The sequence below is a fragment of the Tamandua tetradactyla genome, chromosome 16, assembly GCF_023851605.1.
Source record: "Tamandua tetradactyla isolate mTamTet1 chromosome 16, mTamTet1.pri, whole genome shotgun sequence".
NCBI lineage: Eukaryota > Metazoa > Chordata > Mammalia > Pilosa > Myrmecophagidae > Tamandua > Tamandua tetradactyla.
In genome coordinates, this window is record NC_135342.1 from 10,656,344 (window position 1) to 10,717,291 (window position 60,948).

Consider the following 60,948-nt stretch of genomic DNA (forward strand, 5'->3'; position numbering starts at 1 on the left):
TACTGCAGTCACTTTTGTCATAAAACAATTGTGGGTCTTTTCCTGTTTTGTCAATCCTTTTCTATTTATCTATTTGTCTTTCTTTGTGCCTGCACTAATACCACACTGAGTTCATGACTATAACTCTCTAAAAAGTGTTGCTATCTGGTACATCTTCTGGCTTTGTTTTTTTTTTTGTTTGTTTGTTTGTTTTGTTTTGTTTCCTGACAAAGGGAATTTATCAGCTTCTATAACATACCTGAGCCATAACATTAGCTTCAGGTATGTCTGGATCCAGGCACCAAGAGGAAGCATCAGACATATATCTGTGTTCATGCCTAGGATTTAATTTTCTGTATCTTGGTTTTCCTCTCAGACAGCACTCTTCCCCAGGGCAGCAAAGAGAACCCCCAACAGTGACAGGCCTATATTCTATCATCTTAGCACCGGAGCAGAAAGGGGGAGCCTGTTTCCCAAACACTGCCAGTAAGTCCCAGGGTTAGCTCTCCTTGGTCTCTTATGGGTCACATTCATTTTCTCAGTGGCCAAGCTTGAGTCTTGTTCCCATGCTTGGATCCCTGGCGGGGGTCAGGGGCACCCCAAGAATGTGGATGATGCATGGGGAGGGGTGACAAGAAAATCAGGGGGAACCGATGTCAGGTAGGCAAAAGCAACAGGTGCCAATTGCTTGGGGGCCATAGCCGCAGGAGGCGTCCACTCGAATCTACATTTGCACATCTGGGAGGTGATTATGGAGATTAGAGGAAATAAAGGTGAATGCCCTTTGCACATTTAAGTGAGACAAGATAGTTTTTTAACAAGTATTATTTTATTAGAGAAGAAGGTTTACAGAAAAATCATGCAGATATTAAGAACAGAACTCTCCTTCACCATCTTATTATTAACACCTTGCATTAATGTGGAATATTTGTTATAACTGATGAAAGAATATTATAATTGTGCTATTAATTATAGTCCACAGATTACGTTTGGATGCACCGTGTTGTACAGTCCTATGTTTAAAAAAAACAAAACTTTATTCTAGATAACAGCCTAAAATTTCCCTTTTAACCATATGCGATTACATTATTAGTAATGTAATTACATTCGCAATGTTGTGTTGCCAGCACCACCATCCAATACCAAAGCTTTCCCATCACCCCAAAAAGGGATTCACTCCCCATTCTCTACCCCCACCCCACCCCCGATCCTGGTAACCTATATTCTAGTTTCTGACTCTATGAATTGGCTTGTTCGAATTATTTCATACCCTTCAGCGCGGGGAGCTATGGGCCAATCAAGAGCGGCTCGGTAGTGACGTCACCAGTCACCAAGGCCTCCAACCGCCCCGCACATGTGGCGCCCTCTGGCGGGGGCACAGGGAGGCGTCTCTGTGAGAGAACCCCAATCTAGACGGTAGTCTCCTGCAGAGTTCCCGAGTCAAGCGTGGCGACTCAAGTTCCTTTCCTTCTCCACGTTGCCAGTGGAGATGCCCGGCAGAGAGAGATGAGCAGAGAGGAAGGGAAGATGCCCCTGGCATCCAATCAGATTAGCGGATCCAATCAACTAGAGCAAGTATCCAATCAACTAGGGCAGAGTTGCCATAACAATACGAGTCTCTCCAGGTTTCCAGGGTCGATGAGCGCAAGCGATGAGCGCCACCTGGCGTGTAGCCACGTTCGGCCGCCTTCTCGCGCAAGCGCGTAATGGTGGGAGGCTGCCAATAAGGAGGCGCAGGGCCTCCGTGACGTCACTGGTTGCCGAGCCGGAGGCCGGGGTGCGTGAACTCGCGCGTGAGTTCGCGTGAGCTCGCGCGAGGCTTTCCCGCCTTTGCGTTTGGTGTGCACGCGCTCGGTGTTCGTGTTGAGCTCGTGAGCGGGAGATAATGGGCGGGAAAGGGCCAGGGGCGAGCGGGGCCGCGGCCGCGGGCAGGGAGGACTTGAGCTCGAGATGGAGGGGCCGGAAATAGAGCCCGCGGCCCCGGACGGAAGGCCCGAAGGTGGAGGGCCCGCGGCAGGGGCGAGGACGGCCGGAAGGCAGCGGCGCGGCCCGTCCGCAGGGAGGGAGACGCTGAGGCAGGCGCGAGGGAGAAAATGGCCGGGGCGGAGAGGATAGGGAGGCGCGTGGGGATGGAAGTTGCGGAGGAAAGAGGAGACCTAGGGGGCAGTAAAAGAAACTGAGGGGAGGAGATAAGGACCGGGGGGTTCTGAGAGGACCGGGGGTTAGGACAGAAATCAAGGAGTCTTGGGGACAGAGACCAAGAAGGAAGGGGCAGAGCCCAAGAGGGCAGTGAGAGAGGGAAAAGAGATAAGGGGGACAAGGACAGATGCTCAGTGCAGACAAAGAGCCAGAGAGGAGTGATAACAAGAGGGGACGTGATTTAAAAAATGAATGAGAGAAGGTGCCAGAGGCAGAGTTGGAGGCAACAGTGACAGAAGCAAAGGGAACAAATTAAGAGGGGGCAGAGATGAAGGTGACAGTGTTAGAGATACAGGAGATCATGCTGGATAAAGACTGAAGGCATCTAAAGAGGGGCAGGAAAAAAATGGAAGGGACAAAAATAGAGGTGACAGGGATAGAGATAGAAGGTTCAGAGGCACCAGGACAGAAATAGAGAAGATGAGTAGAGTGGGGGACAGAGAAGGAGGAAACAAAATAGACCGATTCAGAGCGAACAGCCGCAGAGCAAAAGAGGTGACAGCAGTAGAGGTGGGGTGAGAGCACACCCAGCGACACGGAAGCACGTGAGGGGAGAGGCTGAGGGGATGGCAGCATATGGAAGGGCAGGGATGGAGGGGGTTTTCAGGAAGCAGCGCCTGGAAACAGGGTCTGGAGATAAGAAAGTGGGGCCCAGGTAGAGGATTTGGTGACTTGAAGTCAAGGCTGCAGAGTAGGGGTGCAGGCAGAGTCAGGAACGGTTGTAATTCCACCTGATAAAGAGGAATGAGACACGGAGAGAGCATGACCGAGACACAACCAAGAACGAGATGGATGCAGAGAGACTGAGTCATGGAAGTGAGCCAAGAGAACAGAGCAAAGAGAAAGGAAAGGAGGGAAACCGAGTCACGTGGGCAAAGACAAAGTCAGGTGGAGTGCATAGAGGTCCAGAGAGAGTGACAGGGCACCAGCCTGTAGATTCCCCAGCCCAGCAGCTAATCAAGGGAAATAGAGAAAACCGGGAATGTGTGATGTTTCTTCTTTACTCCACCATGGTGTGACCTTGGCTTGGCATTGTGTCTCGAAAGGTCTCCACGCAGGTGCTAGCTTGGTGACCATGTTTCTGAATCCCCCGGTCTTCTCGCTTTGGCCCACTGTAACCACAGCACAAAGAGGCGTGCAGAACCACATTTTTGTCATACATTCATTCAACAAATACTGAATATTCCGTATTGCCGGATGCTATTCTGGGTGCTGGGGAGAGAGTTCTGAACATAAAAAGAGCTTGCGCCCAAGTTGCTCACAACCTATTATGTGGACAAATAAATATATAGTATAGTAGCAAGTAGAAAGAAAACAAATAAGCGAAGCTAAGAAGACAGAGTAATTAAGGTTGTTGATAATGGCACATTAGGTTATTCAGACTAACCCCTCCGCTGGAAAATAAAAATACTGGATGGATTTTTTTCTTTTTTGTTTTTAAGTTTTAATAGCACTGAAGGTCTCACAAGATCGTAAGGATTTATGAGGCCGTAACTGAAAGGAAATTGAGAACTTAGAGAAGTAACCAGAGCATCGGAGCCTGAAGGAAATTTTACAGTCCTGACAAATTTGAACTTTTATTCTGATGACTTCTTAGATGAGGAGGGTGAAAATCAAAGCTCAGGGCTTACCCCAGGTGGGGAGTCCACATTCAGCTGGGAAAGGAAAGGCTGGACTTTCAGGGCAAGGAGAGCTAGAAATAAACTGTCCCTCATCTGTGCCTATTAATTGGGTGGTCCAGAGAACCTCGGGTTGTGAATTTAAAGTCCCAAACTGGTAGTGTTCCTAAGCTCTTCACAGTAGCACATGCAGAAAACTTTGCTGGTGAAAATAAATTCATTAAGGGCCTCAGATTATTCCTGTAAACATATTTTCGAAGAAAGTAGGTAGCAACAGAGTCACTAAGGAGTCAAAATATGAGCAAGAGCCAGCTGAAGTAACAGGCACTAGAAACAGACCCACCAATACTTGTGATATTGGGATTATCAGACAAATATTTTTCAAATGTGCTTTATTTATACAAATGAACAGATTCCTAGAAAACTGTAACTGACCAAAAATGACTCAGGAATGAACATAATATTCAATTAGGTAAATGAATTGAATCAGTAATTTTAAAAAGCCTACTGCAAAGAAAATGTGGGGTCCATATAGTGTTACTAGAAAGTTCTGCTACATATTCCAGGTAGAAATTATTCTGTTCTCATGCAAACTCTTCTAGAGACTAGAATGGCTCCCTCGCCAGCTCATTTATGAGACTTGCGTGAATTTGATACCAAAATCCGACAAGGAGAGTATGAGAAAAATTAGAGGACAATATCATTCACTTTTTAGAATACTAAATAATAAAATGAATGTAAGGGAATCCATGTTGTGGTGTTTCCCATGTTGGCTTCTTTGCAATATCAGATATTTTTTCCAAAAAAATTTCTCAGAAAGCCCACGCTTTGCTGGTGCCTTGAGTGTGTGCCTGGTGTGCCTCTCGGGTTTGCCATGTCTGTTCCAGGCAGGAGGGCAGGAGCAGATGGAGCGTGGTGATATGTTTGAGAGACAGAAAGAAAAGGAGGAGAGGGGCTCACTATGAGGGCATGGAGAAAGGGCCCAGATCTGATGGGGGCTTGGCGGCCGTAGCGCATGGTTATCTTTTGTTCTAAAAGGAACAGGAAGACACTTCATATATGTAGAAGCCAATTAAGGCAAAGTCCAAAACCTGCTTCCCTTATTGGCTATGTATATTGGGCAGTTCACTGTACTTCTCTGATATTCAGTTGTCCCGGGGTGGAAAGAGGGGAGAGACAGAGAATTAATCCAGGAAGGAGATTCAGAGATGCTGACATGTCCTTCATCTTCACCCCTCAGTAGATCCCAAAAGAGGGGCTGAGAGATCTCTGAAAGAGGCTAAGAGTGAAGTGATCGCAAAGAGCCTTTTTTGCACCTACAGAGAGTGCCCACTCTTAATTCCTTGACCCAGTTGTCAGTCTATGACCCATATCTAAGCTCCAATTCAGGAATGGAGGGAGGGACTCGACATCCTGGCCTCTTTCCAGATAATTCTCTCTTTTCTTCTTCTCTTTGATGCCTTGCTGGTTGGGAATAGGGCAGGACTTCAAAAGCTAGGGCTTGAATTCAGGGAGTCAAAAGTTTTCCTGAAATTGTCTGCAAAGATTTGCGTGTGTGTGTTTTTCTCTGAGAAAGGTTTCATAGCATTCATCGGATTCACTTGACTTGCAAGTGACAGAGTCCCAATTCAAACTTGCTGAAGGAAAAAAAAAGGGGGAGCTATTGGCTTATGTAAATGAAAAGGCATAGCTAGCCCACAGCTTCAGGCCTGGCTGTATCCAGGCTCAAATGATGTTATCAGAATGTGCCTCTCTGAATCTCTGAACTTGCCTTTGTGTTCAGGCAGACTGTTCCCTGGTGGTGGCAGTACAACCTCCACAGCTTTAGGTTTCCATCCAACCAGCCAAATTCTGTGCTTTGGCCCAAGCCTGACCCAGGCCCTGCTAGAGGTATTCAGTGTTCTGACTGGCCAGGTCTGGATTCCCAAATGCCCATTCCTGAGGGGAGAAGCTCAGTCCCACCCAATTCAAAGGGACTAATGTCAGAGGGAAAAGTGGCTCTGCAAAGAAAAATAGAGATGTCTGTGTGGGATTCAGAGCACGTAGTCCTCTATGGCTGCTACAAGTTAGCACAAACTTAGTGATTTAAACAACATTAATCTGTTATCTTACAATTCTACACTTCAGCAGCGTGACATGGGTCTCACTGGGCTAAAATCAAAGTTCCAGTAAGCCTGCTTTACTTTCCAGAGGCTCTAGGAGAGAAGCTGTTTCCTGGCGTTTTCCAAGGCCTAGAGGTTGCCTATATTCCTTGGCTTGCAGCCACTTCTCCGTCCTTCAAAGCCAGCTTCACTGCCTCTCTCTAACCCTCCTTCCATCATCACATCTCTTTCTCTCTCTCTCATCCTTCTGCCTCCCTCTTCCACTCTTAGAGAGCCTTGTGGTGACACTGGACCCATCCAGATAATCCAGAACAATCTTCCTACTTTAAATTCAGCTGATTAGCACCCTTAGTTCCACCAGCAACCTTAATTCCACTTTGCCACTTATCCTAACATACATACGAGTCCCAGGGATTAGGACGTGGATGTCTCTGGGGAGCCATTCTCTGCTGAGGAGGTGACCACCATCTGGGACTCGAGGGTCAGAAGCAGTGGTGCAGAGGGGAGGGCCAGGAAATGGAAAAGAAGGGAATTAACTTTTGATTGAATACATGCTATCTGTCAGACTATTCTTGGAACTTTATGATTTACATTTTTTTTATGCCAGTCTATTAAATATAAATGAACATCTCCATTTTATATTTGAGATAACAGAGGTTCTGAATGACAGAGTGACTTGTCCAGAGTCGTACAGGTAGCTGTGGCAGAGGCAGGATTTGAATTCAGGACTGAATGTCTCTTGAGGTCATTAAAATAGAGCCTTGCTTTTATGTTCATACTTGCTCATCTATTCATAGATAGTTATTTCCTTTTAAAAAATTATTGTTCAGCTGTACAAATAATGTAGAGGTAGTTAGTTGTCCTTGTTTTTTGTTTGTTTGTCTGTTTAAAGCACAGCAGATAAAGTGGAGTCCTCTTTGGAAAGAGTGGAGACCTCTCTCCAATCTTGGTCTCTGCCCTGGAAAGAACCACTGTTATCAGTTTATGGTGACTCCTTCCATCTATTTGTCTAAAAGTATATACGTGTATAGTAATGTAGCATATGAATAGCACTGAGTTGTGGTGTTGAGTAGTAGTGTTTTAAGCAAGCATGTGAGTGTATTTTAACATAAATGGAATCGTATTGTACATATTGTTCTGCAGCTTACTGTTTTAACTCAACAATATGTCTTAGAAATCTACCCAGGTTTATTTAAATAGCTCTGTCCCATTCCTTTTAAGAGCTGTAATGGTATTCCAGAGTTCAGAAAACTCAAACGATTTCTTTATCCATTCCCCTATTGCTGGGTGTTGGGTTATTCTTGGTTTCTTTGCTCTTGCAGATGGTATTGTTGTCAATATCTTGATACAGTTTTCCTTGGGAGCTTGCATGTCTCCTTAGGGTCAGGAAGGAAAGGTAGCATGATCAGGTTATGTGGTATAGGCATTTTAATTTTAATAGACACTTCCTTTAACTGTCAGCTGTTGCTATTAACAGATACGCAAAACTCAGTGACTTGAAACAACCGCCATTTGTTGTTGCGTATGTGTGGGCCAGTCTAGTCTGGGCTTGTCATGGGCAGCTGTAGGCTGCGGGTCTGGCTGGCCAGGTCTCCTCCATGGGTCTCATTTTGGGCCCAGGCTGAGAAGGCATCAGCTATGGGCAAAGCTTCTCATGGCACTGTCAGAAGCGTGAGAGGACCAGTGGCTCCAGGTCAGCCCTCCAAACTGACAGGCCCGCAGGCCATTGGGCAAAGCAGGTCACATGACCATGAGCGTGCTGAGGGAGAGCCCTCCACGCATGACAGGACCACGGCGAGGGTATGGATGCCCTGGTGGGAGAGGGTCTCATCAGCACGCACGCCCATCATCTTAGCTTCTGCCAATCCCATGGAGAAAATATATACCATTTTTTCCCAAAATGCTTTCATGGCTATTCTCAGCCAAGGGACAGCACATGTAGAACGGAGAACACCAGGTGAGAATTAGAAGAGCTGCCACCAACCTCCCCTCCTGTCATTCCCTCTACACAGATCTCTGGAAATGGATCAGGATTTGGAGCCACAGAGCCCACGGTTCAAATCCCAGCACCTCTGCTTGTTCTATGCCACTTTGGACAAATCACTTAATCTCTTCCCACTGCCATTATCTTGACTGTAAAATGGGGTCCATGAACTCCGTCTTCCCTATTTCATGTGTTCTATATATGTGTATAGACTCACCTATATAGAATCAGCACTGTAGTCAGAACCACTGCTTATTCAACCCCTTCAGTTTGGAGTCCAGCAAACTGGCACCCATAGGGAGGCAATGCAAGTGTGCTGAGCAGGGCAGGCACACACTGTTTCTGTCTGTTACACTTGCAAGTAACAAAATCCCAGTGCAAACTTGTTGAAACAAAAAAGGAGAAGGGAGTACAAATTTCATGACTCATTTAACTGAAAATTCAAGACTAATCAGCATCAGGAATGGCTGGATCAAGCACTCAGAAGTTGCCATCAGGAACATGGCTCACCATATCCCTCCACCCTGCTTGCCTCCGTGTTGCCTTCATTCTCAGGCAGCCTCTTCTTCACTGTGGCCCAGTCACCAGGTGCCATATGGACAATTAAAGGATGCCAAAAAAAAAAAAAAAGGTTCCTGAGGTGCACAAATGACAAAAATCAACTAACTTTGGGTGGATACATCTCAAAAAGGCAATCCTGCTGACTGGCAAAATCCTGCATTCAGAGCATGGTTCAACAAAAGGAGCATAGGCTGAATTTGCGCGGGGCACGAATTGTCCAAATGTGTGCAGCGGCCCTGAGGATGGTAAAATGGCCCCTGGCAGCTCCAGGTTGCATTTCTACTAACTAACCAATTCCAGTATGAAGTCAATACCTTTTTCTGGTTACCCCAGAAAAGGTCCCAAGATTGGTTCTCTTTGGCCAGGAAGATGCCTCTCATTGGCCAGGCCTATGCCACGTGCCTGCCCTGAATCCCTAAAATAGGGGTAGCCCTACTGAAATTACGTAGAATGAGAGGAGGACAAGGAGAATTTCCCAAAGGAAAATGAGGATGCCATCACCAGAAAGAGGAGGAAATACATACTGGGCTGACAAGGATCTGGTGCCTGCTACACTCCCTCAAGGAGATTTCAGTCCAGCAAGGGGGATAATAAACAAGCAGATTACTAGAGGCTTAAACGTTGGAATTGCAAGGGCAGAGAGTATTTAATTATTCCAGACTCCCCTGTTTTAAAGATGGGAAAACTAAGGTGAAGAAACCTTCACTGATGTAAGTCAGTCTGTTGGACTAGATTGGAAACCTCACGAGGACAGCTTTTTGTTGTTGTTTTGTTCATCATTGTGTCCCCAGCTACCATCACAGAGCATCATCAATTTATGAGATGAATGAATTGATTAATAGATAGGACAGGAAGGATTAGAAATAGAGACAATAGGATACAGGTAGAGTGACAGCCCCAAGGTCATACATAATCTACTAATTTTTAATATTTAAGTTGTTTCTATTCAACTCATATGAATGAGGCTATTACATACATTCTTGTGTATGTATTTTTGTCTACTTCACTGATTATTTCCTTAATATAAGTTCCTGTGAGTTGAATTACTGGGTCATTAACAAAACTTTACAGCAAAAGCTGAAGTGATTTTCACATAACTGTTTCGTTTAGCTCCTTGTGACAAAACCCAAGGGCATAACATAAAGAACTCAGTGGCTCTTTCCTCTGCCCATCAGATGAGCAACTAATGTTTTAATGTCTTCCTGAACGCTGTGAGGGAGCAGCAGAGCAGACATCCATGCCCCTTCACGACTATAGGGATGGAAATTGATACTACCCTTTTGGAAAGCAATTTGGTGGTAGGTGTCAAGTGCAGGAAAAATGCTTTTGCCCTTAAGTGCATAAACATTCAAACAGACTTCTCCACAGAGTGGTTCATCATTGTGGTATTTATAATAGTTTTTAAAATGAAATTACCAGAGTATCCAGCCAGAAGCAGGAATGGTGACATTCACTGTGCTACCTCAAGTCAATGGAATAGTACACAGCCACATTGAAGGACATTTTTGAAGAATAAATATTAGCGTGAAAATGCTTGCGAAGTAATATTCAGTGAGCCAAAGCAAACTGCAAACACTTTATTGAAGTATGACTGTAACTATGCTTTTAAAAACCAAGTGGAAATGCCGTCAACTATTGAGGAGCGATTGTAATTGGATGGTGCATGGAAAACTTTTTTCTACTTTTCTTTGTTCTTCCATAATCATTGTGGCACATAGAATATAAATGTTCAAGTCTTCATCCCTGGAAACTGTACAAATGTTCCCTTCCACAGCAAAAGAGACTTTGCAGATGTGATTGACTTAAGGGTCTTGAGATGGGAGGCGTTTCTGGGCTATCTGGGTGGGCCTGAGGTAGCCACAAGGGTCCTTCTTCGAGGGAGGCAGAGTCAGAGAAGGCCGCGCCCTGATGCAGGCAGAGAGAGAGAGCAGACTGGGGGCCGTGGGGGCAGACGTTGGAGCCGTGTGGGGCCGCGAGGCAAGGAAAGCAGCCTCCAGAAGCTGGAAAAGGCGGGAATGGATTCTCCCTTAGATCCTCTAAAAGGCGCTCACCTTGACCTTAGCCCAGAGAGACTGGTTTTGGACTCCTGCCCTCCAGAACTGTGAGACAGCATTGCACATTTTGGTATCAGAAGCGGATGCTGCTGTAACAAATACCTAAACATGTATAAGTGGCTTTAAAATTGGGCAGTGGGCAGAGGTTGGAAGAATTTTGAGGTGCTTGATAGAAAAGGCTTGGATTGTCTCAACAGGCTGTCCGTGGGAATAGGCACATTAATGACTTCGCTGGTGAGGACGCAGAAGGAGGTGAGAAGCTTGATAGAAAGAAATCATGCTGCCCCAGAGAAACCTAGATCTGAGGAACAAGTTGGAAACTGGAAGGAGGTAGTGACAGAATGCTTAGCAGAGCTTTCTCCTCTAGTTATGGGAGAAGCAGAACTTGTAACCAAACTTATGACTTGCCCCACTTGGGGGCATCTTCTGAAGAAATCGTCCCAGCAGGAACTCTTGGATGACAAGTTGGCCACCCCGCTATCCACGAGGAAATTTCTAAGTTAAGTGTGGAAGGTGCAGCCTGGATTCTGCTTACTCCTAATAATGAAGTATGCGAGGCAGGAGCTAGAGTGAGGGAGGAAATCTCATGCAAAAATGAACCAGGACTTGATGATTTGGGAAATTCCCAGCATATGCAGTCTGCAAAAGATACTAGGAGATTAGCTGTCAGGAAAGCAGGCTTTGGAGAGGAAGCCAAGGGGATGGCTCATGCCTTTTGCTAGTGCCTCGGATTGACCAAAAAGTTCGAGTTCATCACTCTTTCATTCACGGTAGAAAGAGCTGTGGAAGAGCCTCTTATTTAAGGCAGTGGTGGCTTTGAAGATGAAGGGAAGCACCACAAAGCAGGGAATATGGGCAGCCGCTGGACGCTGGGAATGGCAAGGAAACGGATTGCCCCCTAGAGTCTGCAGAAGCCATGCCGCTATGCTGACACCTTGATTCAGACCCATGTGGCTCTCCAACCTCCAGAGCTGTAAGGTAATGAATTTATGGTGTTATAAGCCACTCAGCTTGTGGTAATTTATTACAGGAGCCATAGGAAGCTAATAAGAGTATGAATTACTTTATTTTAAAAAGTAAACCTTAAAATAGATAGAGATAAAATACCTGGAGAAAATGCCCAAATTATAAGTGTCTAGCTCAGCAGATTTCCACCAAGCAAATACCCCCGTGTAACCAGCAGCCAGAACAAGAACTAGAACGTTCCCAGCCTCCTAAATGGCCCCTCCACGCTCCATGTTCCTTCCAGGTATCAGCTTCCCTCGAAGGGCACTCCCCGTTCTAACCTCAAATCCTCCAGGTGAGCTCTGCCTCTCTCTGAGCGTCTTGTGTCCGTGGAATTGCACAGCTGCCCTCTTTCGTCACTGGCTCCTCTCGCTGGATATTGTTTGTGAGAGTCCTTCTAGTAGTTGCTTGAGAGCGTGGACCCTTGGTTCTCAGTGGTGCGGGGTGAGCTATTTTGTGACTGTTGCACAAACTACTCTCTGTTGTACGGTGGATGTACACTGGATTGTTTTTCGGGTCTGGGCTACGAGGGCGGTGCTGCTAGGGAAGCCCCTGCATGTGTCTCGATGCACTTCTGGTGGGCCTGTGGGAGGGGGGAGCCGAGCATCACGGGAGACTCCCACACTGCTTTCCAGAGTGGCCACTCCCATTCTCACTGGCAGTGTAATGGGAGGTTGCCCGTTTTGTCCTATTGGTTTGAAAAAATCTATGCTTTTTCTTATAGAGCAGAAGGAATTCTTTACATATTCAGGATAAGAATCTATCTCTGTAGTTTACCTTTCCAATTTTTTAAATTTTTTTTAACATGGGCAGACACCAGGAATCAAACCCGAGTCTCCAGCATCTCAGGCGAGAAGTCTGCCTGCTAAGCCACGGTGGACAGCCCCCTTCCCACTTTCTTACAGCGCCCTTCCCACTTTCTTACAGCCCCCTTCCCACTTTCTTACAGCCCCCTTCCCGCTTTCTTACAGCCCCCTTCCCGCTTTCTTACAGCCCCCTTCCCGCTTTCTTACAGCCCCTTCCCACTTTCTTACAGCGCCCTTCCCACTTTCTTACAGCCCCTTCCCACTTTCTTACAGCGCCCTTCCCACTTTCTTACAGCGCCCTTCCCACTTTCCTACAGCCCCCTTCCCACTTTCTTACAGCCCCTTCCCACTTTCTTAATGGAGTATTTTGGTGAAATGAAGTTCTGGACTTTAACATAGACCAAATGTATCAGTTTTTTCCTGTATGGTTAACTTTTTTTGGTTTGTTTAAGCAATCTTTCCTACCCCAAATTCATTAAGATATTCCCCTATGCTTCTCTCTTTTAAAAGCTGTATTGTTTAACCTTTTAGCTTTAGAGCCATAATCCATCTTGAATTTATTTTTTGGATGCTAAGAGGAAGATGGCCAACGAGTTGTTTTTAAGAACCATTTACGTACAGTATAATGCACGGTTACAGTTCCGTGAGTTTCAAAAAATTATAGACATATGTAACCAACAATCAATTAAGGTAATAGAATATTTCCACCAGTCCAGAAAGTTCTCTTGGACTCCCTTCCAATTAATCCCCACCCTCATGGACAACCACAATTCTGATTTCTATCACCCGATTTACTTTGTTTTTTATTGAACTTTATATAAATACAATCACAAAGTATTTTCTCCTTGGTGTTTGGTTTTTTAGTGCTCAACTTAGTGAGATTCATCCAAGCTGCTAAATGTATCAGTAGTTATTCTTTTTTTATTAACAATTTCCCAATATTAACAAGCACTCTCTATCCACCAAGCAACAATTCCCCTTTCCTTTGTACCCTCATCCAGGTAACTTCTAATCTACTCTCTGTCTCTTAAGAATTTATTCGTTTTTTGTTGGTAAATAACTTTCCATTGTATGCACATGCAATGTAGATATGTAAGCAGTGTTTAAAGGTGGATGGTTACAATTGGTTTATCTGTTCCCCTGTGGATGAATTTCCAGTTTATTTTTTTATAAAGCTACTCTAAATATTCCAACCCAAGTCTTCGTGCATCCTGTGGACACATTTCTCTTGGATAAGGGAGTGAAATTATTGGGTCATGCATAGATTATGTTTAACTTTATCAGAAACTGCTAATTCCTTTTCAAAATGGTCATAAGAGTTGATGTTCCCACTAGCAGTGTATAAGGGTTCCAGTTTCTTCATCCCTCATCAACATTTTGTGTTGTCGTCTTCTTAATTTTAACCATTTTAGTTGGTGTGATGTGCTATCTCATGGTTTTAATTTGCATTTTCCTGATGATTAATGATGTTGAATACTTTATTAGGTGCTTAACAACCATTCATATATCTTTTGTGTGAAGTTTCTGTTCAAATCTTTTGCCCATTTTGAAGTGGGTTGTCTTTTTGTTGTTGATCTGTAAGTGTTCTTTATATATTTTTTACGTGGTCCCTTTGATATATATATTGTGAGTATTTTTTCACAGTCAGTGGCTAGTCTTTTCATTTTCTTAATAATGTCTATGATATTCATCCATGTTGTATATATCAGTAGTTCATTCCTTTTTATTGCTTTTGTTATATTCCATTGTATGAATTCAGAATTTCTTTGTCCTGATGATGGACATTTGGGGTATCTCCAGATTTTATCTATTATGAATAAAGATGCTGTGAACATTCTCACAGAGAACTTTTGTAGACATGTGTTTTCATTTCTTTTGGATAAATACCTAGGAGTAAAAATTGCTTGGTCAAAGGCTAAGTGTATGTTTAATGTTGCAAGAAAACCAACATTTTCAAAGTGGTTGTATCATTTTACATTGTTGCATCATTCTGCGCTGCTCCTGGCAAATGTGGGTGTTCTTGCTGCCCTGCAGCCTCACCAATTATTTTCTAAGGTTCATCTTTATTTATTTATTCATTATTTATTTGTTTGTTTTGGCATGGGCAGGCTCCGGGAATCGAACCCAGGTCTCTGGCATGGCAGGCAAGAATTCTGCCTCTGAGCCACCGTTACACCACCCTCTATGATTCATCTTTTTAATTTTAGTCATGCTGGTGAATGTGAAGTGGTAGTTGATTATGCCCCTTTATTTGCATTTCTCTGATCACTGGTGATGTTGACCATTGGGATACTGGCCAATTGCATACTTTCTTTTGTGAAGTGTCTGTCTAGTATTTTGCCCTTATTTTGATAGGGTTGTTCATCTTTTTATCGCTGACTTTTAGAAGTACTTTATATTTTCTAGACTAATATCTTTATCTGATATACATATTGTAAATATTTTCTCCAGGTCTGTGGCTTGCCTTTTCATCTACTTATAATGGCACTTTTTAATAAGCAAAAGTTTTTAAATTTCAGTTAAGTCTAATTTATCAAATTTGTATGGTTATTACTTTCTGTGTCCTAAGAAATTTTTGTCTCATCCATGGCTGCAAAAATATTCTCCTATATTTTCTTCTTGAAGCTTTGTAGTTTTAGCTTTTATGTCTAGGTCCATGATCCATTTGGAATTCATGTTTGCGTGTGGTGTGAGTTAGAGGGTAAGTTAATTATTTTCCACAAATTTTGTAGCTGTTCTGGGCTTTCCTTTCCCCATTGAATTGCTTTAGCTGTTTTGCTGGGAATCAGTTGATGTAGAAAGGGGTTTATATAAAGAATGTATTCTATTCCTAATTGTCTGTTCTTGGGTCAAAACCCCGATCTTGATTACTGCAGCTTTATGGTAAGTCTTGAAATCAGATAACATAAGACCTTCAACTTTTATTCTTCTTTCTGGCGATTGTTTTGGCTATTCAAGAGCCTTTGCATTTCCACACAAATTTTCTTTTGGACTTGTCACTTTCTGTAAAAACCCTGTTAGAATTTTTATTGAGATGGCATTGAATCTATAAATCAATTAGGAGAGAGCTGACATCTTAATTTGGAGTCTTCTGGTGTACCAATATAGTATATCTGTTTATTTATAACATTCACTGAAAATGTCTTACACATCTTTTGTTAAATGTTTCCCTAAACTTTTTACATTTTTTATAATATTATAAGTGGAAATTAAAACTTCATTTTGCTCTAGTTTATAGAGATATTGTGAATCCTGCAACGTGGCTAAATTCATATATTCATTCTTGTAGTTGTTTCTTGAACATTTCATAGGGTTTGTTATATACTCGATGTTATCTGTGAATAAAGACAGTTTTATAAGTTTTCTGTGTCAATGAGATAATCGTGTCTTTTTTCCTCTTTATTGTGTCACGTATTGAATTATATACACTGTTGTTTTGAAGGTTTAACAACAAATCTTGCTTTCTTGGTCTAGATCCTACTTGATTGTGATATACTGACCTTCTTAGACATTCTATATTACATCTGCTAATACTTCATTAAGAACTTGTCCATCTGTGTTCACAAAGGATATTGGTCTGTGATTTTCTTTTCTTGTCATGTTTAGTTTGAGTACTGGAATTATGCTGATTTTGTGAAATGGTTGTTGAAATGTTCCTTTCACCTCTATTTTCTGGAAGATTTTAAGTTCTAGAACATCTGTTCGATTCTTTTTATAGTTTCTTTATCGCTACTGAGTTCCTCCACCTGCTCACTCACTATGCCATCTTTTCCTTGAAGATCCTAGACATATTTATAATACTTGCTTTAAAATTCTTTTCTGTCAATTCCAACATCTGGGTCATCTCAAGGTCTGTTTCTATTGGCTGCTTTTCTTCTTGGTTTTGGAGCACTTTTCTTTCTTGCAAACCTAGTAATTTTTTTTTTTGTGGGGGGAGCTATGTGTTGTACATTTTGGATGACACAGAGTATGGAACTTATGTTTTCCTGTCTTCCTTTTACAGTTATTGACTTTTGTTCTGAAAGGCAGTAGCAGGCAGATGTTTCGATCAGGCTTGGCTGGTATTCTTGATCCTAGGGGTGGCCTTGACTCTAGAGTGTGGTCCTTACTGCTGAGCATGACTTCTCTGCATCTCCTTTCCGTTCTGGCTGGGCTGAAACTTCAACTTCTCTCACCCAGCAATGCGTGACCTTATGTGTAACTGCTCAGCATTCCTGCCTGTGGCAGCTGCTTTGTGCAAGGCCTCATGGAGTCTTGCCCTGCGTAGCCATAGTTAGCTGAGGACCTGTGGGGACCCCACACAGACTTTGGGGCCCTTGCCTCATGCAGCTCCTTCATCTCCAATACTCAGTTCTGCAAATTTCAGCAGCTCCCAGACTCCCCTCTCTGCTTCCTCAGCTCAACAGGTCTGCTCTGCTCTGCACTGGGTCCACCCCCCTGCACTGCGCAAGGAAAGAGCTCCCAGTTAGGAAACCCGGATGACGTGTGTCTCTCCTTGAGTATTTTCTTTTCAAAGACTGTGACCCTCCTCTTGGTGGCCCTTCTGTTCCTCATATGTCTCATCGAGTTGCTCCTGCCAGAGGGCACATGGGATCGGCTCCTCCACCACGGCCATCGGCAGGAGTTCCCAGTGGCTGACATTTATACTGAAAAGAATATTTTTGGTTCAAGTATGTCCCAAATGGCATAGCAAAGTTTAAAGAGCATGTACTTTGGCATCAAACAGAACAGATTTGGGATCCAAACTTTCCTACTTCCTCACCACGTGGTCTTGTGTAAGAATGTTACCTCTTTGTACTTTAGGCTCCTCCTCTGTGAAATGAGGAGAATAATGGCCCTTTCTTGCCAGACGATTGGAAGGATGAGAGATAACCAGGTGCCTATTTCACGCACACAGACCTGCCATCAGTTAAGGCTTTGTTATCCTGGGTGATGATTTTGTTTCAAGAACAATATTTAACGTACCTTGAAGGCTGGATGCATTGCATATAATATCAAAGAAAATTCGTAAAAATATACCGTTTTGTGTGGCATTTTCTAGACACTGGCCTTGAAATAGTCACGGGCGATAGAACAGGTCTTTGTTCTCAGGGAGCTTTGTAGTGGGGGAAGACAGTAGGTGAACAGGTGGTAAACAAATAAATAAGAAAATTTCAGTTATTAATAAATGCTGTGAGAAAAACAGAACAGAATGATCAAGAGTGACCAGAAATGGGTAGGGGGGGTATCTTTAGATAAGCTAGACAGGGAAAGGCCCCTGGAGGAAGTAATATTCAGATAGGGACCTGAGGGCAGAAGGAACCAGCCGCTGAAGATTGGGAGGAGAGCACCACAGGCAGAGGCAGGCGCTGATGCAGAGGCCCCTGAGGTGGGAGCGAGACGCCTGAGACGGAAGAAGCTGGAGCTTGGCGAGTGAAGTGGCCTGAGATGAGATGGGCGCGGTATCAGGGTCAGACCCCACAGGGTTTTGTCGCCAAGGGAAAAAGTGTGGATTTTACCCAAAGCAGAGTGGGAAGTCCTCAGGGTGTTTCGAGTCTCAGGTAACATGACCCAATTTACATTCTTACACGTTGCTCTGGAAAGTGTCATGCCTGCAACCTTCTCTCACCTTACGCAGCATTTGCAATGTTAACAAGTATTGATCGAAGTGACAGGCATATGAATGCGCACTAAAAGTTGTTTTCAATTTCCTGGATATTTGGCATTTTTTCGTAATAAAAACACTCGGGTGTGTGTGTGTGACATTTAGGGCAGATTGTCACCTGCAATCAACCCCTCCCCTTCTGCATCAACCGTGTCTCCTCTACATTAACACTGAAGCACGTTCTGGCATCTCCCGCCTCACAAACCACCACCACAAAAGTCCCTTCCTCGGGCACCGCCTCTGACGGCAGTACACCAGCTCCGCTTTGTGTCCTTATTCTCTCTGCGGCCATCAGTGGGGCTTACCATCACTCCGCTACGCAGCTCCTGTCAAGGTCCTAAGTGACCTCCACCCTGCAAATCCAGTGGCTACCTCTCCAGCCTCCCCACTCATCCACTTGGCAGGACCGGGACCATCGTTCCTGAAACCACGTCTCTTTGATGGCTCCCCCGTCACCTGGCTGGGCCTCCCTAGAACGCTTTGTTGGATTCTCCTCTTCCGTCACTTCTAAATGTGGGAGGGGAGTCCAGGGTCCCAGGCCCCTCTCTTCTCTCTGCTCTCCCAGACCGAAGTCACCCACACCCACAGCTGGCCTATGTGGGGCCAGCCCCAACCGCACGCTAAGATCTCCCTGCCCTGCAACTAACTTGCTCCTGGCACCTCCGTTTCTCAGACGGCATGACCCGTCCTGCGCAGAACTCTCATTCCCCTGCCCGCACACACGTTCTTTGCCCGTCTTCCCACTCTCAGGAAACAGTGCTACCTCCACTGACTTGCTGAGAAAATAGTGGAAAAGCTTTTCTTGTTGGCTCTCTTTTCCTCACCCACACATCTAACCAGCCCCTGGACCCGAGGCTCTGTCTCTAACATGCATCTCAGTTCAAGTTCCTTCCTTCCTTGCTGCCTGTCATCATGGCAGCAAAAGCCCCCACCCTCTCTCCAGCGGCCGACTGAAGGCCTCACTGTCCTTATTGCTTCCACTCTCGCCTGTCTATAATCCGGTCTCTGCCCAGCAGCCTTGAAACTACCTTCAAATCCAAATTCAAATTTTGTGAATTGCTCAGAGACTGTCTTTTAGGGCTTTTTAAAATTAGGGTCCAATCGAGGTTCATGTACTAAATTTGGTTGTTGTAGGTCTTCAGTCTCTTTTAATCTAGAGTGTCTCCCTAACCTTTTCTCCCCCACAATACTGACTTTTTGAAGAGACCAGGTCAGCTGTCTTGTAGGATGCCCTACATTCCTGATGTGTCTGATTGTTCCTTCGTGGTATCTTTTAACTTGTCCCTCCAACCTCTCTCTGTCCCTAAGACGGAAATTAGGGCAGATTGAAAACCACCACTCTCATTTCCTGTCCAACGATGTTCTCTGGAGGGGTACTTGCTTTTTATCACAGAACTGCCAAAAGCCTAGCTTCACACAGATATATCCCCTATCTGTGTGAACGTACATCCAAAGCATGTAACATTTTGGATACATGTTATCATCCAAAAACATGTAATACCAACTAATGTTGCGAGTGAGCTATCTGGAGCTGGAAGGGTATGCGGTGTCCTAGAGATGTCAAGTACCACCGTGTTTCCTTTGAAATTAAATATCCTGTAACCAGTTGTGTTCTGCAGCTAGCTGGCCCTGGTTTCCAAGAGCAAGAAAGACGGGTGTCTTCTCCACTCAGCCTTCAGCAACCTCACCTGGGTGAGACCTTGAAGGCAGTTTCCGTGGATGTGATCAGGATAGGGTCATGTGGGACACGATGGTTATGTGGGAGAATACCCTATTTCTGCAGGGGTTCACATGGCGGGATTAGGGGGTGAAGTGTCATGACTGAACTGGCCGTGATGGGAAATCGGCAAACACTACAAAGCTGAGTTTGCTGCTAGAGAGCCAGTTATTCACCATTTTTCCGCACAGCATTGCCACAACAGGAGTTAGGGGAACAGCCCCCCCATCCTGCCTCTGACGCATCTTGACACACAGGTCGGGAAGCGTGGGTCTAGAGGCTTCCTTACATTCACTTTCAACAACCTTGGCAAATAAATTGCAAAAGTGATGTTGTGTTCTCCATATAACGCCAGGTTTCCTGTCCTGGGGATTAGGCCGCTGTTTCGTTGCTATATTAAGGTGGGGACCTCTGGGTCTCCCCGTGATTCAGGTGTATTTTTCCCCTGCAATTAGTGCGTGTCTTCAGACCCACCTATGCACATCCTGATGGTCCGGGCAGGAGTGAATTATTTCACTGGATGTTCCAAAATGGTGATAACCTCGTTGGGTGAGTCCTTGTGTGTGTGTGTGCTTACCATTAATTATAGTCATCGTTCCTTTGGAAGTTGGAGCAAGACCTTCTGGCCGGCCCCATATCCTTCTGACTCAAGCCCTGTGACTTTGAGCATCTCCTTACCTTTGGGAGCAAAAGAAACCCCAGGCTTACATTGGGCTTGCCCGGCCCATACCTGGAAGCAGCCTCCTTTCCAGGGAGACTGGGTTCTCTTGGTGGGGATAATATTTAGAATCCAAGAGCTGAGTTGCATGGGCTCATCTCAGTTCACTTTCAGCCCCGATGGAAGCAGATGGAAGCAGACGGCTTGTGGCCATCTTGTCAGCAAAGGATCAGGTGCTAATGTCCTGTGTTTCTGTGGTCATCTCTTACTACTTAAAACAACAGCATCATGTGATTATCTCAAGATCTCTGTGAGTTGAGAGTTTGAGAAGGCCTTGGCAGGGAGGCTCTGGCTTGAGGTCTCTAATGTAGTTGTAGTCAGATGGGGGCTGGAGCTGGAACAGAGGGGCCTAAGGCAGCCGTGAGATGGCTGGACATCCTCCCCTCTTCCTGTCATCTCAGGACCTCTCTCTGTGGCCTCTCCCTGTGGGCGGGTGGGGGGGTTTCCAGGGGGTGGCCTCAGGGCGGTCAGCCAGCTTATATAGCAGCTGAAAGCTTCCCTAGTGAGCATTCCAGCCAGTGAAACAGAAGTTGCATACCTTTTTATGACTTAGCCTCGGAAATCCTATAGCATCACGTCACCCCACCCTATTGGTCGAAAAGTGTCTGGAAGCCTCCCAGTTTCAGGGAGAGGGGACCTGGGGGCAGGTCACAGTCGCTTTGTAAGAAGAGCTAATGGGAGGGAGATATTGTAACTACCACCTTTGGAAAATATAGTCTGCCACGCTGACAAAGGACAAATACAGTTCTGGAAGCAGGACAAGCAGGGACATTATCTTGTTGTGAAAATTGACCATCCGATTCTAGATTCCTTTTTGTAGCAGTTACCATCTCTAAGAGTTAGGGTTAGGGTTGGCTTAGAGCCGGAGCGAGGCCAGCATAGGGCTAAGGTCCGGGCGCCAGCTGTGCAGCCGTGGGGATGGTGCCGCCTTCCTGGAAGTCCCCACCCCATGAGCACAGGTCGCGGAGCAGGGAGCTGCCCCGTGTAAGTGTGCTGAGCGGAGCCCACACGTGGGCGATGGTGCCTTGAGCCTCGTCCCCTGTGAACCCCCACTGAAAGGTTTTCATGCCAAAGCAAACTACATTAAATGAAAAGGTAATTCATTTTCCCTATTTTATTTATCAAAGGTATACTTAACTGCTGATGAGAACTTCTGATCAGGTTGGATAAAATTACAGCCTGAAAGCAGAGGAATTTGATGTTTGGGTTGACCTCTGAAGCCTGTCCCAAAGGAAACGTATATAACTTCGGCTGGCTTGTTTGTCTGTTTTTGGAAACAGTGAGACTGCCTTGTGAACCTCCGTTACTACTGAGGGTCCCCAGCTTCAGTGCCAGCCCCCCTTATCACACGATAGGCACCCAACAACATGAGAGCAAAGGGACCAGGGTGGAGGCTGCTCAGAACTGATGCTTGGAGAGTAGGGTTCAGATTTAGGGCACAGTTTAGGAAACCAAGGGTAGCATCGAGGTTTGTGTGTGTGTTTGAGCTAAAATCAAGGTCTCCATCCTCATCTTTTTTGGCTGTTGCTCTTCAGCCCATGAAGCTTGTTTCTGTCCCTCAAATGTGCCAAGCATGATGCCATCTGAGGGCCTCTGCATTTACTGTTCCTTTTGTCTCTTCCAAAGAGCTCCCAGAGGCTTTCTGCTTCTCATTTTTAGTTCTTGGCTCAAAAGCCACCTCCTCCAGGGAGCCTGCCCTGATTACCTCAAGCCCCATCCTCCAAACTCTCCACCAGCATCTCCCCCGCCCTTCTTTTTTTCTTCTTCTTTCTTTTTTTTCTCCATTCTTTTATTTTCTTCAGAATATCTACCGCTCTCTGAAATATGTCCTCAGTTGGACATATTTCAACTGAATATGCTGGAAGAAGAACTCCATGGAGGAAGGAAAGAGCAGGCTCTGGTTGGTGGTTGCTGTCTAGTTATTTCTTTTTCAGTCACACCCTGTAGGCCAGGCTGGTGTTCAGGCCATGAGGACCAGGAGGTCCTGCCAACTGCTCTGGCCTCTCCCTGGAGCCTCCTGCCTGCACTGCAGAACTCCAAGAATCTGCCCCACTTTGTGCTCACCAGAGCCCAGACCCCTGGAATTGCTTCCAGGGACACTGTGGGGAACAGAGATGCTTGTTCAGCAACTGGCCTGTAGCAAGCCTGTGCAAGATGCTGGATGCTACTGTGAATGTTGAGCTGGGGTAGCCACTGAGCCTGAGCCTCCTGTGGGGCACTCTGGGAGGGGTTATAAGTCTCGTCACCCAGCGCTCAGCAGCCTCCATTTCCATGTGCAGCACCCAAGAGTCCACACCACCACCTGCTGCCACCTGCTCTGGTCTCCTCTCCTCGTTTCTCCTTTCTGTTGGCTCCTGTGTCTCCACCTTTACCATCCCCCACCCACATCTGCTTCTCACGCGCCCAGGTGTGACCTCACTTCTCTGAACCTGGCTCCAGCTCCTCGCACAGTCTGTCTGGCCCTGTCTCCCTCCCAGCCACCCCACCCTCTGTCCCCAGACCAGCCCCTGATTCATCCCATTTCTGCCTGTGGGGTAAGGAGGGCCGCGTTCTCCTGCCTGGGGCTTCAGGAAGAGGGAGGTAGAGAGGAAAAGCCGAGCCCTCTGGGATCCGGGACTCAGGAAGGACCCTTTCTCTTTTCTCTCTCCCTCATTTCTAAGTTAGTAACTGGACTTTGGGGGGCCTAAGATTTCTGCCCTGATTCCAGCACCTGGAAGGAAAGGCAGTGCCTGGACAGGGGCCCCTCCCTGCCTCCTTTAAACTCCCTTCTGAGTTTCTTTGCCCCCAGATTCCCAACGCCCCCCTTCCCTAGGGTCCGAGCCTTTACAGGGGATAGTGGGCATGGGGAGCAGATGGGGGAAGAGACAAGGTGACCTCTGTGACGTCCCGGCCCTCTCCCTCCCCAGCTCCCTGCACCCGAGGTGCAGTGTCGCCTTCACAGCTCCAAATGTCTCCCCAGCACCCACTGCCAACACCTGGGGGAGGTGAGAGAAAGGAGGCCAGGGAGGCTGGGGAGCCTGTTTCCACTGCCCTCGGGGTATCCAGACCACAGGAGTCTGGATGCCAATCTGCCAGCTCCCCACCCCCACCCCAGCCACAGTGGCCTCCCCTGGAATGGGGGTCTAAGGAGCCCTCACTCTCGGTGCTGGCGTGCAGATGGAGAGAGCACACATAGTGTGCCTGGAGAAATGGCCCCTCCTGACCTTCTTCTACCCGCTCCCTGCCCCTTCACCCCCCCACCCCCACCCCCAATGGGTCTTTCCAGACCTCTTCCCTGGCCTGGCCTGCCTCTCCCTCTTTCACGGGGCTTATCCACGCCTCACCCATTCTCCTACCACCACCCTCCCACTCCCCATATTCGTCCCCCAAAAGGTTGTTGCCTTCTTTTCTGTTGTCTTTTCCAAGCCTCTCCCTCCTCTCCCGCCACTTCCCTCCCCTTCACTCTTTAATCATTTTTCTCTCCTTTCCTCCCCTTTCCCCTTCCTCTACCTAACTCCTCCTTTCTCCCCAGCCTTGTAATTTCTCTTCCACACCCCACACTCCTCTTTCTTCTCCTTCCTTCCCTCCCTTCATTGCCCAATTATTCATTTCACCAATATTTATCAAAGGTGGATGATGAGTTCCCCTCCAGCTTATTTCCCTTCTTTTGCCCTTACACAGACCCCTCTCTTCCCTCCTCTTTCCACATCTCTCCCACTTGCCTTCCTTCCTTACCTCCCCTTCTCCCCACTCTTTTTCCCCCTCCTCCTATTCCCTCCCCTTATCTCCCCCTTCTCTCTTCCCTGCATCCCTCCTCTTTCCTCCACTCCCCTCATGCTTCTCACGTCTCTCCTTTCTTCTCTTGTTCTTACCTCTTTTTCTTCCCTTTTCCTTCCTCTCTTTTTCCTCCCCCTTTCATCCATCCTCTCCATTTTCCCTCTTCTTTCTTCCCCCCTCCCTCTCCCTTCTTCTGTCCCTCCCCTTTTCCCTCCCTCCCCTTCCTCTCCCTTTTCCCCTCCCCCTCCTTGTTTCCCTTCCCCATTCTCCCCCCCCTTCCCTTCCTTTCTCCCTCCTCTCCGACCTCCCTCCCCTCCCTCCTCTCCCCCCTCCTCTCCTTCCCGGGCAGCCTCTCCCCCCACTCCGGGCGCCCTCCCTCCCCCCTCCCTCCCTCCAGCTCCCCCACCGTCATCAGTATTCCGCTCCCGTCTCCGCCGCTCTCGGCTGCTCTCGGTCGCTGCCGCACCGTCCGAGGCGGGGGCCGGGGCCGGGGCCGGGGCCTGGGGGGGGTGGGGTGGGGGGAGAGCGGCGCCGGCGGGCCCGCGGAGGGAGGAAGGAAGGAAGGAAGGCTGGAAGGAAGGAAGCAAGGAAAGAAAGAAGGAAAGAAAGGCAGGCAAGAAGGAAGGCGGGCGGCGGGCCGGCTGGCGAGGGCTCCGGGCCGGGTGCGCGCGGAGGAGGCGAGGCGGCCCCCCCCCCCGAGCCCCGCCGCGGCCGCTGCGGACGCCCCCTCCCCACCCAAGAGCCGGGGAAGGGGGAGAGCGCGGGCGACCCGGGCCCGGCCGCAGCCCCGCCCCCCGCGCCCCAGACCCCCGCGCCTCACTGGGGGGGTCCACCCCCGCGGGCCGGGCATGCTGACCCCCGGAAGGAGCCCCCTTCCTCCATGTGAGTAGCCGCCGAGGGGCGCCGATCCGGGCCCGGGACCAGGGGCGGAACCACGGGGGCCGGGCGGGGGGCGTCCTCTAATTGGGGGACGGTGGTCTTCGGGCCTCCTCCGGGATGGGGGGCCGGCGGAGGGCAGTGGGCGGGGCCTGGCGGCGAGCTCCGTGTTGGGGGGCTGCCGCCCGCCCGGAGGCTGCGGGGGGGGCACTGTGCACATCCGCGGTCGCTGCGCAGCCCGCTCTGGGGTGGAGGATGAGGCTTAGGGGAGGGGGCCTCGTCCGGCGTGGGTCTGGGCCCCCATTTCTGGGGCGGGCGCCCGGATTCTTCCTTACCCCCCACTGCCCCTCCCACCCTCCACACTGCTGCTGCTTGGGCGGGGGGCACGGCGGTGATGGGGAGGGGGAGAGGCGGGCACGGGGTTTCCTTGGTGACCGCGCCTGGCAGGAGCGGTTGCCGTGGCAACCGGGGAGAACCGGGGAGTTTGGGAAGTGAGAATGGGAAAAGCGGAGAGGGTGACTGCGAAGCGAGACAACCCCCTCCCCAGTCGTCAGCCCCTCTATCTCTGGGGTTACCAACCCCAGCCCCTCCCTCTTCCCAAGACCCCCCCCCTTCCTTGACCCCATTCGGCCTCAGGGCCTTCTACCCTGGGCACGTGTCTCTCTGGGACCCCAATCTCTCTCCCACCTTCCTTCGCCCTCTCCTCTTGGGGGCCTCCACTCCCCATCCATTCCTTGCCATCTCCTGAGCATTCCCATCCTGGCACCCGCTCTTCAAGGACCTTCTGGGAGCACTTCACCTTCGTTCCCCTCAGGACCCCCACACTCACACCTCTGACCCACTCCCTCCTGAAGTCCCCTGCCCTGACCTTCTCTTCCTAAGACCCTAGCTTTAGCCACTCTCTCGTCTAATCCCCACCCCTAGACCCATTCCTCTCAGGACCCCTTTTCTCCACCCCTGGTCCCCTCAGCCTCTGCCCCTTTCTCCCTGGCACCCCTCAGCCTCTGCCCCTTTCTCCCTGGCACCCCTCAGCCTCTGCCCCTTTCTCCCTGGACCCCCCAGCCTCTGCCCGTTTCTCCTTGGTGTCCCCAGCTTCTGTCTTTTTCTCGCTGGTGCCACCAGCCTCTGCCTCTCTTTCTCTCTGCTGCACCCCAGCCTCTGCCCCTTTCTCCCTGGCATATCCCCAGTCTCTGTTTCTTTATCCCTAGCACCCTCAGCCTCTGCCCCTTTCTCCCTGGTTCCCTCCAGCTTCTGTCCCTTTCTCCTTAGCACCCCCATCTCTGCTTCTTTCTCCCAGCAACCCCAGCCTCTGTTGTTTCTCCCCAGATCCATCTTTTTCTGGGACTCCCATTACCGACTTTTCTTCACTCAGTGACCCCATCTCTGTCTCTTCACCCCACAGACCACCCCAGTCCTGGGACCCTGCCCTCTGGGATCTCTCGTCCTCAAACCCTTTACTCCTATGAACTCTCCATTTTATCCCGGGGACCCAAGGCCCAGGCTCAGTCGTGGGACCTCTCCCACTTCTTCATGTCCCTTCTTTCGTAGGCAACTCCTCCTCTCGGGCCAAGGGCCCAGTCAGTCTCTCTGAAAAGCTCTAAGTCCCAAGTGCCCATGGCGCCCCCTCCCCTCCTTGGCTTTCCCTCCCACCCCCACCTCTGCTGCCCCGAGTGCTCTTGTGCTCCCCCCCAGAGCCTCAGGCTACTCTCCTGAGCAGACCCTCTGGGATGGGGAATTCCCCTGGGGAGAGCCCAGCTGGGGAAGGAGAGAGGAGACGGGTGCTTCGGGGCTGGCCCTCCACCCCCTCCCCACCCCCCTCCCCAGCTGGGAGCTGCAGTGGATCTCCGCAGCGCCCCATTGCTATGCGCCTCACATCCCAGTCCCGGCTGCGCAGCCGCCAGACAGGAACTCGGGCTCCAGCGGCAGCTGGGAGTCGCCGGAGTCGGCTCTCCTCCTGCCCAGGCAGCCGGCCGCGTCCGCTCCCCACTCTGCCCCCACCCCCCGGCCCGCCTCGGGTCAGCCGCCTTCCTCTTCCTGTAGCATCTTTTGTCGTCTTGCTCCTTCTAACCTGCATTTCGCAGCCTCCTCTTCCCCTTCCCACCTCCTTCTTCACTTCCCGGGGTCACCAAATGCATGCCGAGAGGAGAGACACAGATTGAATCAGCAGAAAGGGGTGAGAGGGATGATGAGACAAGGGAGAACGGGCGGGAGCCAGAGAGGGGAGGTCCCTGCAGAGAGCGGGGACCCAGACTACCCAACAGACCGCAGGCAGGCAGGCAGTTTCTTCCTGAATTTCTGAAAGAAAGAGAGAGTCGGGAGGATGGGCACGCGCACCATTCCCACGCGGGGCAGGCGAGGCAGAGACACAGGGAGCCGCAGACTCAGGTCACGCGGGGCAGACCCCAGTGCCCCCAGGGAACCAGGAGTAGGAACCGGAGGCGACATTCCAATCTTGCCAGGGGAACCTCAGATCAACCGCAGACGGAGGGCAAGAGTGTGAGGACAGGTGTGCGTGGGCAGAGGTGCATGCACATCCACACACACTCACACACTCATACACACTCAGAGCCGTTCCCAGGCAGCCAGAGCGCCAGGTGTGGAAGCGGGGCCCAGCCACAGAGACCCAGAGACCTGGAGAAAGGGGCACGCTGAGCCATGGCACCCAGAGATGCCGCTCTGAGGCCTGCACACAGGGGCCGCGTGCATGCACGCCCACAGCACGCCTGCCGTGGGACACAGTGAGAGGCAAGCGGTGGCCGCCGAGCCCCAGGGTATGCAGGACATGAGGGCGCACACAGGCGCTGGGCCGCCCGCCCCACTTGCACCAGCAGCACAGCTAGCCCCACTGGGAAGCAGGTCTCAGGGGGCAGAATGAAGAGTCACCAGCACGCCTCTTGCCGCTAGAGCTGCCTGGAAGCACACACGTGCACACACACACACACACACACACACACACCTGGACACATGCACAGGCGTGATCAGAGACCATGCAGTCAGGTGCTGGGGGTAAGGGATGTAGAGCAGAGCCCTCGTCCTCTCCAGGCCCCACCTTCCTGTCTCTCCTAGCCTGGGTGTTTGAGGGGCCTTCTCCCTCGCCCTGCCCCCTCTGGTGGCAGCTGGGTCCTGATGTGTTCTTGGGAGGCCCTGTCTGTCTCTGGGGTCTCTTGCCCCCCGCCCCTGGGTGATCCCTTTTCTCTTACTTTCTTGTCCTCACCCGTCTGCCTGGGCCTGGGGGCTTCTGCGTCCGTCTTTTTCTCTCCCACCCATTGGCTGGGATTCCTGCTTCCCTTCCCAGCCAGCCTCCAGGCTGCCGCCGTCTGTGCACTTCTTGGCTTCCCGTCCTCTCCCTTGTGGCCCCCTCCCTGCCCCCTGGGGTCACAAGGGTGCTTTCAGACGTGTCCTCCATTGCCCGGCTTTTTTTTTTCGTTAGAGATTTCACACACAAATCGAGATTGCCAGCTTCTTCTGAGGATTCTGCCCCCAGGGCAGTAACCCAGTGCGGTCCCTCCCAGGCGCCCACTCTGGTCTGGTCTCATCTGTGTCTCCAGAGTCTGCTGAGTCTTCAACCTCTGCTATTTTCTCTTCTCGCTTCCTCTGTGCTTTGCTCTCTTTCTGCCCTGTCCCTCCCCCCACACTCCTCCCTGGGTTTCTCTCTGAGTTCTGGATCCCTCAGCCATGTCACTCTGGCCTTTTCTCTCCCTCCATCACTCTTCTTAGCAGTTTTGCTCCAGCTCTGAGCATCTCTGAACTAGATCCTGCTTTGGCCTAACTACCTCCTGCCCTGTGCCAAGGGCAGGAAGAGTTCCTCATCTGGGGGACGCTGTTTTGGGGCCACCAGGGTGCAGGGGACAGATGAGCCCTTCAGCCAGGGGCTGGCTGGATGCTACCGGCCCCTCCCAGCATCCTAGTGTTGGCAGCGCATGGAGTCACCACGTTTTAGCTTGTCCCCCTCGACTGTCTCCATGTGTCGGATTGCAGGGGGCAGGTGGGCGGTGGGAGTCCGGGTTCTCCTGAGGAGCTGGGCTCCCTCTTGTCAGGGTGATGGTGACCCCTGGGCTGCCTGGGTCGAAGGGGGCTGAGGGTTGTGGAGGGCTGGGCCAGGGCTCACCTTCAGTGTCTGATGATGGCCGTGGTGCCCTGCTTCTGGAGAGAGTGGGGGTCTCCTTGGGTCTTCACCTCCAGGCGAGGGTGCTGGTCACAGGGGCATCTTTGCACCAGGACCGCTCTCAGGGCCAGCATTGGCCCCGCCAGCTACCGTGGGCAGAGTGTGGTCTCCAAGCCTTCGCCCTTTCTCTGGCAGGATCAGGAAACTGCCACATTTCTGAGTTGAGGGGCCCTTCACCCCCACTAGGGTAAAATCCCTTTCCTTTCCCTTCCCAGTGTCAGAGGGTGGAGTGGCTCTGCTGGTTGGGGGTGCAGTCGAATAAGGAGAGTGGCAGGTTGGGGTGGGGGTAGCTGTGTCCATTGACTAGGGCCCATGAGGCTAATGGCAGAGGCCTGGGAGATTGGCAGGGGTCCGGCAGGGGTCTAGCAGTCCAGTGAGAATGCTGGGGTTGCAGGGGGGAGGGGAGCGAGTTGATGGTATGGGGCAGTGGGGGCTGCCAGGCATAAGAAATATGCACAGGACCCAGGCAGGGAGGAAGGGGGCAAGTGGGGCTGGGGCCCTGGGGCTCCTCTCTCCTTGCTGTCGCCTCCCTACCTGCCTCAACTCGGCCCTGAGCTCTTGTTCAAACACCATGGCAGGGGTCAGAAAGCAGTGCCAGCCAGAGTTCCACTGCGGCGCAGCCCTGCAGGCGGTAAATGTAGAGGAGATTGGCCCTCCTTCTCCTCGGGCCCCCCCAGGATGGAGCCAGAGGCCTTTAGGACAGGAACTGGTGTTTATGGGGAGCTGGGCTCTGTGTTGGGCGTGGGGTGAGTTTGCTCAGCCTTGGGAGGCGGTACAGCCATCATCCTCAGGCTTTCTAGATGAGGAACCAAGGCCCAGGGAGGCGAAGCCCCAGCCCAGGCATTGGCTTTCCTGTGGCTTTCCATTCCCTGCAGAGACCACTGCTTTGCAGAGGCCTGCACATGGGGTTGCTGGTCCGCCGGACCGCCACGTGGAAACCAGGACTGCTCATGATAATCACCAGCTTGTCCATACGAGTGGGCTCAGAGGAGACCCGGGCGTTCCTTTGGCCCACGGGTTCTCGGCCTCCACCCTCAAAGGCCGCAGGGGGGTTCCCCATGCTGATCCTCATGGGGCACTTCTCTGCCAAGTGGGGGCGGGGAGTGGAGAGGCCCCCCCCAAAGATTCTGTGGGTCCCCTCCTCCTTGATACGTGAGCACTTCGGATCCTGCTAGCTCCTCATTAACACACAGGGGAGGGGAAACTGAGTCACAGAGTGGGGAGAAGACTTGTTCTTCCAACCCAGTGGGAAGCAAGGATAACTTGAGGAGAGCCGTCGCTCAAGTGCCCGACACGTGGGCGTGGCCACCAAGATCCCCACAAAGTCAGGGTCACTGGCGTCCCTTCACAGACAGCGAGACAGGGCCTCCAGGACGGACCAGAGTGAGAAGAGGGCCACGTCAGGGCTTAGAGTCGCCTGCCCCGCCGGTTCTTGACCCCCACCTCCCTCCTCTTAGAGCGTGGGTTTGCGGGCTTGTGCCCGCGTGGAGAAGGGTGGTGGTTTTCACAGTTTTAGGGTAACTGCGCAGGGCGCTTTCCCTGCCAGGCGCTGTGCCATGTCGGCCAGGGCCCCGCCACAGCCCTGGAGGAGGCCATCTGTCACCCCCACTTCACAGATGAGCAAGTCGAGCCCCAGGCCGAGTAGTGGGAGAGGGCGGCCTTCCCAGGGCAGCAGTCGAGGTTCAAACCCTGGTCTGGCCGATTCCCACGCTGAGCCACTGCTCAAAGCCTGGTTGGTCAGAACGGGAGGCAGCGCAGCCCCCGCCCCGCGTCTGCACCTTCAGACCTGCCTCTTAGCAGGCACTGCCTTAGGAAACGTGTGCACCACAGCCACTGACAGAGGCCACTCCAGCTCAGAGGTCCTTGATTTTGGTAGAAGTCCCTTTTTAAAAAGAAAGAAAGGAAAGAGTCATGCAGGACCCTGAGGTAGAAAACACACCCCAGCAGGCGTTCTCTGGTTGCGGGCGTCCCGCCGCAGCCACGCCTCGCCCAGCCTTGTGCTCACACCACGCTGCAGCTCTGCTCTGGCAGACCCACGCGACTTGAGGTGTCGGTCCCCCCACTCCCCGAGTCGCCCAGAGTGCAGGTGACCTGGAGACGCGGGACTTGATCTCGAGGTGATGGGAGTCCATGTGCGTCAACAGCCTCACGGCGCCCCCACAGGCCCTTCTGTAGACCGGCAGCTGCCCCTCCTGCCCCCCGGGCTTCTGGAAGGGGCGGAGGCGCCCACCCCACAGGCCCTCGGCCTCCCTGCGGCCAGTGGCTATGACTCCTGAGGCCCCTCAGAGGCCCCTCCAAGGCCCAGGGAGGCTCACGGGCCTGAGGTGGACGAGGCCGGGCCATGGGGGCCGTGGCAGATGGGGCTGAGCAGGGCTGCGCCTCTTAGAGGTGCTGGGCTGGCCACATCCACACTGACCACTGACGCCCTGGCCACGAGGGTCCCTGGTCACATCTGCCTTCAGCTCTGTTGAGTTAAATTGAAACTTCGATTCCTCGGTGCCCTTGCTGCATGCTGGGCAACCTGTAGCCATGTGGCGCTCGGGCTGAGGAGCTGGACAGCGCAGGGCTGGGGCCTCCTGTGACGGCCCCGAGCTCCACTGGGCAGGGTGGGCCCTGGTGTTGAAACAATTCTCTCATGGTGGGTGAGCATTTGCTGCTCCTGGTGCTCGAGGGAATGGAACACTGGCAACAGCAGAGCACTGCATCCGGGACTTTCCTCTTTTCCCACCTACTGGCCAGGCTCTGCATCCCAGCTCACATTTATTAGGCCCCTGCTGTGTGCCAAAACCTGTTCTGGGGCCGCTTGCCACAGGAAGTGGGACTCACCCCCAGGAGCACAGCTAGGGGCCAGGACAGGGACCCAGGCCACTGGTGCAGTGAGGAGAGAGGATGGGGGGGCCGGGCTGTGTGTCTGAGGGGCTCCCTCCTCCCCCTAACCCCTTCCTTCCCAGCCCCTTCCCCTTTCCTGGAGCGCCTTGCTCGGCCCTCTCCCTCCTGCAGCTCTCCACAAGTCCTGTCGCTTTTACAAATGGGCCGAACCTCATTCTTTCCCTCCTTTCCAACCCCATGGCCCATGGGCAGGCCCCGTCCTCTCCTCTGGGCCTCTAGTCCACCCCGAGTTGCCCCTGCCCTTCCCGGCCCAGGGCCCAGGCGCCACCCAGCAGCCTGATGTTGGAGGCAGGAGGCCCTGGACGGCCGGTGGCCCTGGATGGCCGGGCCTTCCCGGCTCCTCTGTAACTGCCCGGATGGCTCAGCTCCCCAGCACGAGCTGCCTCCCTTGCCTCTGGCCTCTGCACACGGTCCCCTCCACCAAACACTCCCTCTGCACCCCAAAGCTCCTCCAGATTTCAAGAGGGTGGGAGCAGAGATGGCAGGAGCCCCTTCGTCGGCATTTGTTAAACAAATACAGGGACTAAATAAGCAGGCGAATGCCACAACCCCTCCGCCAAGTAAGTCTCCCTCTACTCCAGACCCCAGAGCCCCCATCTGCCACCCAGGCTTGAGGCGGAGCTGAGTCTTCAGCAGAGCCCCCAGCCCCTGAACTCATCGGCAACTATTTTGAGCCTGGACTGCCTTTTCCTAAGGTTCTTCCACCTAAAAAAATTCAGCGACTGTTAATTCTTGGGATTTTAAAACTGGTCAGGACATGGACTGGCTCAAATGGACCCATGTGAAGTGTGGGGACTTCCATATGAGGGTGGCTTTGATGTCTCTCCACCCTACCGAATCCAGACTCCACGTCCACCCTGTCCCTCACAGTTGGGAAGTTCTTCTTTAGATCTAACCCCCATCCCTTTTGCTGTGAGGGCCGTCAGTCAGTTTTCCACGCCTCGCTCCAACCTTCTTAACTTTTTCCAGAAAAATGAGTGTGTGTGTGTGTGTGACAGGAACGGCCCCTACCTCCCTCTCTTCACCGCACTCCCCCCTCGCCCCCGTCCCGGGCCCCCGAGTTTCCGATCTGCCATTTGTCTGAATCCATGTGGGCAGTGACTCTGATGCCTCAGTGCCGGGGCTGGGGAGGAAGGTAAAGCTGGGGAGACCTCAGATGCACACCGCGCCTGTCTGGGTCCCTCCACGCCCTGCTCTTGCCTGCATCTCAGCTTGCTTCGACTCTCTGGCCTTGTGTCTGGCCTCTGCCTCCTCCCCATCTCTCTCCCTCTCTTCTCGTGCAGGGTATGGTCTGCTGGTCTCCAGGCTCTGCCTTGCGTGTCTCCGCCCTTTCTGCCCTTTGCACCTCCTCTCTCTTTGTGGCCTGTTATGTCCATGGGAAACAAGGGTTCCCTCATGTGAGGCCTCTCCCCGGAGGGTGGGGTGAGGGGAGGGGAGTGACCATGCTGGACATCATGGGACGTTATTGCCCAGAGAGTTTGTGCGAGTCGAACACTTGCCCCAACCCGCCTTTAGGGGAGTCTCAGAGCAGGGAGCCCGCATTTCTGGCATCTCTGCTGGCAGTGGGGGGATGGGGGGACAGCTGGGTTGGGTGCCCCCAGGCGCAACCATGTATAGCTTTCTGAGAGGCCCCAGAGGTGGTGGCTGGGACACAGACTTCTAACGGGGTGCAGGGGGTATGGGGCAGGGCTCATGGACTGGGGCCCACCTGCTGGACCCAGGCCCGTAGCTGGGGGGTGATGTTGCAGCACGGACGTGCTGCCTCTGCTGGGCAGGCCTCCTGGGTTGGGAGCATCCTCTGCAATGGGGTCAGTAGCCCAGACCCTGTGGCAGGTGGGGTGTCTGAGTGAGTGTGAGAGGGAATATGGGGCCTCTGCTTCCCTCCATCCTGCTGCCTGATGTTCACTGCCATAGGCCAGGCACTGTGGTGGGTCCTGAGGACCCAGCAGCACACCAGACTGACACGCCTCCTGCCCTTGGGGGCCAATTCAGCTGTGTGGGAAGGTAGGTCAGGCAGCCATGAGTGCGGGGGAGGAATAAGACAGAGAGGGTGCCTGAGAGGGTCAGGGTGCTGTGGGATGCAGGTGGTCGGGGCGGCCCCACTGACCTGAGACCCTGGGGCCGGCTGGAGAAGAGCCTCACAGACAGAGGGAGCTGCACATGCAAAGGCCCAGAGGCCAGAGAATGCATAGCTTATTTCAGAACCTGCCGAGAGGCCAGTGTGGTCCATGGCGGGTGACCAAGGAGCAGTGGTAGATGAGGTCAGAGAAACTGCCTTGGCGGCAGAGGCGCTCAGTGAGCCAGGCAAGGGCTTTGCTTTGAGTCTGAGACGGGAGCCATGGCCGGCTGTTGAGCAAAGGAGAGACAGCCTCTGGCTTGGTTGTTGAGAGGCTCCCTCTGGCTGCCTGAGGAAATGAGGGGGGAGAGGGAGCAGGGAGGGCAGGGAAGAAGCCACTGCTGTTATCTAGGTGAGAGGCGGTGGTGGTGGTGGGGCCAGAGAGAGAGAGCCAGGGGTGTGAGGTGAGGGTGAGAAGGGGTTGGAGTCCACAGATATTTTGCAGCATTTGAGCATTCAACTATTGAATCCTCCCAGCAGTCTTGTGAAGGGGGGTGGGGGGCGGCTTTTACTATTCCTGCTTCCCAGTGGAGGAACCTGCAGCTCAGAAAAGTTCACTGCCTGAGGTGAATTCGGCCAGGAGACAGCAGCGGTGGGATTTGAACACAGGGCCCTTGACACTTACCTTTGGTACTCTGCTGCTGCACTTGTCTTCTGTGGCCCATGGGTGTCCTGGAATTGATCAGCAGCTGTGCCAGTGTCACACCTAGTGGGGATTCAGTGAGTATTGTTATTGGACAGATGGGACAGATGGATGGACAGATGGACAGATGCATGGACAGATGGACGGATGGATGGATGGATGGATGGATAAACAGACGTATGCTCAGACGGACGGACGAATGTAGAGACAGCAGGGTGGATGGACAGATGGATGGACGGATAGACCGATGGAGAGATGGACAGATGTCTAGATGGAGGAATGGATGGATGGGTGGATGGATGGATGATGTGTAGACAGATGGATGGACGGATAGCTGGACAGATGGGTGAACTGAAGAGACTGGTGAGGCCGCCATGCCCGGTTTACGGAAGGGACCGGGAGGTGGATGTCAGGATGTGGCCGAGGTCCTGGGTTTCTCTGCAGCCTCTGGTCATGAGTGGGGGCTGGCCCCGGAATGCGGGGGGCTGGCAGCGGCGTGGTTGGGTTCACTGGTGTCTGGGGATGGGGTGTCAGGATAGATGGTTGTGTACTGTGGGCCCTGGAGAACATCTGGGGTGGGCGAGGTTGCTGCCGTGCCAGGGGGAGGGCAGAGAGGAGGGTGGTTGTGTCCAGCAGGGTGGGTGGCCCAGCCTGGCTGCGCGGCCGTGAGAATGTGTGAGCCCTGAGGCCCCGGCTGGCCCAGCCCAAGGCCCCTTCCCTGCTTCCCGACCTTCCCTGCTGCCCAGAACCAATGGGTTAATTAGATAACGGGGCCTTTGATTAGCGGGGGAGGGGCCCTCCCCCGGAGCAGGGGCGGGGGCGGGGGCGGGAGGAGGGAGGAGAGGTGCCCTCCCCGTTCAGAAGGAGAGAAAGAAGGAGGGAGGGGGCGGGGAGGGAGGGAGCTGAGGCACAGCTTGGCTCTGCACTGCCGTGTGACTAGAAATTGTAATCGCAGAGAAAGAGAGAGAGACAGAGCCGGGGCGAGAGAGACCAAGACAGACAGACAGACGGACAGAGAATCTGACTGAGACGGGCTCCCAGCCGACCAGAGGGTGATGGGGATGGAGCAAGAGTGAGGAAGGGATGGAGGAGAAGGGGAGAGGGGCCCGGTGGTCCCAGGGGAGGCGAGACAGTGAGGTGGCCTGAAGGCGGGGGTTGGGGCCAGAGGAGGTGGCCAGGAACCAGGGGGAGGGGAGGGCCAGGAGGGCCAGGGAGACAGGAAAAGGGGCCAGGGTCCCTGGACTGGAAAGGAAGGAAGCTGGCGGCAGGGGGAGAGTCAAGGTAGAAGGGTGGGGGTGGGGGTGGAAGGAGCCCAGAGGGGCAAGCAGAGAGGGAGAAGGAGAGCAGTGCTGCAGTGGCCCACAGACGGACAGCCTCCCCCAGGGGGTGGGAAGGGCGACAGGTGAGGGGGGGGCGCGGGGAGACCCAAGAAGCCCCTGCGCCCCCCCCACCCCCAGCATCACCTCCACGGGAAGCCCCAGAGAACTGGGGAGGCAGAGACCCCAGCCGGCGGGCTGGAGGCATGTGGAGGGGGGGGCCCAGCGGAAGCCGAGCCACCACCGGGGTGAGTGTCCCTCCCTCTGGGGATGGGGTGGGGGGTGCTGGGCTGGGGGTAGGGAGAGACAAGGACAGGAGATGGCGGAGGGTGAGGGAGGGAAGGGGAGGAGGCTGAGCCACCCGCAGAAGCTGTGATGGGGGGCAGGGCAGGAGAGACGGGGACAGATGCAGAGGGAGAAGGGCGGCCACGGCTGCAAGCATGGGGCGGGGGCTGGAGGAGGTAAGGTGCACCCATCGGAGGGCAGCCTGGCTCCCTGGGTCCCCAGCCTCACGTACTGGCCCCGCTTGGGTTGTGCTGGCCCCTCAGCTCCGAGGGTGCAGGCTGGGTCCGCACCAGCCTGAGGAGGCGGGAGCGGCGGGCAAACCTCCCTCCCTTACAGGCGACATTTGTAGCAGACATTTCCAGCCCTTCAGGTGGAAAAATGAGTCTGGGGTACAAACACAGAACCCACCTCTCCCTCTGGCTTTTGCTCTCACACGTACCCTACCTAGCCTCCCAGCCCCCCACATGCACATCTGCAGCTGGGTTAAAATGATCTTGGCAGCTGCAGCAGAGGGTGACAGCGTGTGCGGGTTCGCGGTCTGTGTCCACGCGGACCGGGCCCTCCCTCCTCTTGGTGGAGCGGGTTGGGCTGGGGGGCGTGTCCGCGTGGACTGCTCTCCATCTCGTGGGACTCGGGCCTGGCGAGTGGCGGGAGCGCTGTGGGGCGCGTTGGCGTGTGCTCGGAGCCACCGCGGGGAGGGAGCAGACTGGGGGAAGGCCCGGGGTGGAACTCTCCCTTTGTCCCTCCATCAGCGGCTTTGGGCCCCCCCTCCCAGCCTCTGTGTCCCCATCTTGGCATGGGGCTCCCTGACAGCATCCTCCCACGGTGATTGTGGGGCCTCAGTGGCGCCGCCACGCAAAGGGCCTGGTGCCCAGGAGGGGCTTTGTCAGTTTGCAGGGTTGTTACTATCATCAGTAGCCCTGTGGTTGGCCACCCGCCCCCTCTTGTCCCGTGGAGAGGGGGTCCGGAGGCCAGGTACAGGAGGGTTGGCAGCAGCTTCTCAGGCGATCTGACTCCCCCTGCCCACGCCCCTCCCAGAACAGCTCCTTCCCTGGCTCCTTCCTGCGGCAGCTCCTGGCTCAGACCCCACCGGACACTGTCCATCCTCCCGCGCCTGCAGTCCCAAGCCATCTTCAGCCACCTCGTCCAGCATTGTACCCCAGCCTCCCCTGCCCCTTTTCCCCTCAGCACTTGCCTACCTTTCTCCTGTCACCTTGACAGCCATACTGGCTGGCATCTTCTCCCCAAGTTCTCCCTTTGAATCTAGCTCAGATGCCTTTAGGTGCTGTGAGCCCCGCCCCCCTCCTCCGCCCCAGGGTCCTGAGCAGGGCGAAGGGGGCTGAGAAGCAGCTGGCCGCAGGGGGGGGGGGGGGCAGGTGGCCTGGGGGCTGAGGCCAAGCGTCAGGGGCTGGCCCAGGATACTGGGGAGCTTGGCCTCTGTGCAGACCGGTTGTGGGGGGCAGGGGGCAGGGCTGGGACACCCAGGCCAGTGGAGAGGAGGGTGCTGTGGTGGAAACTGGAGCCTAATCCGATGTCCTGGCTTTTGCTTCACTCTTTCATCTGCCTGTCCGTCTCCATCCACTGAATTACCTTTCTTTATGAGACCAGGCAAAGGACTTCGTTTCGAACCTACATTCACACTCTGGCTTCCTGGCCTGCTGGGCCAGTGCCCGTCTACCCAGCCTCAGTTTCCCCTACTGCAAAATGGGCAGGAAGTTGGCCCACCTATGGAGAGGAGGAAATGAGAGGGTGCCGCCCCACCCCAGCACACCTGGCTTGGGCAGGGATGTGAGGGCAGCGTCCGGCGGCTCACCGAAGCCCTCTCCCCTCTCTCCCGCACAGCCCCCCGGTGCCCCCCTGGAGCATGAGCATTGAGGATGGCGCACGCCCGCGGCTCCCTGTGCCCCCCGCTGCCGCCTGGTAGGATGCCCTGGCCCCACGGGGCCCTGCTCTTCCTCTGGCTCTTCTCCCCCCCACTGGGAGCCGGCGGGGGCGGCGTGGCTGTGACATCGGCCGCCGGAGGGGGCTCCCCACCGGCCACCTCCTGCCCCGCGGCCTGCTCTTGCAGCAACCAGGCCAGCCGGGTGATCTGCACGCGGAGAGAGCTGGCTGAGGTCCCCGCCAGCATCCCTGTCAACACGCGGTACCTGAACCTGCAGGAGAACGGCATCCAGGTGAGGCGGCCGGAGGGCAGGCTGTCCTGGGCCGGGGGGAGGGGTAGGGCGGGGGGGCGGTGGTGCTCGGCTTGGGGGTGGGGCACGCGGGCCGCCAGCCCCTCATCTCTGCCCACCGGCCAGGGCCGCCCCCCATCTCCCCGACGGCCCAGGGCCTCCGTGGCAAAGTTCAGGTCGACGGGCTTTCTCGGGCACCAGCCCCAGCAGCAGGGCTGCCTGCTTACCCTCCATAGCACCCAACACCCTGGGCCTGGGCCCATCCATGCTGGCTCGTCTGGCCGTGGCCTTGGGGAGTGGCAGGTGGGCTCTGAGTCTCCGACTGGTCACCTGAGAAGTCGGGTGATGAGGACAGGCTCCAGCTGGAGGGGCTGGCCTCAGGACGGAGTTCACCCTCGCCGGGGATTTAGGGTTGACTCGGGCGCCCGGCAATCACTCAGCGGGTGCACGTTAGTCACCTGGTCATTTTCTGTGAAATAAGGGCTCACACCCTGTTTCCTGGAGCTGACGCGGGAATTAGAGAGATGTGAGCTCCCAGGTGACGTCGTGGTCATTGCTGTTTTATTCATTATGATTATGGTTACAATAGGCCGTGGGTGACGCTTTGGGGACAGAGCAGCGTTACTGTAAAGCAGACCCCTCAGCCTTGGGTCTGGAGGCATTTGGGGCCAGATCATGGGTGGGGGGCCATCCAGTGCAGTGTAGGACATTTAGCAGCATCCCTGGCTTCTACCCACTAGATGCCAGGAGCACCCCCTCTCAGATGTCTCTGGGGATCAGAACTGAACCCTGGTTGAGAACCCCTGTCTTAAAGGCACTTGGTGGATCTCTCTGTGGGTCCCTACTCCCCTCTGAACCCTAAAACCAGGAGAGAAGAGGTGCCAGGGCTGGAGGTCCCGGACCCCAAGATTTCACCTCCCTCTCCCTAGCTGCATTTCTTCTTCCTGGTCTCTCCCTGGATGGTGAAGGGGTGAGGGGTGGGTGAGGTCAGTAGAGCCCCCAACTGACTATCCTAGAGACCCTGGGGCCAGTGTTCCCCTCTGTGGGAGAGAGGGCGCCCCTTCCTGGGACATTAGGGCAGGGACAGGGGCACCTGTGGTCAGGGCCTCGTTCCGTCACTGACCCCTACTGGAGACCTCTGTCCCCCTGACCAAGGCCCCCGACCAGTTTCCTTCTCCTTAGGCTCTCTATCCGTTCTCTCTGAGTCTCTCTCACTTCCTTCCAGCTGTGGCCTCAGCTGGTCTGCCCGTGCTGCCCTTGACAGGGCTGTGCATGGTCACGTGACTGTGCAGGAAGGAAGGGTGGTGGGACTGGAGAGAGGGGGCACTGTCCTGGGCAGTGGCCGAGACGGACCAAGCCTGCCCTGCCCTCAGGCCGCTGCCCTTTTAGGAGAGAAAGAACAAGGAGCAATGGAAGGGCACGCGGGCTGCATGCACGCTTGGAGCATGGCAGCAGGGAGCGGAGAGGGCTCCGAGAGCATCAGGGTACGTTCCCCGGGGCGGGGTGAGTCCACAACCAGCGCTCCACCCCTGGTGGGTCCCTGCAGCAGAGCTCGCCGGTGCCCTTTGCTCATAAGTGTCTGCTTGTACCATGCTGGGCACTGGACTCCGTGTTCCCACTTGCAGACCCTCAAGGACGCTGGTAAACTACCCCAGCCACCTCCTCGCCCTTCCCCGGCCCAGCCTTCCTCCAGGCCCTGCCCCAGAAGCGCTCCCACCCACCCCCGGCGCAGTCCCCTGCTCATGGCCCCCCGCCACTCCTTTTGACAACCAGATCCTCGCAGCCCTGCGGGGGATGCTAGTGTCTCCCAACGCAGGCAGGTTCTGCTCAGTCCATGCCCTGCTCAGTCCATGCCCTCTGCCTGGGGGCGCCCCTCTTCACTCTTGGGCCCCAAGGGAGCCTGCCCCAACTGACCCTTCTCCTCTGGGCCCACAGCTCTCCAAGTACCCCAGACCTTGCTTGTGCACCTCCAGGTCATAAACTTCTCTGCCTGGCCACTGTGTGGGCGGCATTCGGGATACATTCCTGGGCAAAAGAGGCTATGCACCTGCCCCCACTCATTCACACTCTAGACACAGGCATCTGGATAAGGGAGTTGTACCTTGTGCTGAGGGTGCTGAGGGCTGCAAGCAAGATTGCCGGGGGCGGGGGGCATGCAGGAGCCAGCTGCTGGCTGCAGAGGTCAGGGTGGGCCTCCTGGAGGAGGCAGCATTTGAGCAACATATGGGAGAGGGGTGGGGATGAGCCTTGTGAATGTCTGAGGTAGCATGGTCCTGGCAAGTGCAAAGGCCCTGGGGCAGGATAGCGGCAGCAAGCAAGCAGACATGTCTGGAGAGGAGTGAGCAAAGGAGAGAGGACAGAAGGGGAAGGCAGAGACAGATCAGGGACAGACGTGTGGGGCCACATCGGGGTGGGGGACGGGGGCTGCTGTGAGCCTCCGGAGAGACTTGGGATGTTCTGCGTGAGACCAGGCGGGGGGAGGCAGCCTCTGACTGAGGTCTCCGGCTGCCACGCGGGAAGGATGTCAGAAGCAAAAGGAGGAAAGCCAGCAAGGAGGCTGGCGCAGGAGCTCAGGCAAGAGGTGCTGGCTGGGAAGGTGTTGAAAAAGGGCAGAGCTGGGTTTGCATGTTGGATGTGGAGACCTCAGAATTTTCCAGCAGAGGGAATGTGGGGGAAGAGAGGGAGAGGGAGGGAAGGTGAAAGTGGGGGGAAATAGGGAGGAGGCCAACCGTGATCAGGGCGCCTGCTCTGTGCCGGCCCTTCGTGTTAGGTCTGTTGGCTTGTGTCCCCGTCGCCCCCTCTCTGGGGTCAGTGGTCCCCAAATCTTTTGGACCCCTGTGAGAACTGTAAGCCCAACTGTGGACCTATCGTAATGTATTCGTAAGCCGCACACAGGCCTGCTGCCTGCGCATACTCTGCCCACTCGGCGTAAAAAGGGGAAGTTTTAAAGGATGGAAAATACCAACAGAAATGTTGGCGCTTGCCTTCCTCACCCCTGGGGCTCTGGCATCCCAATTCTGGAGGCCACCTTTCCCCGGTCCCAGGTCCTTGAGGGTGGACAGTCAGTGCATTTCCAGGGTGACCCGGCGAATCGCCTCCTTTGTCGCCAACGGGAGCCACCTAAGAACAATCATAGGCGCTTTTAAAACAAATAACTTTTGAGACATGCACACACAACGACAACGACGCAAAGCTGTCACCTCCAGTCCCAGAAGCTGGAGGGACAGATGTAAACACTGCTGTTTACATTTTGTTTTAATACCTTCCTGGCTCTTTCCATGCATATGTAAATAAATATATTTTAATTATTCATTACAGAATGAATACACGGTAATTTAGAAAACATCTCCAAGTAAAAAGACAGGGAGGCAAGCCGGCACAGTCCCACAGGCCTGGGACTCCTGGATGCGCTTCGGCCCAGGTAGTCCCCTTGGCACAGCCTCAGCGCGCAGGCCAGGGCTGCGAGTGTGAAACCACTTGTGAGCGTGGTTTTGCTCCCTGCGTGTGTTGTGGTTTTCAAAGAAAAAAATGGGATCACCCCATTTCACACCAGTTTGCACCCAGCTCCGTCACCCCAGTAGCACCAACACGAGCATTTTTCTCCGGGTCACCAAATAAGCTTCTCTAGCATGGTTTTGAGTGGCGGCACGGTGTTCCCACTCACAGGTGTTACCTCCAACTTTCTAACTGTTATAAACACAGTCCTCGGGGCCTGTTCTCCACGGCATGCCGAAGTCTGTCCTTGGTATTAGTTCTTGGGGAGCTCACAGAAGAGCACCCCGAGCTCTGTGGGCTCACTCACTCAATTGCGTCCCTCCCTGGCCCCGAACCTGCACCCAGAGCAGGCCTGGCCCCAGGACCTCTGCAGAGACGAGCTCAGTCCTGACTCGGGAGTCTGTGTCCTGGGGTTGCTTGCTTGTGGGTGGCCTGTCACCTCCGCGAGGGTGGGGTCTTCATGCTGCTTCCTGCCACGTCCTTGTACCCGCAGCAGAGCCTGGCTCACGCGGGCGCGCGGTCAGTGGGGTTGGCGAATGCAAGGTCGGCTCTCGAGCTCCCAGGGGGGACTGTAGCCAGATGAGGATTTAGGTGGACAGGAGAAATTGCGGGCAGACCACGTGGAAAATTTGCAGAATTTTAAAGGCACTGAACGACAGCCCCAGCCTCTCCTGGGCTATGCGGCTGGTTAAAATGCCCTTCTGTGAAACGGTGGGCATGGTTGGTGGTCAAGTGGTTGTTTTAGTGCTTTTCATGGGCAAAATGTATGTTTTTTAAAATCAGGAGCCTTCTGTGTGTCCCCAAATTGTTGTTGACTTCAAACTGGACCGTGTAAGCCCAGAGCTCACACTGTTGCCTTCCAGCGCAGAGGCTGGGAGACTCGACTTCCCTCTGCCTTCTGCCCCAGCGCCACCCAAGCTGGGTCTGATGCCACCGCCCCTGCCCCCGACTTTCTTGGGGTCCATCCCTGGGTATATGTCACGTGCCAGGCATGGGCTCCCGGGCCCGGCCTGTTGTCCCCACCTGGTCCCCGAGGCCTTGTCCCACCTCCCCCCTCTCTCCCCCTCCTCCCCACGGAGAACCACCCTGAAGTGTTTGCCACGAGACTTTCTGCTGTGTCTGTTCTCTGCAGAATGCTCACTGGGGCTCTGCGCGGGTCTATTTTTTAATTGATGTAAGCACAACAGGTTCCATGTTACTTTCTTGACTCGAACCCGACCCTGTGTTTTGAAGGGCTGCAGGATTCTCCCCAGGGATGCCCTCCCGTCTCCCACCCCCACCCCCTGGGCTCTGACACCGGGTGGCCTCAGCAGTCCCCACCACAGACCTTCACTCAGGACCCCTTGGGGAGCTGCAGATGTACCCTGGGGCACGTTCCACACACCCCATTTAATCAAGTGCTTCTGGGCTTTGGAGCTCTCCCAGCTGCCCTGCGTCCGTCCCAGGGACCCACCATCAGCTCACAGGGACAATGTTTGTGAAGGCACCTGACCAGGACACACCATCCTGTCCTAAGGAGCCAGTCGCCCACTGTGAGGAAATCCTTGGTGGTGCTTCAGAGAGCTGTGTTTAAGGATGCCCCTGACAGCAGCATGGAGAAACCGCCTGGACCCCTGACAACAGGGGAGCAGTTCAACGAATCACTGTACCTTCTTACGGTGGAATATTATGCAGCTGCTTAAAATGCAGTTTCAAAGAAAATCGGGTGACGGCTAAAAATTCCCAAAATATAATACCGAGCTTACAAAGGATACAAGGAGGATTTCCAATTTGTTTTTAAAAATTAATTGGAGGGAAAAAAAGCCAAGCCTAAGGAACATCGAGGAGTGTTAATAGTGCTTTTTCTTGGCAGTAGCATTATGGGAGATAGTTCATTTCTTCTTTACGTTTTCCCTTCACGTCTGCATCTTCTCAGGCGAGCACATTTATTACATTTTGTAATCAAGAAAAATGAAACGTCCAAATAATAGGTACAAAATGTTATATTAGCCAAAGAAGAAAGTTTATGCTGGGATTTGATCGCTTTTCCCTGGAGAAGGAAAAGAAGGGAAAGTTCCTCGGGTACTACCTGGAGGCAGGTCTGGGGATGTTTTTCCAGCATCCAGTTTCCCCCGAGCGTGAATGATGTTCCCTGACTTACCGAGGCCGAAGCCGAAGGGAGGGGGCTCCCTGTCCCTGGTCCGAGGTCACTCAGTGATGCTTTGCTCTTTGCCCAGCCTGAGGCCCAGGCACCGACGGGGCGCCGCATCAGGACATTAAAGCTGTTGCAAAGAAAGAAAATTAAAAAAACAAAACAAAACCAAAAACCCTAGTGTATTACCAAGGCAAACACAAGGAAGGGCTTTTCAGCTATCCATGAGTCTGAGATTTTCTGGGCAGTCACATGAAGAACAGCTTTTTGGACTGGGCAGACTTTTCCCAGTTATAGCTTTTTAGGGAGGGAGGGAGATAGTGAGATCTAGAAGGGCCCTCTCTTAGGGTCAACTAAGACAGCCCACTGCCTGCAGGCCCGTGAGGGGCCTGTGGGGACACCGGAGATCTGGGCAGGGAGGAGAAGCAGCCCTGAGTGTCACTTCCCTGCCTTCATCCCCAGCCCTGCTTTCTCCTTCATTCCCTTGGGGGCACACTGAGGCGGGGGTCCCTTTCTCCCCCTGGGCCCTTGGATAAGCTTCGGTTTCCACACCTGCCAAATGAGATGCCTCAACTTGGTTGCTTTCTCTTCAACCTTTTTGATGGATGACAGAAAAGAGCACAAAACACTCCAAGGAGGGAAGAGCCCTGTGCATGCCTCAGGCCGTGAAATAAGGAGGGCTCTGAATTGTCCCTGATGCCCTCCCTCCCTTCTCAGCCCAGGCCACCTTCCCCTGACTTCTGACCCCAGGAGGGGCTGCCTGGTTTTGAACACAGGCACGTGGCCACGCGGCCCACACTCCTGGGCCAGCACTACCCCCATTGGGGAAATTCAGCCTCGTGGCATGTGGCTGTGGCTTTTTCTTTTGTGTATTTTTTACAGCTCTGTAACAATCTAGCATCTGAATGCCCCACAATTTACTTCCCTGTGCTCCCAGCTGGCATTTGGATGGCTCCCTGGGGCTCTGACCCTGCCTGGTTTGAGACTTGGCATCTGTTGGAGCCGTAAGAGACTTTGGTTGAATCTCCCACTGACCTTGGGGATGAAAATGCTGAGGTGAGGAACTGAGAGGCTGGAGGCGAGGCCCAGGAGTGGTCTGAGACCACCCCCACAGAGCCCCTTCCCCCCAGGCTGGCAGGGGGTGGCCTGGAGAAGAGCACACATCCTGCATGTAGGGTGCTGGTGCACTCGGGAGCGTCTGCTTCTTTAAGCTTTAGCCCCCAGGGCATTCTGTCACTGTCACCAGGCCACACGGTCCTCAGGATGTGGCCACCTTACTCAGCCTCACGCCTGGCTCCTCCTTCCCCCGGGGCCTCAGGGCTCCAGGCCCCAGGCCTCAGGCCTCCTGCCCGTTCCCAGCTCACAACCTTCGCACATGCTGTTCCCTCTGCCTGGAACACTCTTCCGAGCTCTCGTCCACTTTCTTAATGGCGGCGTCTATGATGATGGAAGACATTTGACTCAGGACTCCACAGCATCCTGGCTGAGTGCCCTCAGGTGGCTGTGGTTGATTCCTGGGCCTGTTTTGATGTTAGCGAAATGGTGATAATAGCAGTCTCTCCAGCGCGGGGTTGCTGAGGAGATGCACCACACTCCTTCTTTGCACAGACCTGTGTTGAGTGCTACTGCGTGCCCAGCATCTTCCGAGGCCCTGGGGAGGCAGAATTTGTAAAGAAGGGCTGGCTAGTGGTAGCGTCGGAGTGTCACTGCCATCGTCCACCGTCTCGGCTCAGTGAACGCCACCACCTCGGAGGGGCCTTGTCTGAGCCCCATGCTAATCGGTTCCCACTGCTCTCCAGGGCACCCCGGATTTGGGCCTCATTCTCGTGCAGGTCTCTGTCAGTTATCGCTGGCCTCAGCCTTGGGTGCACACGACACCAAAGGTGCCCAAAATGCAGCTGTCAAGTTAAGACACCAAACCCCTTACAGAGCCACTGGGGCCTCTGACCCTCGAAACAACCCCAGGAGAGGGTGCGGTGTTGCCCTCCTTTCCATTGGCCAGCACGTCCCTCCTTCAGTTCATGGAGCTCCCTCTGGGCTGTCTGTCCCTTCCGGGCGACCTCTCTAAGCTGTCCCGTTGTCCAGAAAAGGGAACTAATGACCCCTCCCGCACAGGCGGTGGGGCAGCGTCGGGGGTCAGCCCACAGGCAGGTTCCCAGCCCCTTCCACAGCCGGTGAATGACAACCTCACAGTCACCCTGTCATACCCGGTTTACAGATAAGGAAACTGAGCACAGAGAGACTGAGTCTTCTGCCCAGACCCACACCACAGTGAGTGGAATTGGGCTCCCCGCGCACCGTTCCCAGAGCTTCCTTGCTGGAAGCTGCCGCGGCCCGAGGTCCTGCTGAGCCATCCCGGAGCTGCCAGCGGAGGCTGCCCCCTGCCCAGCGCAGGCCTCGTCTTTCTTGCGGGGGCTCTGGCCTCCAGCTGTCCCCACACCCCTCCCAGCGTCCTGTCACCCCTCAGCTCTGCAGTGGCCTGTTGTTCTCTCACAGTCCTGAAGTTCCTCGCAATTGTGGGGCCCCTGGGTGGCACTGAACCCCCCTCCTGCCACAGCAAACTCGGGTGTGGCTCAGCACCGTCCATCCGGTCTGTGCGTCTGTCTGTCTGTGCTGCTGGGTGCTGGGTGTTTGGCCCTGTGGTCCCAGAGAACTGGGCGGCTGGGCTGGAGCTCACGTGCCCGCTGCCTACACTGCCCCTTCCTCCCGTCGGACCCCCGCGCCCTGGTGACACAGCCAATCCCTGCTCTAGGCCTGGGAGCAATTCAGGGTTGCATCGCTGCCCCCACCCCCCGAAGCCAGCGGGCAGGGCGCCAGGGTAGGAGCGGAGCACAGGCGGAGGCGAGTGTTAAGTGGCGACAACAGAAGCAGCCTGAGGTGGGTGGGAGTGGGGGTGGCCTTAGGTGTCCCTTACCCCCCGCCTTAAACAGCGCCGGGTGCCTGGTGCAGCCAGAGCCCTGGGCGTTTGCATTGTCTCCTTGCCAGGGTCAGACCTCATCTGGGTTCCTCAAGGGATGACACCCAGGACAGGGCCAGCCCAGGGCCAGTGAATGGAAAGAGGGAGGGAAGGACTGGAGGAGTGAGCGGTGCAGGGGCTCAGAGCAAGAGGTCCCATTCGGCAGGGATGGTCAGGAGGCTCTGAGAGGAGAAAGGCCTTTTGGGGAGCCTTGGATGACCAGGGGCTCTGATGGAGAGGCGGGCAAAGAGGGCAAAGGAGGGGAGAGCCAGAGTGGGCAACGATTGGGCACCTCCTGGGTCCAGGCAGTACACTAAGCCCTGGACATGTGAAAGACATATAATCTTTCCAGCAGCCCTGATGGCAGGTGGGGGACAGGCCCCAAGAGGTATGGGATTTGCTTCTGAGGCGCAGAGAGGGATGACCCTCAGAGCTGAGCGGGGTCACGGAGCCACTGGGCACCTGCCTGGCCAGGATCGTATGGCGAAGGCCGGCAGCACCCAGAGGGGCCTGTCTTGGGGATTCTGGGGAGGAGGGAGTGACAGTGATAGAACCGGTGACAGCACCAGGGTTTACTGAGGGAGGTGACAGCTGCCTTCTGCCCTCCCAGCCTCTGTTCCAGGCTCCGTGCCTATCCCTGCTTTATGAAGGGGGAGACGGAGGCCCCAGGAGGTGGAGTCGAGGCCAGAGCAGCTCGGGGAGGAGGTAGGAGCCCACGGGCCCGCCAGTCAGAGCAGATCCAAGCCCTCAGCTCGCGAGAGGGAAGGAAGGTTAGAGTTGCCAAAAAACAGTTGGTGCAAAAAATAACGTAAATGTAAATATATGAATGCAAAAATTTTTTAAAAACCCTCTCAACAGTAAGTTTACTAAACTTTTAGTGGTTCATTACATTCAAAACATATAAAACTATTTATCCTAATAGTGTTGAGATGAACAATTCATTTAATCATTTGCCTACCACGATTAAATTTTTAATAAGGGATTTCTTGACAAGTTTATTTTCTTAATATCCCACCAGAACACAGTGGGTTTTTTTCTTCAAAGCTTTAATAACATTTTCCCACCACCACTGAAGTGGAAAGCTCTCCAAACAGGCTGTTGTGGGTTGAAAGCTGAGAGAGAAGCCCCCAGTGGGGCCGAGGGTTGTCCCTGTAGGGGTCTTGTAGGCATCTCCTTCCCTGATTCCTACCTGTACCCGGACCCAGCACAGAGCCAAAGGGGCGGCGACAGGGCTCTGCAAATGCGGGCTAAAGAATGGATGAGGGGGAGTGGGGGGCATGGCAGTTAGGTGATGGCTAGAGGCAGGGCCCCAAGGGGCTGAGCATCCTCCAGGCCCCCTGGCCAAGCAATTAGCCTTTGAGTGTAGAGTCTTTCCTGTCCGGGGTCTTTGGGTCTGGCACCTTCCAGATAGGGTCCACTGAAGCCAGGCCTCATTTCTCTGCAATCTCCCAGGGGCCTTGGGTACAGCCCCAGGCAAGGATATTGACTTGCTCAAGAGTCCATCCACTTTGTCAGGGGCCCTCAGGGTGGCTCAGCCCTCCACATCAGAGGCCCCTGAGATCACCTATCTGGAGGATTCAAACTGTGCCATGGAGAGGCTCCAGGCCTGCTTTTCTCCCTGCGTCCAGGGTAGGCCCTGTGCTCCGTTCCCACCTTTGCCATTTAATTTATCACTTGCATAATTAACTAGTGCTGTCTTTCCCCTCCACTCACAGTCCACCTCTGTAAAGACAAGGCTGCATCTGTCTTGTCGATTCTGGGTCCACAAAGTCTGGCATGACACTTGATACATAACAGGCACCCAAAGCATGTCTACTGAATGAGCAAATCAATGCACAGGTTAACGTATGAATGGACGGGCTCTGCAGTTCAAAGACCGCATGGAAACCCACCGACAGCCCCACATTCCTAGTTTACCAGTGGGTGGGTATGGTGGATACCTTGGTATTTACATTCAGAAGAAGTAGACTTTGCATCCTGGTTCTGCTGTTTGGGAGCTGTGAGACCTAGGGCAAATGACTTTCTCGCTGAATCTGTTTCCTCAGCTGTAAACTGTAAAATATGATGGCAGGCAGGGCAACCGCTACATAACAAGATTTCTGAGAGGATTAAATGAGATCATGACCTCAGAGCATTTAGCCTAGGACCTGGCACCTAGTAGGCACTTAATAAATATCATTTCCCAACCTTTCCCATTATTAGAAACCTGCCTATCATGATATATTACATTTGAGTCAGAGAGGGGATCAGTATTGTTTTGTCGTGTTGTTTGGGAGGAGAGAAAGTGACTTCCTTTAGTCTTAAATGTGCATGTCAAATTTAAGGATAGCTATTGAAAAAGATAGAGTATCTAAATTCTAAAACAGTAGCAGCGAGAAAGTAGAGTAAGAAGAAACTCACTTAACTAAAAAGATGTTAAAAAAAGAGAAAAAAGAACAGGCTAAAAAAATTAAGACAAATAGAAATATATTAGTAATTACAATAAATGTAAATGGACTAAACTTTCAGTTAAGAGACAGTGATTTTTCAGACCGAATTTAAAACAAAATCCTAAAGACATACCTAAAGCATAAAGACAGAAAGATTGAAAATAAAAAGATGAGTACTACCTCAAAGAAAAATGATGCCACTTTAACAATATCAGACAGATTGATTTTAAGGCAAAATACAGAGTAAGTTGAAACCAGAACTCCAGGGCTCTTTTGGCTTTCAAGTTCTGTCATTGAGGGTTTCAACATGTTGACATTGTCATCCAGGCAGAGAAGCTTGCAGTTGTACAACGAGCAACACAGCTGGGGTGTTCTATAACAAGCACCTTGTCCATTCCATTCCATCCACTTACCAGATCTTGACTGATATCTGCCATGAACCAGGCTTTGCATTGGGTACTGAGAACACAGAAATCATTCAGAAATGAGCCTTGCTGAGGACTCACTGCTAGACAAGGAGACAGACATGTTAGACCAGGTTACAATCCAGTGTGATAGGAGTCTAAGAAGGGTGAGAGGCAAGGGATCAAGCAGGCGTCCCAAGGGATGGCCATCGGAATTTGCCAATGAACAAGGAAGAGGGTGGCCTCCCAGGCAAGGCGTAGCCTGTACAAAGGCAGAGAGGGTAAAAGGAGCAGGGTGAGTATAGGGAACCCCATGCATCTCCACATGGCTGGAGTGGAGGAGAGGGTAGAGGCACAGGTCCTGCAGGGCCTCTAATGCCAGTCTGAGAATGATAAGGAACCATGGGAGGGTTGAGGTGGCGTCTGAGCTGCATTTTAGATCATTCTAAAGGAGAGAGATGGAGGACAGATGCCAGGAAATTGACTAATTCCAGAGACAGAACACACATGAATGTTCAATATCAGCTGAATTCACAATTTAACATATATATTATGTGGGCTTGCCACATCTTGAGCACTTTATGCTCACTATCTCATCCAAGCTTCCCAAAACCCCATGGGCTTCCTACTATCGCCAGGGTACCTGTGAGAAAAGTGGACTCAGAGAGGTTAGGACACTTGCCCAAGGTCACACAGCTGGTCAGCAGCAAAGCCAGGATTCAAGCCCAGCCAGACTCTTACCCACCAGGCTGCTCCACAGGCACCCTGCAGGGAAGGGGCAGAGGATGCTGGAGGACAGATTGGAATTCTGCTAAAAATAAAGGCCCCTCCCCCAATTTAAAGCCGCCCTGCAGCACATCTTTTAATAAAACCAGGCTTCCCTTTGCAGCAGCAACCCTCTCCCACTTAGTTTTCAATTGCATTATTAACGTGACTGGCACGGGGGACACCTCCCCCATTAAGAGTGCCCCTTCTTCTACTTCACACGCCCCCTTCCTGTCTCTGCTGGGACGAGCCACAGTGAGTGGAGAGCAACCTTCAGACTCTGCTAGGACGAGGGCCGCTCTGCGTGGAGGCGCCAGGGAGGGAGGGAGACTTGGAAAACAGCCCCTCCGGGCAGGAATCCCATCTCCACTGCTTCCCAGCGGGCTGCCCTGCTGAGTCACTTGACCTTGCCAAGTCTCGGTTTCTTTGCCTCTAAAATGGAGTCTGACGATCGGGTCCCGGGATGCCGGGAGCGTATCCTGGGGCAGCATGGCCGCGGCATCTGTGGACCCGGGGTCCACTGAGGCTCAGGGGACTGAGCCAGGAAGGAAAGGGCAAAGGACACTATCCAGGTTGCAGCCCTGGCCCCAACACTTCCTCGTCAAGCGTCGCCTGGGGTGAGAAATAGCACCTGCCTTGCAGAGCTGGCGGCAGGAAGGGTGAGATGACGGGCGTGGAAGGCCCAGCCCAGAGCCTGGCACGCATCAGTGGCACCCATTGGTGCCAAGCACTGCACTAAGCAAGTTGATCGAGCGTCTTGAATCTTCAGAACCATTCGGCGTGGGGGGCGTCGTGACGCCCTTTCACAGTGAAGGGAACAATCGGCCCCGTCCACCCTTGCTCCTTTACAGCCGCCTTATCCCCACCGCCCTGGCAGACGGTCAATAGATAAGCAATGAGTGAATGGACTAGAGGCATCTTTGCTGGGTCCAAGGGAATGACCAAGAGTCCTCCAGGTGGATGAAAACAGAGAAGCCCCCGAGCAGAGGGAACAGCATGTGCATAAGTGGAGACTTCCAAGGACTGCTGTTGGCTGAGGCACAGCTGCAGAGAGGGATGCCGGAGAAGGAGCCAGGAAAGAGGGGGAAGAGAGGCAGGCAGACCCCAAACGCCAGGCTGGACTGTCCGCACGGACACTGGGAGCCGTGGAGGGGTCCTGGGCAGGGCAGAGGCAGGGAAGCTCTGGGTGTAGGAAGGCCCTGGGCACAGACAGGAGGGGAGAGACTGGAGGCAAGGGGGAACGGGGGTGAGGATCCAAGGGGAGCTTGAGGCCTGAGCTGTACGTTGGGGACAGAAGAGAAGATGGTGGCAAGAAACGAAAAGGCCTAGAGCTGTCAAGAGTGGCTGACTGACCCTACAGATGAGGCAGAGGGTGGGCAGGGGAGATTCAAGGCTGCAGCCCGGCTCGCTGGCTTCTGACTGGGGATGGGGGCCCTGGGAGGCAAAAGGAGCAGGTTGGGGACACCTGGGTGCTCCGCCCAGCACAGGTTGTTTGCTGTCAGCAGGAACTGGAGGCCCCAGGGGCTGCACCAGTGTGACTAAGAAGGGCAACGGGGTCGCCTCCGGTGGGGAGTTTTGCCGGCCCCAGGACCAGCCATCCCTCTGCCCCCAGTTTCTCGGCCTGTGCTCTCAAGTGTAACCGTTACAGTCCCCTCACCTTCTGCCTGCTGATGAGTGACAGCTGTCCCCTCCTCCCCCTCCTCCTCTTTTTCTTATTGTTATAATTACTAGTAGAAGAAGCAATCGAGTGCCTGCCCCATGCCTCGCCAGCATTCTCCAGGGCAGTGAGAAAAGGCTTCCTGGGAGACACGCTCTGCGGTGTCTCTTGTTTGGGAACCCAGCGTCAGGCAGAGTGAGCCTAACGCTGCCTTCCCCGCAGGACTTCACAGGACCTTTACCCCTACCAGGACCCCAGGAGCGTGCATGCCTCCACAGCTGTTCATGGCTGCAGCTTTTTGTCACTGTTGTGTTTTTTAGCATCTCATGGGATCCGTGTCCAAGAGGACATGCTGAGAGGAGTGCCAAGCTCAGTTCCCCCTCAGATTTTCTCTCCAAGGGGGAAGCAAAGTTCCAGAGTTAGAGCCAGGAGAGACCTTCTCAGGCCCCTCCTCACCCCAAGGGAAGCCCCCTGCTTCCCACCCGTGGCCCAGTCTCAAGCACAGGCATGGAGACCCAGGCCACCTGCCCAGCCTCCCCTGGTCCACACGGGCCCACGGCCTTGGGGGGCTTCCCGTCTGCTCCTGCCACCTCCCCCAAGTCAGGGCCCGCGGGCCCCTTCCTGCCTGGGCAGAAACTTCTGGTGAGCACCCACAGGTTCGCTGCACAGGTGCCCGCCCTCCTTCACGCGGGGTAGCAGTTACTGAGGTTACCTTCCTTTCTAAGCAACAGCCACGTTCCCTGAAGGACATGGGAGAAGGCAGAGAATATTCAGGAAAATAGAGATTATTCTGTAAATTCCATCTCAACGTCCAAAGGTAGGAATTTTGTTTTTAGAAAACAAAATAATTCTATTAGCCATTCAGAGCATGTTTTTGAAGCATATTTAATGGCCTGGGGAAATGCTTGGGATATAGTATTATTAAGGAGAGACTCAGGACCCAAAAGAATATTTTGAATGATCCCAATTTTGTAAAAATAAGACAGGTGATGAAAAAATATATCTCTGCATTGTGTGCGGAGAAAAAAACATGTGAGGGAGTTGTACTGAAATTGTTAATATAAGTTAACTCAGGGAAGAAGTATTTTGGCTGGTTTTTCTTTTCTTCTTGTATACCTTTTCCTAAGGTGAGCATGTAGTACTTTCATCAGCAGGCTAAAAAAAAAAAGAAAGTCATTAATGAGAAGTTGTCTTTCTTGTTAGTGTATCAAAAGTGGTACCCAGCACAGGCTCTGACACCTGGAGGCTTCAATTAGTGTTTATTAAAGGGGAGAGAGGACAGCGGGAAGGATGGGAAGATGGGTGGATGGGTGGATGGATGGATGGATGGATGGGTGGATGGATGGATGGATGGATGGATGGATGGGTGGATGGATGGGTGGATGGATGGATGGATGGATGGATGGATGGATGGATGGATGGATGGGTGGATGGATGGGTGGATGGATGGGTGGGTGGGTGGATGGATGGATGGATGGATGGATGGGTGGATGGGTGGGTGGGTGGGTGGATGGATGGATGGATGGGTGGGTGGGTGGGTGGGTGGATGTGTGGATGGATGGATGGATGGATGGATGGATGGGTGGATGGGTGGATGGGTGGATGGGTGGATGGGTGGATGGGTGGATGTGTGGATGGATGGATGGATGGATGGATGGATGGGTGGGTGGGTGGGTGGATGTGTGGGTGGATGGGTGGATGGGTGGGTGGATGGGTGGGTGGATGGGTGGATGGGTGGATGGGTGGATGGGTGGGTGGATGGGTGGATGGGTGGATGGGTGGATGGGTGGATGGGTGGATGGATGGATGGGTGGATGGGTGGATGGGTGGATGGGTGGATGGATGGATGGACGGACGGATGGGTGGATGGGTGGATGGGTGGATGGGTGGATGGGTGAGTGGATGGATGGATGGGTGAGTGGATGGATGGATGGATGGGTGGGTGGATGGGTGGGTGGATGGATGGGTGGATGGATGGATGGATGGATGGATGGATGGGTGGATGGATGGGTGGATGGGTGGGTGGGTGGATGTGTGGATGGATGGATGGATGGGTGGATGGATGGGTGGGTGGATGGGTGGATGGATGGGTGGATGGATGGATGGGTGGGTGGATGGGTGGGTGGGTGGATGGATGGGTGGATGGATGGATGGATGGATGGGTGGATGGATGGATGGATGGATGGATGGGTGGATGTGTGGATGGACAGATGAATGGATGGGTGGATGGGTGGATGGGTGGATGGGTGGATGGGTGGGTGGGTGGATGTGTGGATGGATGGATGGATGGATGGATGGATGGATGGGTGGGTGGGTGGGTGGGTGGATGGGTGGATGAATGAGTGGATGGATGGATGGATGGATGGGTGGATGGATGGATGGATGGATGGATGGGTGGGTGGGTGGATGTGTGGATGTGTGGATGGATGGATGGGTGGGTGGGTGGGTGGATGTGTGGATGGATGGATGGATGGGTGGATGGGTGGATGGATGGATGGGTGGATGGGTGGATGGATGGATGGATGGGTGGATGGGTGGATGGGTGGATGGGTGGGTGGGTGGATGGGTGGGTGGGTGGATGAATGAGTGAGTGGATGGATGGATGGGTGGGTGGATGTGTGGGTGGATGGATGGGTGGATGGGTGGATGGGTGGGTGGATGTGTGGATGGATGGATGGATGGATGGATGGATGGATGGATGGATGGATGGATGAATGGGTGGATGGATGGATGGAGGGATGGATGGATGGGTGGATGGATGGATGGGTGGATGGATGGATGGGTGGATGGGTGGGTGGATGGCAGGAGTGGGGGGAGGCCTCTCCCTCCCACAGTCACACTCGGAGCTGTGCATTTCCTGCGTTGGTCCACATCCCATCCTGCTGGCCATGTAAGCCATTGAAAGATGCAGAGGACCTGGTGTGGGTGAGCTCAGCCTGGGGGGTGGAGGCCCCTGACCTGGACTGGGGCCCAGTGGATGGAGTCAGGACATCGTCCTGGAGCAGGTGACGCTGGAGCTGGGTACAGACCGGCAGATGGGAAGGAGCCTGGCAAAACAAGTAGGAAAGGAGTTCCAAGCAGAGGGATCAGCAGATGCAAAGAAAGGCCCAGAGGCCAGAGCCTGATTGCTGTGTTTGGTGGGTGTGGGAAGGGACCAGTGGAAGAGGAAGCGTCTCGCAGCCACCAGGGTCCTGGTAGCTGTCACAGGCTGCCACAGAGAGCAGTGCGCTGGGAGCCATGGGTGTCTCTGGGGGCGTCATGGGCAGGAGAGAGACAGGTGGGCTGGGGGCGTGAAAGGACCCTTCTGAGGCCATGTCCAGGTGAGCTGCCAGGATGGACAGGAGGAGACAGGGCAGCCTGGGACCGCCATCCCTTAGGGCTGGGCGTGGGAACCAGCAAGTATCAGGCTGACAGCAGCGCGTGCGCCTTGGGTGGGAGGCTCAGGGCTCTAATTCCAACGATGGGGCACTGGCTACTCGATGCCAATTCATCCCCGTAAGGGCAAGGATGGGGTGAGAGCCTGTGAGGACTCCCAGGAGCCGGCCTGGTGCAGGCACACCAGGAGACCAGCTCACAGCCTCCTAACTGCCCCGGAGCGACCGCCACCATCTCGGCTTCCAGGGGCCTCGAGACCTGGCCGGACGGGAAGCAGCGGGCAGACCCCAACGCGGCCCCGCGCCGGCCTCGGCCCCGCACCAGCCTGAGGGTGGCAGGGACCCCGTCGGTGCCCGGCGGCCCCGCGGGTGGCTGCAGGGCTGGACCAGCCCCCTGTGCGGGCTCCAAGCCCTCCTTTCCAAAGGATGCAGGGCTCCCGGCATCTGGAACGCGCCCACCTCCGTGCAGCGTTGCCCAGCGCCCAGGAAGTGGTCAGAAGCCCCCTCAAGACCGGCAGCCCCACGCCGCCACCGCCCGGGACTGCGCCATGAGCGTGACCCCCGCGGCCCTCGGATTGTGGAGAGTTCGCGTGCAAAAAAGCGTAAACTGTCGCGATGGTAATTTATCATGGTTATGTATTGAAATGACAATATTTGGGATATAGTGGGTTCAATAAAGTATCTTATTAAATTGATTCCACCTGTTCCTTTTGTGTTGCCGTGGTTTCGAAGAACTTTAAAATTACACCTGCGGCTGGCACTGTTGACCACACGTGTGATTTTGTGATTGTGACCGTGCCAGGGATGGTCCGGACTCTGAGGCTGTGGGTGCCTCTCGGGTGCTGTGTTTTTGGTTTTGTTTTTAAGTACTTGAAGGTTATTTCCTGCCTATTGTAAAAGTAATTTGCGTTCCTTGGGGAACAAAATAACAAAACAACAGAAATGGCCCGAATACCTGGCATTCTCTACTAAGACCAATGGTGGAGTATTTCCTTCCAATCTTTTTTTTGGGGGGGTGGAGCGGGGGCAGATTTCTGACTCTGCCTTCATTTTTATTTCCATGAAGCTGTGACCACACAACGTGCCGTAAGGCCAGCATCCTCCGCGGTCTGAAGGCCGCCTGCCCTTGGGGTCCGTACAATTCCACTCACCTGCCCCAGCCAACCCCAGGCCTGTGACCCCCCTGTGACCCCGCAGGTCACTGCACCGCTCTGCCCTCAGTTCCTGCCTCACGCGGAGACGGAGGTGATTTTTACTCCTCTGTGGGAAATTCAAGGCCAGAGGTGTTGGGCTCTCGGGTACTAGAAAGGCCATAAATGCCACGAGATAGATAATGCAGCAGATCTTCTACCCTAATCAAATGGGGGAAGGTCTCTGCAGGGCGACGTTTGACTAGTCACGTGTGTAGGATCAATAAATGCTTTAAGTAGCTTTGCATGCGTTCGGACCAGGGTTTTGCCACCAAACGGGATGTGGTGCCAAAGTGATGAAAACTCTTCTGGTTTTCAGAACTTTATGGATTTCAGAATCACAGGTATTGAGCATGGACTCACAGTAGTGCCGTTCTCACGGGGCTGACAGGGTTGAAGGAGATATTGCCCTTAAAGCACCTAGAATGGGGTCAGACTCCAAGGAAGCCTCAGCACAGGTCAGCTGCCAGGACCACCACGTCTGACCTTTTATGGAGGTATAGTTTAATATAATAAACATACCCATTTTTTTTTTCAATTTTTTAAATGCAATTTTATTGAGATAGAGTCACACACCATAAAATCCATCCAAAGTATACAATCGATGGCTCACAGTGTCATCTTGTAGTTATGCTGTCATCATCACAACCACTTTTAGAACATTACTTCAAAAAATAATAAGATGAAAAAATATAAAAGAAAGCCCAAAACATACCGTACCCCATATACTTAACGCCTAGCATCGATGTGGAACATTTGTTGCTTTTGATGAAATAATATAAAGATATTACTGGTGATTCTAATCCATACTTTTCTTTTTTGCATGGGCAGGCACCGGGAATTGAACCCGGGTCTCCAGCATGGCAGGCGAGAACTCTGCCTGCCGAGTCACTGTGGTCCGCCCTCCACACTTTTCTTTTTTTATTGATATATATTATATATTCACAAACCATGTAATCATCTAAAGTATAACAATCAGTGGTTCACAGTATCATCATACAATTGTGCATTTATCATCATAATCAACTTTTTTCCTTTTTTTGTAAAAAACTAACCTATATAGAAAAAAGCCACAAATTTCAAAGTGCACTGCAGCAATTAGCTGTAGAACAGATTTCAGAGTTTGACATGGGTTACAAGTGCACAATTTTAGGTTTTCCCTTCTAGCTGCTCTCAGACACTGGAGACTAAAAGAAATAACAATTTAATGAATCAGCAATCATCCTCATTTGTTAGACCTTACCTTCTCTGCATAACTCCACCACCCCCTTTGATATTTCGACCCCTCTCTTTGCCCCTTCTAACTTTTCCATGCTGGAAGGGGCTGTCGATAATCTGGGTCAGGGGGATGGAACTAGCTGATGCTCTGGAGAGGCTGGGCCCTCTGCATTGCAGGGCTTTCCTGGTCCAGGGACCCATCGGGAGGTTGTAGTAATAAACACACCCATTTCAAGTGTGCAGTTGAAGGGTTCCGGCAGTGGGTATATACCTGTAACCCAATGCACCCTGAAGGCTCCCTGTGCCCCGTCCTGGTCTGTCCCCATGCCCTGCGCCCTGCCCCATTCCCGCTCGGACAGAGCTGGCTCTGCCTGTCCCCAAACGCCGGCGGGAGGAGCCTGGGGTCCATGAGCGCTCCCTCGGCCTGGCTCCCGTGGCTTGGGGGACGCTTGCCTGGCCGTGGTCCCCATGCAGATGGCAATGCTCCCTCCTCCCGGGCGGACCCCTGGGGCCTCGTCGCGCCCGCCCGACCGCGTGCACTGACCGGTGTCCCCTCCCCGCAGGTCATCCGGACGGACACCTTCAAGCACCTGCGGCACCTGGAGATCCTGCAGCTGAGCAAGAACCTGGTCCGCAAGATCGAGGTGGGCGCCTTCAACGGGCTGCCCAGCCTCAACACCCTGGAGCTGTTCGACAACCGGCTGACCACGGTGCCCACACAGGCCTTCGAGTACCTGTCCAAGCTGCGGGAGCTGTGGCTGCGCAACAACCCCATCGAAAGCATCCCCTCCTACGCCTTCAACCGCGTGCCCTCCCTGCGGCGCCTCGACCTGGGCGAGCTCAAGCGGCTGGAGTACATCTCAGAGGCAGCCTTCGAGGGCCTGGTCAACCTGCGTTACCTCAACCTGGGCATGTGCAACCTCAAGGACATCCCCAACCTCACGGCCCTGGTGCGCCTGGAGGAGCTGGAGCTGTCGGGCAACCGGCTGGACCTGATCCGCCCCGGCTCCTTCCAGGGCCTCACCAGCCTGCGCAAGCTGTGGCTGATGCATGCGCAGGTGGCCACCATCGAGCGCAACGCCTTTGACGACCTCAAGTCGCTGGAGGAGCTCAACCTATCGCACAACAACCTGATGTCCCTGCCCCACGACCTCTTCACGCCCCTGCACCGGCTCGAGCGCGTCCACCTCAACCACAACCCCTGGCACTGCAACTGCGACGTGCTCTGGCTGAGCTGGTGGCTCAAGGAGACCGTGCCCAGCAACACCACGTGCTGCGCCCGCTGCCACGCGCCCGCTGGCCTCAAGGGCCGCTACATCGGCGAGCTGGACCAGTCGCACTTCACCTGCTACGCCCCGGTCATCGTGGAGCCGCCCACGGACCTCAACGTCACCGAGGGCATGGCGGCCGAGCTCAAGTGCCGCACCGGCACCTCCATGACGTCGGTCAACTGGCTGACGCCCAACGGCACCCTCATGACGCACGGCTCCTACCGCGTGCGCATCTCCGTGCTGCACGACGGCACTCTCAACTTCACCAACGTCACGGTGCAGGACACGGGCCAGTACACCTGCATGGTGACGAACTCGGCCGGCAACACCACCGCCTCGGCCACGCTCAACGTCTCGGCCGTGGACCCCGTGGCGGCCGGCGGGGGCGGCCCCGGGGGCGGCGGCCCCGGGAGCGGCCCCGTGGGGGGGCGGCGGCGGCGGCTACACGTACTTCACCACGGTGACGGTGGAGACCCTGGAGACGCAGCCCGGAGAGGAGGCCCTGCAGCCGCGGGGAACGGAGAAGGAGCCGCCGGGGCCCACGACCGACGGCGCGTGGGGCGGGGGGCGGCCCGGGGACCCGGCGGGCCCGGCCTCGTCGTCCACCGCGGCGCCCGCCCCGCGCTCCTCCAGGCCCACCGAGAAGGCGTTCACGGTGCCCATCACGGACGTGACGGAGAACGCCCTCAAGGACCTGGACGACGTCATGAAGACCACCAAGATCATCATCGGCTGCTTCGTGGCCATCACGTTCATGGCCGCTGTCATGCTGGTGGCCTTCTACAAGCTGCGCCGGCAGCACCAGCTGCACAAGCACCACGGCCCCACGCGCACCGTGGAGATCATCAACGTGGAGGACGAGCTGCCCGCCGCCTCCGCCGTGTCCGTGGCCGCCGCCGCCGCCGTGTCGGTGGCCGGCGGGGGCGGGGACAGTCACCTGGCCCTCCCGGCCCTGGAGCGCGACCACCTCAACCACCACCACTACGTGGCCGCCGCCTTCAAGGCGCACTACAGCAGCAACCCCGGGGGCGGCGGCTGCGGGGGCAAGGGGCCGCCCGGCCTCAACTCCATCCACGAACCTCTGCTCTTCAAGAGTGGCTCCAAGGAGAACGTGCAAGAGACGCAGATCTGAAGCCGGGGCCGGGGGCGCCCAGGCCGGGGCGGGGCCTTGGGCCTCGGAGACCCGCCGCCCCCACCCCAGCGCCCCTCCGGGAGGTGGGGGCTGGACGTGGGGCTCCTCCCCGGGCGCCCGGCCTCCCGAGCCCCACCGCCCACCCAGCCCCGCCCCGGACCTCCCGGATCTCCCCGGGGAAGGCTGGGGAAAGGCCGGCCCCGAGCTGAGCCCAGCGGGGACTTGGACGCCCCCGGAGCAGCTCGCCCCAGCAGGGACGCGGGACCCCGCGAATGGACTCTTCGGAGGGTGTGCGGGCCGCGCAGTCTCCAGGGATGGAGA

At 54.0% G+C, this 60,948-nt stretch overlaps 1 protein-coding gene across 1 annotated transcript; it reads left to right on the forward strand.

Annotated features, from left to right (window-relative positions):
- Positions 1–24,985: 24,985 nt before the first annotated feature.
- LRRC4B (leucine rich repeat containing 4B) lies at positions 24,986–60,627 on the forward strand. Its single transcript, XM_077130947.1, is given in 4 exon segments — positions 24,986–25,026; positions 38,277–38,608; positions 58,788–59,918; positions 59,920–60,627. Coding segments are annotated over 3 exon segments (2,136 nt in total). The 5' UTR covers positions 24,986–25,026; positions 38,277–38,311.
- The last annotated feature ends 321 nt before the right edge of the window (positions 60,628–60,948 follow it).